Source organism: Vigna umbellata, chromosome 2, assembly GCF_029865625.1.
Source record: "Vigna umbellata cultivar VRB3 chromosome 2, Vumbellata_1.0, whole genome shotgun sequence".
Classification (NCBI taxonomy): Eukaryota; Viridiplantae; Streptophyta; class Magnoliopsida; order Fabales; family Fabaceae; genus Vigna; species Vigna umbellata.
The window spans coordinates 18,367,537-18,439,625 of NC_142166.1; the positions used below are offsets into that span (position 1 = coordinate 18,367,537).

The 72,089-nt window shown below is 34.3% G+C and overlaps 2 protein-coding genes and 2 pseudogenes across 4 annotated transcripts; 1 reads left to right on the forward strand and 3 right to left on the reverse strand.

Moving 5' to 3' along the window:
• Positions 1 to 2,934: 2,934 nt before the first annotated feature.
• On the reverse strand, positions 2,935 to 6,730 carry WRKY13 (WRKY DNA-binding protein 13). 3 transcript variants are annotated; one of them, XM_088106343.1, is made up of 4 exons: positions 6,169 to 6,688; positions 5,964 to 6,084; positions 5,377 to 5,601; positions 2,935 to 3,462 (listed from the first exon to the last, which is right to left on the reverse strand). In XM_088106343.1, the coding sequence occupies exons 1-4, from the start codon at positions 6,287 to 6,289 to the stop codon at positions 3,291 to 3,293; spliced, it is 639 nt and encodes a 212-aa protein (XP_087962469.1). In that variant the 5' UTR covers positions 6,290 to 6,688; the 3' UTR covers positions 2,935 to 3,290. The 3 variants fall into 3 exon arrangements, 2 of the variants coding, with proteins under 2 accessions (XP_087962469.1, XP_047167572.1); XR_007028645.2 differs by adding an exon at positions 3,686 to 3,854 and having other exon boundaries at positions 3,325 to 3,462; positions 5,964 to 6,730; XM_047311616.2 differs by having other exon boundaries at positions 5,964 to 6,692.
• A 24,897-nt stretch (positions 6,731 to 31,627) lies between these two features.
• Positions 31,628 to 32,629, reverse strand: LOC148203542 (uncharacterized). The gene has a single exon (XM_088107645.1). It carries the CDS (start codon positions 32,627 to 32,629, stop codon positions 31,628 to 31,630), a length of 1,002 nt encoding a protein of 333 aa, XP_087963771.1.
• Positions 32,626 to 33,678, reverse strand: LOC148203543 (uncharacterized; annotated as a pseudogene).
• Positions 33,679 to 34,483: 805 nt separating this feature from the next.
• On the forward strand, positions 34,484 to 44,201 carry LOC148203544 (small ribosomal subunit protein uS5c-like; annotated as a pseudogene).
• Positions 44,202 to 72,089: the final 27,888 nt, after the last annotated feature.

The following is a 72,089-nucleotide window of genomic DNA, read 5'->3' on the forward strand; positions in this document are numbered from 1 at the left end:
TCTTAAATATTTAAAATTTGTTCAGATCAGGGAATAGGCGACGGTTCCCCTAAGAACCAAGGCCTATTCCCTAACGGTCTAGAATTTTGCAGGGACAATAGGTCGCGGTTCCCCTCAGAACCGAGGCCTACTCCCCTACAAATTTATTTCAGGATTGACTTGGCGGGAATGTCAGAATTTTTTAGGGACAATGTTAAACTCGCTTTTAGTCGCATCAAAGCCAACAAACTCAGTTTCCCCACTAATGTAGTAAAGGGATAACCAAGGATCAATCCAAGGACTCAACTATGATTAAGCTTCAGAATGTAGACTTTATTCTTGTATATTTACTACCTAATTATTAACTACTAATGCAAGGTGGGGAAAGAAATTAAACTAAAACAATGAAATTTAAAAAGAAAAGAATAAAGCAATCAAATCTGTATAAAAGAAAAAAATAAAATGCAAGGAAGAAATAAAAAAATAGAACCTAAGGTATGGAAAAGATAAAATCTAACTAAGCATACAGTAACTAAAACTAATCTATACATGCTATGATTTAATGAAGCAAGAAACTAAAAGTAAAACTGAATAATAAAACTAAAGATGCATAAAAGAAGTGGTATATACATGTATCAAAACCGAAAGAGTGGACATTAAATTGAATGAAAGAGTCTCAATTCCCCTTCAGAAAGACATTTCGAGAAATGTAAGCCCTCCTTGGGGTCTTTTGAGTTCATATTTCAGAACTTAAAATGGAAATTCTCACTCAATTATTCAATCAATGCACACTTTCACAAGAACAGGAATACAACACTGAAATTGAAATCACACATACTGGAAAATAGAAAGAAACAGAATAGAAACACAAAACCGAATGAATCTTTATGCATTGGATTCAACTCTAACTTGAGAAGACTTCTCGGTAAAAATTGCTCAATACAGAGTCATTTAATTCCAAAAGGAATTATAGAATGCAGAGATACAGAATCCAATTCATTTTCTCAGAACATAACAATGATAGAAATCAAAACCACAGAACAAAATCAACACAAACGAGAATACGAATTTGAACTTTATTAATATGAAAAAGGAAAATTACAAACACTTTACCAGAAATCACCGAATGAGAAGCTCACGGATTGTCACGGTTCCATGAATCTCATCAACGAAATCCAGAATCAAGAACAATATCCTACTCTAAAAAAAGCGAATAAAACCCTAAACTCTAGAACGGAGAACTGTAAACTGAAAAGGTAAAAAGTGTGTGAAGAAGTCTTCTCTATATATCCATTTACATGTAGCAAAACCCCTTTATACAGGGTCAAAAACGAAAAGAGAAAAGAAAGAGGAAAAGTAAAGAAAGAAACTTGATTTCGACGCTTCCAGCTTCTAATCGGACGGCCACCCTTCTTTATCTACTTTGATCACCAGCCCTCCGATCATCTTCACTGATTCGAACTTCCCCTTCCGGTCACGTGCCAGTTAGCTCTGGTCAGCTCCCTTTGCTGGCTGGTCAGCTTGTCCATCTTCACTGGTCAGGGTCGCAAGCTTCTTCTTCCTTTCTCGTCTCACTTCGCTCTGCCCAGCACATGCCCTAACTTTCAAGAGCGTTTTCTGCCAAATGAAATCACAAAAGTAAAGACCCCTGCAACAACATCTTCAATCTCTCCAAAACGACATCGTTCCAATTAATTGAAATCAGTCCATGCAGCCCAATTCACTTTCAGCCTAATGCAGTGGCAGCTCAAGTGGCCCAATTCTCCAATGCAGCAGCAACGTTCAAATTTTCACTTGTAGCACCCAATTTCAGCGACCCAGTGCCAGTCTAGTTAGCATAGAAGTCCAATTTATTTCATATCTGCACCAAGAAAAAAAAACAATCAAATTAAAGAAAAGAAAATAAAATCTAACAAATAAAAAGAAAGATATTTTTATTAAAGATTTTCTAAGAAAAATATAAATTCTCTAATGATTAACAAGAACTAAAAAAAACTCCTAAAAACCTATTTTTAACTAAAATTATGAAAAACTAAAGAATTTAAGGAAAAACCTAAAATTAAACTAATTCTAGACAATAAGAAACTAAAATAAGCTAAGAAAGACTTCTAGACACAGAAAAAGATGCAAAAATAGGGAGTTATCAGACAATAGGTAACGGTTCCTCTCATAACCGAGGTTGAAAGGCACATACTGTCGTGGTTCTTTTGCAACTGAGGCCTATACTGTCGATATAATTTCAAAAATGCCACCGCACAATATTATGCTTCTGATGAACCGATGCATAATGTGCACGGTAATAAATCTATTTTTTACTAGTGAGTCCACCTTAATTATTAAACATTTCTTTTTTGCATCTGACCTCTTTCACCACTTCATTGACTATCAATGCTAACATCTCCCCTTAATAAATATTGATTAAGCACAATTTATGATATTACAATAACACTCTTTAATCCATTAGTTAACACTTAGAATATAATCTTATACACACATCTTACAAAATATATTGGTTTATACTAATCTAGTCCAGTAGCATTGTAAGTTTTAAGTATAAGGATTATAAATTATGTTTTACACGGCGGCATGCTCATTTTGGAAGTAGTTGTGTTTTATGATCTCTCAAGACTTGTAACAAATCTGAAGTTGAAACCATCTGGGGTGAGGACTTTTAGTACTCTCACACTACAACTTCGCTTCCTTGATTTGGGAGAAATCACATAATGTGAAAACACACTAATTTTATTTATCATTTTAAGAAACTTAAATAACATATTTCAAGATTCATTTTATATTATATTCAATAAATAAAGTTGTTATGATTTGAAGCAAGCTTTAGATTTAAAAACATCGTGATTAGGAGTATCGTACGTTCGGGAATTTGATAATCATTTCAAGACTCGATCGCCTTCATATTCTTCTGGATAAAGACCTAAAAACTGTTTGAGCATAAGCTATCAAAATATTTTCGTACTATTTACGTAAAAGAATTAAAAACTTAAGCCCAGTTTGCAACTTACAATAATACTGGTTTGCTGCTGAGTTTTTATGAAACAGCACCAAGACTAAGTACACTTCTGAAATGATCTAAACGATGTAAAAAGTAGTAAACGCAGCCACATATGTTGTGGTTTTAGAAAGGGTGAAAATGGATGGAAGGAGTGAAAATTGACAATGAACCAAAGCATGCACGCATCATTTCCTAGATACACTGTCAATTTATACTCATTCCTCTCTACTTATTCCCTCTTAGTCTCTAGTCTCTAGCTAGCATAAAAATATACATGTGAACATTATGTTGGCACTGTATTCTACCACAAGAAGCTACTAAGTTCAGATGGAGATTGTGAGTCTTCGAGTTCATTTGATGGCGAGTGCACATGTCTCCCCTCATATGTGGTTATCACCATCCTTGGATCCTCCGCCAACCGCTCCACGCGTTTCTTCACTCGACAGTTATCTTGTGTGCAACGGTAGTAGCTTCTGCAGTGTACCCAAAACACATCATCAGAAAACTCGAGTTGTCGGTGCAGTGAACACCATTCTAATTAGTAACTTTGACAGAATGAAACATAAATATATAATCTTTCAGTCAATATTTTAAAATTTGTTAAAACATGGATCAGTAAAACAGTTCTTTTAATACTTTATTTATCTGTGTTAATTTTTTAGAGCATAACCCTCCAAATAGATAAAATTTACTCACTTTTTAAAAGTATTATAGTCTATCTGTAAAAGATATTGAATTCAGCGTTCCTTCTTAAATTTTCCTAGTTCTGGCCCCACACTTATACACAGTCCCCGTTAACCTGCCTCCAACCTAGCTTTTTGGGTCTACTTGTCTGTTCCTCCAGCGAAAAAGAAGTATATAATTTCTGCAATATGTTGCATTATAAATAAGTTTAGATTGTTTGCATAAATATGTTATGTGGTGTGACTAAAATAGAATATTTGAAAACCGATACAATTCTGAAGGTTGGTTTAAAATACATTTAATAACTGATTGATAGATGATTTTGGACAACTTAAAAAAGTATTTATAATTTTATTCCATCGTATTTCGAGACAATTTTATCCAACTTAAATTATGACAAACTATAGAGATATGTTGGTCCGGTTCTACTTTCAAAAATTATATTATTTTCAATCCAAAATCTTAAAATAATAAATTTACTAGTCTTAATTTTTATATGATATTTTATTTTTTTATTTTTATACAAATTTGAAATATAAATTCAACACTTACTATAAATTTATTCTCAGATAATCCTATATAAATAGTTTGCTATGTTGGACAATTGATAGCCTCAATTGCTAGAGTAATGAAAGGAGAGAATCTGAATTGTTTCAATGTAATGTGCCAATGCAGGTACCACTTGCACCTGTTACAAGCTCACCACTAATCCTTTGATTACACTTCATAGTCTGCAAATTCTCCAAGCCATGTTTTTATATATGTAATCTAACATACAATTTTGAGCCTAAGATCGCCATAAGGTCCTAGAAGCCCACAAACCTAGCTGAAATTGCAATGGCTTTCTGGTTTTCTCAAATCCATCTTTTGAAATACATGAAACTTCGGAAGTTCATAGAGTTGGTTCCCACAGAACAGCACTCTTTTATGAGAGAGATGTTTGTCTACGTCAATTGACAAAATTTTCAACCTCCCAGTTGTAGTTTCAAACCCCATGATTAAAAATGATAACCACAGTACGACCAAGTGTCACAATTTCGCAGTATCCCTTAGCTGTAATTAATTACCCCGTCTAATAATTGTCTACATAAATGACCGTGAAGTCGTTGTTGAGCAAATATTGATGATAAAATCAGCAACCAAACATCAACATTGCATTTCTTACAATAAAAAGGCACAAAAATGTTCTCTAATTGTATATTTAATGTTTCTAAAAAGTAAAGCATCCTTCTTGAAACATTCTATAAAGATTCTGTGGAGGAAAACCTTAGCAATGCCGTAGAGGAAAACAAATTTCTGTGTTTTTGTCGTAATATATGCCATATATAACATCTGCGTTATTCAGTTCTAACGTTGGCAAGTTTACATCCTCTCCTTTACTAAAAATAAACGATCGCATTTTCACCCCACAAGGCATAAAGTGATAGCTATCTAGCTTTAATATGGCTAATGATTATAATCAAGTCCGCATTACTAACCCAAATTAAACCTTCCCTAAACCAGTATAGAGAACCAAATATTCAATTCCGAAGAAAAAGTATGAAACAATAATGAGAGGAGTCGAGATATTGAAGAGAGAGAACATGTGTAATTTAAACAAATATGCTTTAAATTCAACTTTTTTTTTTTATGTATATGCAGTCACTTTTTAGTAATAAAAGACAAACAGAAAAGAGAGAAACGATTTGAATTAGGGAGTATACCTTGGGTGTTGTGTATTCTTTACCACTTTCTGTCCGTACTTCCTCCACTTGTAGCCATCATCCAACACATCCACATCGCTCATAGTCTTGAAGCAAAACCTTGGCTCCCGCACCTTTCTCCTTGCCTTCATTTTCTTCATCTTCATGGCGGAAACCCCTAGATGATGGTTATCACCTCCTCCCATTCTTTTACTCATCAAGCAATCGGTTACTTCTTCCCATGCCCTAAATTCATGTTAGGATATGCAATCATACATAAGACCTTTTTCATAAGCAAAACAATATCATTGATAACACAGGCTTTCCGACCGAAACAGATACTACAATAACCCAAAGTTACAAAGGCAAAAGAACATCATAAACCATACATGAGACATGTATCTTGATTATCAGTCTTGTCATAGAGATTAATAAATACAAAAAGTCCTTGAATTCTCTCCCATAGTTGAAAATGAGAATAAGTCTTGTTATAGAAAAACACAAAAAGAAAGAAAACATAAGTGACGGGTCATAGAATCAATTATGAAATCAAAATTGCTAGCATGCATGGTGAGGTGCGAAAATTTAAGTAGAGTTAATTGTCTCACCATGGATTCAGTCTCGATCTGTTCAAGGAAAGTAGCTGTCCTCCTCCTCCTCCTCCTCCTCCTATCAAACTTGAAGTGAGATCTTCTCGTTGTCTTTGAACAGCGGTTGAAAATAGGGTTTCTGCAAAATTCGCAGAAGAAGAAGCAGGTTCAGATGAAAGTGAAGGAACCAGTGCACTGATGGATTTCAAAGATTGATGGCAACCCAAAGGAGGGAAGGCCTGGGTTGATGGAAAAGGAATATTGAACTCCATCTGCCTTGGGATCTGATCTTGCTCTTCAAACAAGCTATGGTTAACACTAGTTTGAGACGTTGTTGACATCATTTTCTTGTTATGTTTTTCTTTCTCGTTTCCCTTCTCCAGCCTTTGTGATCCAACACAATCTCTACTCTCTAGCTATCTCCCTTTACCAAAACCCAGAGAAGATCATAATGATAGTAGTAACCGAAGAAAAAAGTGGTTAGTTTCCTTTACAGAAACGAAAGAGGGTTTCTCTCAAAGTTTGGCGACGAGGTTACACCATGATCTGGAAGTGTATCTTATAACATCGTAGCTCAACCAACTTTCCCTTTTCTTTTTGGCTCTCTTTACTTAAATTTCTTCAAAGGATATGTGTCAATTTCTAAAACAATTCTTTCTTTATTTCACATCTCGTGCGAAGATTCATTAACCATCTAAATTGAAAAGGAAAAATAAGGAAATAAATAAAATAAGAAATAAAGGTGGGTAGGACAGAATGTTGAAAAAAGGTAGTGGGAGAATATGCAAAAAGTGAGACTATAGTAACAATTCAACCTGACCTTGCGGTTTGCTTCAAATGATAATGGTACTGTTTGTCCTATAAAGCTTGCAAATTCCATGTCCTTCGTGGTTAGTGGAACTTCACTGTGGCATGGAAGTCAACAATACAAGACAAAGGAAAAAGAAAAGAAAAATGCACCAAGCTTAAGTTTTGTTACACCCTAATTTTTATATGAACTTCTTTTAAAATCAATTACTTTTTTTTTTCCTGCTTTTCCTTATAAGTCTATATACACCCCCAAGGATGTGATTATTTCCCCAAAATTATGAAACTTTCATGCAACAACCCCATCAGTGTAGGTAATAATTATCATATGGGCAAAAGCGAAACCTGTTGAGTGCACAATAATAGAACGAGAAATGCATAATCAAGTGTGAGTGAAAATTATGATTCGCCAATTCACCATTGATTCCCTCAAAAGAAAGTAAAAAAGAGAGGGAGTGATACATATATACATCATTTGCTCTTAGTAGGGTTATTTTTTTATCTTCCATCATACACATGATCTCTTTCGGGGCACCATATATTTTAAAAAGAAATATCAGAGGACAATGATGATGAATCTTGGGTGCAAATCTATCACACACTCTCTGCATCGACGGGGAAGATATCATTATGATGGGTGATAGAGGCCCTATTTGACTTTTTTGCAGCAAAAAAGCTAATTGCCTTTCTCTTGTGCCTTTTCTTATATTTAACTTTACAAAAACTCGAACTAACCCACATATCCACCAACCTTTTTCCTCAAATTCCTCCACAGCAACCTTATAATATTCATATAATGTCTTGAATTATTCTGTAACATTCATCATTAACTTTACATTTTGTATGTCTAAACACTACGTGGACCAATGTGCCAATTGAAAGCATAGTTTTCTCTAACCGCTTCAAAATTTACCCATAATTCAATAATTATGTGTTCTTTTTGTACTTTATCTACTTGCTTAACTAAGCGTTAAATGATGAACTTCATTTGTAGAAATTAATGAACCAAGTAAAAGAGTAGCTGTTGAGAAACAGTAAAAAGTTATTATATGATAGACGCAATCCTTGAAAAAATTTTATTGTGTTCATTTAGAGTGAAAAAAAATCCTGCATTTGTTTTATTTGTCACTACTATTGCTAGATAACCACTTGATTCGGCGGTGGGGGTGGAAGATATATTCTAGAAGAAATCATATTTTTCCAGTTACTTATCATGAATATACCATATGATTAATGAGAATAAGATTAATTAAGATAGTTAACTGTAGCTTATATTATTTATTTTTTGGTTTGATGATTTTATTTGTTTGTAACAATATTTAACTAAATTGTCATTAAAATTTATATTAATTTATTTTGACATGCTAAGTTTTTTTTTTAATGAAGTATTAGCATATAATGGGATGTTAATAAATAAAAGTTATAGAAGAAAAAAAAAACGCGAAACGGAAAGAAGGTTGCTGTTGAAACGGGTCACCCTTTCGTCAGTTGTGATATCAGACAAAATACTTAACTACTTGCACCACTGTGTACGACTAATTAAGTAATTACTGATTGCAAAGAATGGTTCAAGAAACAATGAATCTTTCAAGATAAGAGCTCGTGTCGTGTCCGACGGATTTAGCACCGACTTACCTTCTTTAGCTCTGTTTTTTTAGGGTAAAACAACATTGGAGTGAAAAGATTTTTATAAAGTTGGCCCACTGTTTTTTTTTCTAAAGTCAGAAAATTTAAACAATTAAAATTTATTTTATTTTAAATTTTTACATTTTGCATGGCTTAAATCATTAAAAATGAAATAAACTTTGAATCGCACTATAAAATTATCTTGTTTGTTCTTAAACTTTTACTAAATTTTTATTTTACGCCCAAAGGGAACATTTTAGTGTTTTTCATCAAATATTATTTAATATCAACAATTTTAGATTGTACTGTCTATTGATAGAACTAATGGATTATGTGATAACTGTATGACTATTGTCATGTTAGTAAGATTTCAATAAAATATATTTATTTGTAAACTATATATCTAATCTTTCACAATTAATATGCGTTATAATGACTGTTCTAAACAAATAAGGCATTGAAAATACATATTACCAAAACAAAAACTATGCGTAGTTATCCAGTCATAATGTTTGATTATGAGGCAAGTCATGTAAGCGTTTCAAAAAAAATTGTAGTTAAAAGTAAAATTTATAAAAAATAAATAAATAAAGATAACACTCGTAATTAATCCAAAAAACTTGTAAGTGTGAGAGAGTATATTATGGTTATATTTTAAAATTTTCATTCTATTACGTAAAGAGTCACATTAATTTTTTGAAGTTTATATGACTATTTCTTTACAATTTATGATTAGATAAAAGGTTTAATTGCTTGCATTGTCCCTAGTTTGGCTGCAACGTGTCAATTTCGTCCAAACGTATGTAAAATTTGCTTCAATCAAGTCCCTTCCGTTAAATTCACCAAAACGGACGTTAATTTTTTAGTTCTCTCTCCTCTGCTTCTCTACTCTGCTCCTCTGGACATTATAAAATAATATAATGATAATATAAAATATAAAATAATACATTAAGCAATTATTAGAAAATTTGAAAATATTATGCATATATATTAATTGAAAAAAACAGTATACGTGGACTAAGTTATACAGAACTTCTGCACAGAGTAATGATTGTGGATGAAACTCTCATTTCTCATATATTTATACTTGGTTTTAGTTTATCTTACAAAAACATGAAAACTAAATCTAAACAAAAAGTATTCTTTTCACACTCATTTTCTGCTTCATTCGATAATTGCTTTTCGTAGTAAAATATTATATTAAAATAATAACAATAAATATAATTAAAATATTATAATTCGTAGTAAAATATTATCTAAAAATCAAATAATTCATTTTTCTGTTCTTTAACTAAAAAGGTATTTACAAAATTATTTATTTTGGTATAATATTGGTTGAACTGTTTCTACATATTTTCATTTTCTTTAAAAAAGAATTATACGTTTTGTGTTAATTATATATATATAATTTATCGTCATTAAAAGTATATTAAAAATATATATAAGATAATAGGATAAATCATATATATTTAAAATAATTTATTAATTAATTTATTTACTAAAATAGTTTTAAGATAATAAAATATAAGATAGATATTTACATTTGAGATTAATAAAATTATTTTACTTTAAAATACACACATATTTTAATTAATAGATACTGTATAACTTTAAGGTTTAAACCCTCCCTTGGTCCTCAAGTTTGTATGAAAATCTCAGTTGGGTCCTCAAGTTTTTTTCTGTCTCAATTGGGTCATATTTTTTGTAAAAGTGAGCACATTTTGCCATAACCGTTAAGTGTTGTGAGACGGCGTTAAATTGGTGTGAGCTGGTGCACAGAGAATGTGGTGATGTGTTTAGGGTTTCTTACGTGGACTGTTTTGTTTAAAAAAATAGTGCTAATGTGCTCACTTTTACAAAAAATAAAGAAGACAACCTCAGCAAGAGTCTGTACCCTCAGCAAGAGTCTGTACCCTTCCTACCTCTTTCCGAAACTCGAAGATGCGGATTACTCCGACCCAACGGAAAGTTCTTGTAATTTTGGATTCTCGGAGGAAGATCATGCTCTTTGGAACTGGGAGTACTAAGTTTTCTACAATGTTTGTGTGTCTGTGCCGTGTGTAGTGTTTATTTATTTAGTATTTGCAGTTTTAGTGGAGAATTTATAAATGGGAAATAAGTCAGATGAATGACTATAGGTTTATTAGGATACAGATGGTGGTTTTTGCCGCATTTTGCTACTTGTAATGAAAGTGTTGGTTCCAATGTAATTAAATAATGCGTTCCAGTTGAGAATGTAATTGTGGATTTAGTTTAATGAAGAAATATAAATTGGAAAGATGAAGAAATGAAAAGATGGTTGAATTAGTTCGTAAAGAGAGGCCCATTTAAGAGTATGAGTATGATTCCTGTTGAGTTGGGTTATGGAGTTCTGGGTCCCTGTTGCTTGGATCGGTAAGGAACTCTGCATTCGAAGTTGACTTGCCTGCACTTGCAATTGTTTCCATTGTGAAAGAAGGATGTCACTTTCGTTACGACTTGGCCAAAAATCTCTGCCTTTCCATTCAACGGGAATCACCGACTTCTCTTCTTCTTTATGTTCTCCACTTTGAAAATTTACTCAAGAATATCTCACAACCTTCGCATCTTCTCACAACATCTTCTAACATTTCTTCAACCCAACAAAAAATAACGAAACAACCTAAATCGCTCGCCGGACCAACCGCGTCGTTTGCGGTTACCGATTCAGCTTCCTCGCAACAACGAAATTAAATCCCCAATTTCAATTTTCAAATCCCTAATTCTGATATACCTAATATGAATAAAGGGTACTTATGCCACATCAGCACTATTTTTTTAAACAAAACAGTCCACGTAAGAAACCCTAAACACATCACCACATTCTCTGTGCACCAGCTCACACCAATTTAACGCCGTCTCACAACACTTAACGGTTATGGCAAAATGTGCTCACTTTTACAAAAAATATGACCCAATTGAGACAGAAAAAAACTTGAGGACCCAACTGAGATTTTCATACAAACTTGAGGACCAAGGGAGGGTTTAAACCTAACTTTAATTTTTTCTTTCAATTAACAGGCACAATTCTCTATTAATAAATCATATGTAGCATATTGGTAAAAAAAAAGTGGAATAATAATTTAGATAAAATCATTTAGTTACATCATGATCATGATTTAATTTATGTAAATATTAAATATAAGTGAAAAACATTTTACTAAAGGAGCAGCAGAGCATAGCAGCAGAGCAGTAGAGCAGAGAAGCAGAGGAGAGAGAAAAAAAAATTAACGTCCGTTTATGGGATTTAACGGAAGGGACTTGATTGAAGCAAATTTTACATACGTTTGGACAAAATTGACACTTTTAAACCAAGTTTGGACGTAATTGAAACTTTTTTAAAAAGATGGACTAACTTGACACGTTGCAGCCAAACTGTGGACAATGCAAGCAATTAAACCTTAGATAAAATGTTGAATATTCATTTATATAAAATTTAGGTTTTTGCATTTAATACATATATCTCTTTTCATCTTTTTTACTTGAAATCAAAAGTTGCACATCCTTTGGATACTAATCTCTTTTTTAGCTTTAGGTTAAAGAAACATCTACCCTCATAACAATCTATGTTATAAGAAATTTATTAAATAGAAACATGATTTAGAGAAAACAAATTTTCAATCATTATACATAAACTAATCTACTAACTGCTATAGAAATTGAGGGTGCTAGCATTCAAATTATGTTTATTATCAATAAATAGGTTTATGAACTACATAGGTTTATGAACTAAATTCATTTTCAAAATTAGAAAAAAGGTTTAACTAATTTGGATTTATATCTTAATTTAGTTTCTAAATAATTTAATGACTAATTCTTTTCATTAATTCAGATTCTATGAACAAATTTTCTTATAAGTTTAACCTATATAAATATTATGATGATAATAATATATCCGAGGACTATTACTTGTATAATCATTTATCAAATATATTTGTTTAAAATGTTAATAAAAAAACTTTTTATACTAGCTTTATATTGTATCGAATCAAATGATTGTAAAGAAAAACTATTATTACTTATTATAGTTAAAATCGAGATTTAATTCATAAAATTGTAATAAGATACTATGATTTTACATATTATTTTTTATTCAGATCTTATGCATGATCATAGTATAGTAGAATCATTATGATCGTTTAACCAAAAGTATAAAATTATTTTGATAGTCATTTTTTCTAAATTGTCCGTTGCATCACCTATTCATCTTTTGGATGAATACCATTCAAATAAAACCTAAAACTAATTAAAAGTTAATGCAATCAAAATTTAACCATATTAGGAATACAGAGTTAGCTATAATACCACCTCATTAAAATGCAATTAGCATTGGTATATTTTTTAAGCCATGGCACTTATTCACTTGTTAGTGAATAGGATTTCAATTGAAACTGAGTTCTTTTTTTATCTTAATCATAATTTTGATTTTAACTACTTTTTTAATATTATTATTGGATTCTTTAGGGAGTGATACACTATAAAACATATAATTTTACCAAGGGTTATTTTTTTCGTTTTCGGCGGTTTTAACCCCCGGAAAGTATGTTACCCGGAATTAGGAAAACCCCTGGAAAAGCAGTGGAAAATCACTCGAGAAAGTTGTGTCACTATTAGTGAGGATTTTTTCAAAACCACCGGTATTGTGAGGGTTTTTCAAAATCGCTGGTATTAATGGGAGTTTTCCAAAACCGCCGGTATTAGCGGAGTTTTGCCAAAACCGTTGGAAATGTATACAGATTTTTTTCCTTTTTTAACTTTTGATTGTAATAAAATAGAATATAATAAAATTAGTTTTATTAATCATATAAACAATTAAATAATATTAACTAAATCTGAATATTATATATAAAATAAACTACATTATTTAATATATTAATATAATCATACAACTAATTGTTCATACATTAAAAAAGATATTCAATTCTAAATGAAAATACTAAAATTATGACTAAAAAATTTATAAATAAACCAAAATTAAATAATATGAAACCAAAATTAAATATTATAAAACCAAAATTAAATGTAAACATTAAATATAAACCAAAATATTATTATATAAACTGTAATCATTAAAAATACAATTAATGTTTAGGTGGATCCTTTTGAATATAGAAACGACATTGTCCGTCCAAAATTTTAAAATTTTGTATATGTATAATATGAATATATTAGAATTAAATTAGATAAATTTTTAACTTTTTATAAAGCAGGTCATTTAATATGAATAAATAGTAAAACATAAATTAAATATAATAAAGAATAAAAAATTATTAAGATTCTTTGTATTTTCTCTATGTCTCTTGATTTACTTACCACTTTTGTTCATCTTCCAATCTTTTACATGTTCTTTATTTGTTTTTGAAAACAAAAAAAAAGTTAAACATAAGCCCATTATTCCTACTCTTATTTTCCAAGTTTTATGTTCCATTCTCAAAAATAAAAAGTTAAATCTATCTTATCGCATACTAAACTATTTTTTTATTTCATGAATCTTTTATAGAATATTTTTTTGATTAATATATCCTTTGCTTCTCCTATTTAATAGGTTGGTTCAATTTCATTTATATTTGGTCCTTCAGCTAGACTGACGCTAACGCCATATTTATATGTCATGTGACACTTTATTGTATTTCTTTTATTTTTTAATTAAAAAAAATGTCACCTACATCAATGTGGTGTTCTGCAAGAGTGATAATGTCACATGACAATTTAAATATCACATGTTAGTATCGTATTAGTGTCACGTGACAGTAGTATGTATTAAATTCAGTTTCTATATTTAAATTTTTTATCTAATTTAGTTTTCATTTTCTTTAAAATAGAGTGATTTTGTTTCTCTTCAATCTGATACCAAATTAATAATTAAGGTTAATTATAACTTATTTATATTAAAATATTTTTTTAGAATTTATACATTAAATTACTCTACCTAAATACTCAAAATAATTTTATTTTTTTGCCCTTAATTGTAATAAAAAATTCATATTCTAAACTTATAAATTTTTAAAAATATTATAAATGAAAATGTGGAAAGTTATCACTTACACATTAAAAATTACCAGTGCCACGTTATATTTATATTTTTTTTAAAATAAGTATCTTTTTAATTTAAATTGAAAAATAAATTTGGGACCTAATTGAGTCAAAAAGAAGAAGTGGAGGAAGTTGAGGAAGTGGACCAAGTGGAGGAAGTGGAGGAAGTGGAAGAAGAAGAAGAAGAAGAAGAAGTGGAAGAAGTGGAAGAAGTGGCCGAAGTGGAAGAAGAAGAAGAAGAAGAAGTGGACGAAGTGGACGAATTGGACGAAGTGGACGAATTGGACGAAGTGGACAAAGTGGACAAAGTGGGCGAAGTGGACGAAGTGGACGAATATCAAAGTAGAACGATGGAATTGTGTCAAAATGTAAAATATAAAGACTAAATTGAATATAAGACATTATTATGTGATAATGACTAATACGTGACACTGACATGTGGACCAATATGGATCTGTCATGTGACCATGTTTTTTATTTCAAAATATTATGAAAAGTTAAAAAATTAAAATTAAAAATATCATGAATTGACACGTGACATGTACGGACACAACATTAACTTTAATCTAATAGAAATTACAAAATTGGATCTCTTGTTAAGAAAAGAACCACTTGATTGAAAAAAAAAAATAAGAGGACGAAATTGAACCCAGTTAACAAATATGAGAATAAAAAACAAATTAAGCCAATAAAGAAAAAAGTTAACTTTTATGTGTTTTTTATAATCCCTAGTGCAAAATAAGGCTTCCATGTCTCGCATTCAACGTCAGAAAACAAAAAAGTCAACATTAAAAATGATCGGTGAGATTTTTGTAAGTTAGTTATTAGACATCAGAAATTGAGAATTTTGACATTGTATTGGATAAATTTTGTGAAAATCTTTGGCGCGAATGTAAAAATGTACTCACATATAATGTTCAATGCACTAGTTTCAAACATCAAAAGGTTATAAGACGTTGCAATATCACTTTCCAGACATTATATGTTAATGAATTCATTAAAAATTTGGGCGGGGGTTGAAAATTTATTCACTTTATATTTGCGTGAGACCCTCTTCTTTGCTCAAACATTTCTCGGTGAAGCTTTTGGCGACCAACACATGTAATCTTTCTTTCATTTTATACAAATGCAAGTTAATTAACTACTTTAGGTATGATTTTCGTTCGTTTTTACTGATTGCTCTCGTGCATAGGTACTCTTTGGAGCATAGGTGTATTCTCCTTTCTCCCTCCCTGGTGATAACACTTGATTCCAACAAACTCACCTTCAAGAAGGTTAATTTTCGTTTTCGTTTTCAAGAAGGTTGAACTTGTTGGTATTTATATTGTTGAACTTGTTTGTTGTATTATTGAATTTGTTTGTTGTATTATTGAATTTGTTTATTGTTCATACTACATGTTATACATCCAAACTTAGGTTAAATATGAGAGTATATGAGAGTATATTCAAAACAATTTCAAATGACTTGAAAATTTGTTCAAAGCACCAAAATATCATGAGAGACCCACTAAAATTTTAGATCAAAATTCAAAGTATAAATATATGAAATATTTTTGAAAATTTTGAAAAAAAACAAAAAACAAATTGCCAAAAAATAGAAAACGACATTTTTTTTAACCAGAGCAAATATTATGGTCGTTTAAAGATTTATCGCAATTGACCTTTCAAATAATTTTTTCCTGAAATAAGAGTTCTAAGGAGTGGTAAAAAAAATTCCAACCAAAACCAATAAGCATAGCTATCAAAACCAAAATTTAACATCATTCACTTATGATATCTTTTGTTTATAGTTCATACTTCAGTTCTAGATATATAAAATGTTAAAACTGGACTACATTTGTGAATTTTTTGTTTTTCAGGTCTTGTAAAAATGTACAAATAGATCACTATTTATTAAAAAAAACAAAGAAGTTAATTAACATCGGAAAATGACAATTTTCGTTGTTAATCAATGTTATTTTTTTTGCTTCTGATGTCAATTTAACGTTTTCCGATATAACATCAATATTTTTTTTATATTACAGACTAATAAACAACGATGTCATAATCATTTATCACTAAGAAATCCATGTTTAATTGTGGCTTAATTATCATATATTTTATTTTTTAATAACTATGTCCCTCTATATTTTTATAGGTTATTATTTAGTCTTCAACTCTTTTCATATATGAAAAATAAAGAATATATTCATTTCTAAAAGTAATAAAAAGAAAATTACATATACATCATAAATTTATTTACTTTTATTTATTTTGCAACATGATATTAATGATTAATTATTTATGTTTATTGAATTTAGTGATAATAATTAAATATATAAATCTTAAGTATATTATTTTAAATTTCAAAATGATTGGTCAAAATCATTTACGGTATTCCAAAGACAAAATATATATTTATTTGCGATTTCACTTAGAGATAAACTTTAACAAACACCATACAAATTCAAATTCTAATGTCTTTATCATTTGGCTACTTCAAGAGTCTTTGGTGTCTAGTCTTACATGTAAAAAAGTGAAAAAAATAAGTTTGAACTTATAATATTTGAAAATTTTTTGTGACTGTGAGACTCTTAATAATTAGCTTAAGTTAATCCTGATATCTCACCCTTAATGCTTGCCACCTCATTCCCAGCCATTTAAAACCCACTTCCTAATCTGATCACAATTCTGTCTGACGTGCACGAAGCACCACGCTCATCATTCTCTGAAACATTAAAACGCACTAAACTCTGCATGCACACACGCCACTTGTCACGTTGGAATCTTCTAAATCAGAGTTTGGTGTGCATGTGGCAACCTGTGACACGTTCTTCCAATTGAACGTTGGTTTAACCAAAACCAGACTTTTCGAAAACTCTCTCTCACTTACACGAACTCATCTTCAACCTCTGAACTCACCCTTTCATCTTCTCCAACTTCTCTCTAAAAACCCTAAACTTCTCTCTACTGTAATCCTTACGTTTCTTCTCCAATCACGTTTTCAGCACCGTAGGAACACCCACTGCACTAAGAGCTATCCATTGGACCGAACAGCTTCAAAGATTGACACTGGTAAGTCCCTTTCGTAGTTCGTCCTTAGGTTCTGGAAAAATAGAGTTTTAGTTGCATGCAAACTGGTATTCTAAGTGTTCTGTAATCTGTGGTTAGATTTGGTTCTGGAAGAGTCAAGAATCCTAAGCAAAACGTAGTTGGACGAAGCCATTTTTATACATCTAGAACAAGCTTGAATTTCAATCCGGGTAAGGGAAGCTTATGTGTTTAATTTATACTGCATGTTGTGTAATCTGAGTTGTACGAATGAAAAATGTAAGGTTTGAGTTATATGTATGATCACTGTTATTGTGCATGTATGAACTGCATGATGTTTGAGCTGTATGAGTGACCACTGTTATGGAATCTGGTTTTCTGATTTTGATTTATCTGCCATGAACGATCACTGTTTGCGTGGATTGTATATATTGTTGGTGGTTTGAAATGCATGATGATTTGATTACGTATGAATGGAGTATGATTATGATAGAGTTGGAATGATTAAAATGTTGAAATCTGTATGAGAATGATGTTAGTGATGAATTAAATCTGGAATGAAAGTTATAAAGTTATAAATTTGAAATCTGGAAAGCTCTGTTAAACTTGAGAAATCTGGAATTTTAATCTCCCCTCTGATAAGTGACGCTCGTCACTGTACGGTCATAAACCGTTCGGGGTTTAGCAAAATAACTTAGTTGGAATTCGTTCATTTGGAATGAATTCTGCTCGAGAACGAGCGTCCCCAATTTAGTGAATGAGCGTTCGTTTCAGCTCAGTTTAGATAAATATTTGAAACTTTATAAATACGTGACGTTCGGCCTCATGTCGAGCGTTCGTCCTTAACGTCGTTCGGCCTTATGTCGAACGATCGTTCTATAGAGCGTTCGCCCTTATACTGAACGTTCGTCTGAATTGGCGTTCGGTCTTATACCGAAGCGTTCGTCCTAAATAGCGCTCGGTTTGTATCCAGCGTTCGTTCTGATTTGTGCTCGGTCATTGACCTAGCGTTCGTCCAAAGCAGGGTTTGGTTTCAAACTGAACGCTCGTCCTTATTATTGAATTCTGAGCGAACGTAATTGACGTTCGTCCACAGTAAATTTCTGAACGTTCGTTCATTTACAGTAAGAGTTGTTTTCTGTACTTTAACTTCTCTGGTTATTTATCTAAGCTATTCTTTATCTAAGTTATTCTGTAAGATATTTATTCTCTTAATTCAACCTAAAGTCTTTGTACTCAATATTTTCTAAGTATTACTCTGATTTTCTAAACTCAATCCCATTTAAACTATTTTAGTATTCTTAACGTCCGTAAGTGGACTATAGTTCGTTTCTTTTGTTCAGAAGCGTGAAGTCAAATGCACTGTAATAAGTTCGTTCTTATTTGATTAAAGGATACCTGTTGTTAATATATGAGAATGGAACAGAGAATGAGAATGTGAATAAAGGGAACTTGTTATGGGAGAATGATACTTTGAAAGAATTATTGGAAATGGATTTTAACGAGCGTTCCAAGGAGGAACGTCTCAGATGTGTGAAATATTGAATGGTAAAGTATGAACCTGGATAAGTTAAGCCTCGCAGTCCATCCTGATATTCCGTGATACGCCTCTTCAAGTAGAAGGGGGTATTCATGCGTGGGAATGGCAGGAGACCCTAGTCCATTGAGTATTTCGGGCAGATAGGGTTAACCTCGAGTGGCAGCTGGGGAATGATCAGTTACTACACCACTCGGGTGCAAGGACGCTTGTAACTACATGGTTCATACAGTCCGGACGGTCTGTCTTATATTACATTTTCTATGATTATTATTGGATGAATCACATGCTGTATGTGTGTTTAGAAATGTAACTGTATGTGTTGATTGTATAAATTAAATATTATAAGCTTACCCTTGCATTTCCATTGTGTTGTCTCTTGTATATGTACGTCCGTCTTGTCAAATGCAATGATCATCCGTTGTGGATGTGAGCAGATGGTGATGCATCCCTTGAAGCAATGCTGGAAGAAGAAAATTTGGACGACTCCAATCTGGTTGAAGTTGAAGTAAAGGCCGAGCCTTAGAGTGCTCGTTTGATTTAGGCTGTATATGTTAGCATAGTTATAACGTTCGGCCACCTATTTTGAAAGGCCGTTAGTCTTATTCGTCTCTGATTGTATTTTGGTGTACGTTAGTTTATATATTTAAGAGCGTTCACTCTTGGTTTCATTGTATGCGTTTACACGCGTCCTCTGTACTGATGCCGTTAGGCTTTTTAATCCAGTTTAATGTAAAGACTGTTTGTGATTACTGTTAATTGTAATTAATTCTGAATTATAGTGATTACTGTATTTTGGGATGTTACAGTGACTATTTAAAAAACTTGTATGATGAGAACGTGTTTTAATTTTAATCATTAATAGTAATATATATCTTACACACACAACACAACTTCTCAATTATCATATTTTACAATTTGATATGCATTAATACTAAAGGAAAATGTACAGCTTTATCCCATGACAAATATCACAAACAACATTTTTTCTAAAATATAATACTATGATTGTAGTTGTCCACAGGTTGCCTGTTTTATTCGTGATTGTTGATAAAAGGATTAATATTAATAATCTCTCGTATAACAAAATTGTTATTAACATTAATAATGTAATAATATTAAATTTCAAAATTTTATCTTAAAAGTGATTTCTAATTATATTAAAGTTTTAAAAAGTATGATAATTAATAGATCGAAACTAATCTTAAAAATGTATATAGACCCACAAATTATAAGTTGATATATTCTAAAACATCTAGATCAAATGCTACATTTTTTGAGCTTAAAAATTCACGAAGTTTTATTATTAGTATAAAAGTTGAGCACGCACAAAAAAAAAAGGAATTGAAGATAATGTTTGTCTCAGTGTTTTTCTTTAGGTGAAACAATTGAGGAAGAAAAAAAGAGAGAAAAGGAATAGAGAAAAGAAGTATAACTATCAAAAATAATTAAAAATATATATATCTAAAATGTTTTGGTAAAATTTACAACTTCAATAGTACTGTGAAAGAAAGTTAAGCATAGCTAAAAATGTTTGACCTTCGGAAAATCTCTTAAACATGAAAATGAAAGCATTTTTATTTTCAATAAAATGTATTAATTAGTTTGCTTTTATCAGTACTTTTATAGTACAAAAATTAAACTATAAGTATATATTCGATTAAAAAAATTATAGAAAATAAATATATATGCCATTACATTGTAGTTATAATATCTATCATATATACGTTATTGTAAACCTTTAATTTTGTTTTGATAATTTTTAAAAAAATACTAATAAAGTAATTTCAGTAATCTAATATTGATAAAAGTAAATCCAAAGACGTAGAAAAACTCTTTTTCATTGACTTATGTTCCGGAATGATAATGACTTTAAAGAGTAAAAGTCATATATACATATATATATATATATATATATATATATATATATATATATATCACTGTATATTTCGAAAGTACCTTTAATGTGAGATTTGTCTTATGAAAATAAGTAAAATTAGTAAAAAAAAAAGTTCGGGAAAAGAAAACAACAATACTGAGAGAATTAATTAAGACAAATTTCAAACAATACTGAGAGAATTGGACTTTTCGGATTACCTCTTTATTATAAGTTTTGAAGTTTTAACAGACCTTCAATTTTAAAATGAAAATAAATGGTAATAAATAAAATTATTTGAAATAATACTAATTTTGAATTACTTAAAAATATAAAATGTTTTTTTCCTATTTAATATTTTTAATTGATGTAGAGAAGGTTAAAATAATTGTAAGCAAAAGGAGGTAATTTTATGTGAAATGGTATTGCTAGCGTGAGGGTTACGTGGCGATGATGTCATAAAGTGTACGTAACGTAGTAATAATAATATGATTAATATAATTGTATGTTCTATATATAACCCTTGTATTAATTGTTTTGTTAATCATGTATGAATCTTAAATTATATCTCTTTATCTTTGACTGACCGAAAAAATACACATATGTATGAATTTTAAATGATCGTGCCTTTTCCTTTTCCGGTTTAAGCCCTAAATGAGTTGTAGAAAGGGCATGCAGTGGCAAACATGCATCATTTCTTTATGCCACTGCTTATAGGTGGCCATTATGCTTTTCGAACTACCAACTAATTCTTATATTTAATATGAACTCATGGCATGTACATAATTAATTTTAGTGTAACTATAACAATATATCTCAGTATGTAGTAACGGATTTTAATAGGAACCATACTGCTTCGTTCTCTCAATTTTATCGTCTGATTTATACTCAATAAATATGCAATTATTTTTTTTTATTTACATATAAAGTAGGTGTAACACACATAAAAAAAGTTCATTCAGGTTGTTTTATTATATATGAAAAATAAACTTCAGATATTATATATATATATATATATATATATATATCAATAAATAAATGTGATACATACTTTTATCGACACACATGTGACGAGAATGAAGTTCCTGTTCGAGGGAAGTACAATATGGCGCAATACTTTTTTTTTATCGAATCTAAAAAATATAAAAAATAGTAGAGATATTCAAATCTATTTAAAAAAAAAGGAGATTATATTCTTAGACTATTAATATTATACAGACATGTATTATTACAAGTAAACAATAAAAGAAATTTATCTAAAAGAGAGTGGTGTTTTTGATTATTTATTCTTAAACCTAACTAGTTTAAAACATCAACTATAAAGGGAATCAACACTGTTTAAGAATTTAAGATAAAGATAAAAATACAGTTTAATATACGAAAATACTATTTTACATGATAAACAGCTTATATGAAAAAGTTTAAGAAGTGATATTAATAAAATTTGATTAGTGTAAAAGAGTGATAGTTATGTTGCAGAGATTGGCAGTAATAAAAGAAAGAGGAATTTGAATCTGAATGATCTTGAACTGTAGAAAATGATTACAGCACGCCCCTTTGGCTATAGTGTCTGTGTGCGTGGGTTTGCAACTCTTGTCCATATCCTGTCTCTCTCTATACATACATTAGTCTGCTTTCAAAGAAACTGCCTTTGGCAGAGACAACCCATGCCCTACAGTAACATGCTGTTGTGACAAGACGCTGCTCCCCCTCTGATCTATTCATTTCATATCTGTACATTTCTAAAGAAAAAAACTCACCATTCTCGTCGTTTTCTCAACTTTTACACCCTTGATATCAATGCTATGAACCACCTTTTCAAATTTATCACTTCCTTGTTTTTTACCATCAATTCTTCATCAGTGCCCGACTTGGAACTCGGAAAATTCAGAATAATCATCCTCCATATGGAATATATATCCCTCTTTTGCAATCAACTTTAAAACTAATCTACATAAATGTATTAAGTGCAAAGTATTTATCTAGTATAAATGATATACGTCGAAATTAGGTTAAGGTCAATAAAGGTTTACTTTAAATAGATTTTTTGTATTTTAAAAAAAAATTAAACCCTATATTTGATTCATCATTCATCATGGCTTGTTTTGTTTTTTGTATGGTTTAGCCTTTTTTTTCTAAAGCGTGTCGATCATTACTTTATAATTACTCAAAAGATTGTTTTCATATTCAATTTTTTATAAGTTGACCTATATATATATATCTTTAAATAAACTGAGTACAAATAGGCTATATATCAAAGGAAAATTCTACGTATAAATTAGAAACAAATATTAAAATCCTTTTTAATCAAAGCATGAGTTAGAGATTGAAATAACTCGACTCAATTTTAAAGGTTAAAAATAACTTTTATATGGGATAAGCACGTTTTGAAGATATAATATATTATCTTAATGATTTGAAAAAAATTATAAATTAAACTTTCAACAAACTAATATGCTTATCTCCAAAATAATATGCTTAATATTTAGAAAAAGGAAAATCTATATAAACGATTTTTAAATAATATATCAAATTTAATGTAACGATATACTAATAATAAAACAACATTATTTATATCTAAACAGTTTCTGATTTATCCAAAATCTAAAGATGTAATGTGTGTAATGAGTAGTCTGACTTAAATTTAGTCTATATCTATACGTGTGTGTGTGTGTATATATATATATATATATATATATATATATATATATATATATATATATATATATATATATATATATATATATATATATATATATATATATATAAAGAGAAAATTAAAAAGAGTGATATTAACATAGATGATTTTAGGAGTATGATTTTTGGGTTGTGGTCTTGGTGAGTTGATCCATTGGATTGGATCTAATTAAGAGAATTGGATCTAATTAAGAGAATTGGTGTAGAGATTTTGTAGTGATGAAGATTTTGATGGAATGAATATAAAAAACATAGAGGTGGAAGAATTAGTTAGAGAGTAGGTATATATGTTGCCTATGTACTAAGTTGAGAGGGAAGTGTGGACATTCCCTGATGCAAAGGAATAAAGTATGACATGAGGGAATGATGGTCGTGTCGAGGTGGAGGAAGTAGGGAGGTGGTGGTGGTGGTGGTGGTGGTGGTGCGGGTGCAGCATGTGGGGTTAGGGTTGCTGCGTGGTCAATTGAGTTCACTGAGAAGAGGTCAGTGAAGCAGTGTAAGACCTAACTAGCCCTGACATCTATCTCTGCACGCTCCCTCTACTCTACTACTTCATTTCATCTTATCTCATACTCTCAAATACATCTCCCAACTCATTATCATCTAATATTACCACATTATCTCTCTTACGTGCCCTACTTCATCATCATTCATTTCTGTCCTTCCAACTCTCATATCCACATGCAATCATTGTTTCCTTCCTCACTGTACCACCTCGCTTCTCGCTGGGTATTATATGATATGTTTCATTTCAACCACCCTTTCCCCTTCTTTCGATTTTTCTATTTAATGCTGTAAAATCATCCAACACAATGCAATTAAAATTAATTACACTCAATCAACGTTTAATAAGTCATACAAGAGTTGCACGATTTTTTCCAAAATTCAAATCACTTAATTCATGGAAGCATATAAGACTACTTTTACCAAAATTATTACCAAAATTATACAAGAATGACGATTTAAGTATAATTCTTGTTTATTTATTTTTTTTAAAGTTAAACATTCTCTCTACTGACTTTAGTTTAATTTTTATTTCTATTGAAGTTCGTACTTACTGCTAATTAACGACTTTATATTTATAGAGTTTTCAAATGTTCATACTTTTACTTTTTATTTACTTCTTGAAATCATGAAATTATTACATCATTTATTTTCTTTTCTATTTAAATCTGACTTCTATTTTTTTCTTTTATGCCTTTTTAATTTTTTAATTTAATTTAATTAATAATTTCTTATTTTTTAATGCTTTTTCAATTTTTATGTTATCATATTTTTCAATTTTTATGGAATCATATTTTTTCAATTTTGAAATATTTATTTAAATAATTTAACTTTTCTAATTTCATTTATTTTAAATTTTATTTTTTCTTAATTTTTTTAAACAAGTATTTTAATTTTAATTTGGTTAAGTAATATGATTCCTAAATTTATGCAATTCTAATTTATTTTCATTTTAAAAATTATATTAATAAAATTATTCAAAGAATTAAATTAAAATAAAAAATAAAAAATAAATAAAATTATTTAAATAAATATCTCAAAATTAAAAAAAATTAATTATATATAAAATTTAAAATATATTAAAAAACTAAACTTTTTGTTAATCGAACTGTCGTAAATATTAACAAAATAGAAAAGTTATTAAAACAAAGATAAAAACAATATTAGAAAAAAAATTAGAAGTCATGTAGTTACTTCACGATTTCTAAAAATTAAAATAAAAAAAAAAAGTAAAAATATGAAAACGTAAATAAAATGCAACAACACTAGTTGATAAATCTGCTTATACTAAAAAGTCGTCACACGTACACATGATTTCAGGTAAAAAAAAATTACACTGAAATAGTTATTTTTGGTACGAAATCATTTTAGTATTTTTGAATTTTGAGTAAAGTCATCTCATGTCTCCATGACTTCGGTTTTTGAATTTTAGAAAAAGTCATTTAACTCGTGCATGAATTTGATTAAGTATAGTTAATCTTAATTAAAGTCGTCATTGACTTTAATGACTTCAATATTTACAAAGAAATCATTTTGTATTTACAAAACTTTACATCATAAATCACGCAACGAAATCGCGCTAAGCACATGTAAATTTCTTAAAAACCAACCCACCTTCGTAATTTCATAAGGAAATTAGCCGGAAAAGAAATCAACATTATTTGCTTAAGTATTCAGACATAATTTTGTTGCTGTTAATAGTGTAACATACTATTACATATAAGCCAACATAAATATCAAATTCTAACAAACTATAAATTTTGCACAAGAAATGACAGTGCAAAATTAATATATGTGTACAATCTTTACAAAAATCTTAAATTATATAATCTCCTATCTCGGTTTTATGAGATTTTTTTAATTTATAATTATATCATAATAAATTACATAGATTAGTTAATAAAAGGAAAGTTAAATAGAATGTTAATAAATACTTATATAATTACAAAAATATTTTATATATTTTCATTGGTTATATATACCACCGCAAAGAATTAAGAAATTTTATAATTATAATTCTTCCATGATTCAACAAAGGATCAAGAAACTATATAAAAAAAACATTTACTACAACATGGACTAAAGATTATATCTTTCAAAAACATCCGAATTGGATAAATCTATCATGAACTAGCACTTGGATGCAAATTCTACACTATAAGACTCTTGATACATACTCAACAAAGTTCATGTGTAAGAACTTTACTTCTTGACATTTTACTGTTGTTTTGACAAAGACATTCTCACTTCTAGTAGTAAGTAGGTTATTTGATTTTTTTTTCAAAAAAAGTTGTATATGTTTTCCACATTTTTTTTTGCAAATAGGTGTAAGAATTTATTAGGCAAAACTAATGAGAAATATCCTTGAAAACGATTGTGACGTTTTCTACAAAATAAATCCTTGAAAACTTATCCATTGAGATGTTGTGACATTTTCTTAGAAAAAATATACATTGAAAATTACCCATGAAAACTAATGCGCATTACTTTCTCTAAGATTTTCGACTCTCTATTCATTTGTTCGAAGATCAAAGATCACCTGAGTGATCCTTGAGACAAGATCTTCTACTTCAACTGATCAGTTTCTACAAAATAGTAAGTTGATTTTTACTTTTTTTTTCTCAATTTATGTGTTTTTCCATGCAAGTGAGTTATTTGAAATTACATGTGTCTTCTATGTCTTCTATCAAACTCTCTATTGATCAACGATTTTAAGGCATACCTTAGTCATGTTTCTTAGGTTCGTAATATAGAATATTTTGTGCTTGTAGAGCTGTTTTAGGGTCACTTTGCAATTATTGGTCATCTATAACTAAAAAAAAAAAACAGGTATTATCGATGGACAAATTCCGTCGGAAGCAATCATAATCTGTCAGTAATACGATATTTTCGACAGCTTACCGACGGCCAAACATCCATCGGTAAATCCTTTTTCGTAACGACGAACTTTGATCTTCGATAATTACTCTAGTGTGTGTGAATTAGAGAATTTTGGTTGAATCCGCTATATTGAACTTGATTGTTGTTTCAGTCCTGAATTGTATGATGTATTGATGAGTTGATTTAAGTGTTGTGTGTGTTTGGACTTTAATAATTAAGAAAACTGAGGAAGTGACCATTTGATCAAATTGATGTTCATCCTAACATTAATAATTGTTTTTGAATCAATCACTGAGTCCAAAATACTAATATGATCATTTAAACACGCCTCTAGCTTCACAAATCATAGATTTAAAGTGGAGATTTTTTGATATAGCACTAAACGAGATAAGTGTGGCACTGAGCGTTGGCTTGGTGTTTTAGGTGTGTAAGCATTTTAACTTCAAGCTGTTGAATGTAACTTTTTCTTGTTGAACGACCATTTGCGACTGGTTTGGCACTGAATGACGACATGGCACCGCTAAGCACCACTTTTCATTGCAGGTCTGGAACTATTTTAAGTCTTTCTCGCTAAGCGACAAAGAATGGTGTTGAGCGCCATTCTTACCATTGAGCATCAGTTTAGATTTCATGATTCTTGGCTGAAATCTTTGGTGGTTTTGGATTTGATCTATCTTCTTTTTATGCGTTGAGGATTATAATGAATGTGCGGATCTGAATCTGACAAATTTAATATGTGGATGTTATTTGGTCGTTCATAGAATTTCAAGGAGAAATATAAGTCTTGATGGTTGTTATATGCTTTGACATATGTAAATTTTGAAAGTGGATATTATGATATTCTACTAGCTATTCAACTCATATAGAGATTAATAGAGCCTAGGAGAGAATGACAAGAGGTTTTTTGCCTAGCCTTTTGGTTTAGGTATGAAAAGATTAACTTTGTCAGTAGTACGATGATAATCTCTCTGTTTAGAACTCTATAGAGTATAAATACTACTACGAGTGTACACTTACATTAAGTATATATGTCAAAGCATGAATCCGAATAATTGAGTCTAGAGTCAACTATATATGATTATATGATTATAATATAATATGTTTTAATTATTTGATGAAATTTCCTTTTTACCGTTCTTTCTTTTCAATCCTATGTTGTTCATTTTGGAAACATAGGTTTAGTTGATTATAATTAGTTTTTATTTTAAAATTCAGTTTTTTTTAAACTTAATTACAACTGTTATGACAAGTAACTGTGTTTTATGATAGAAGATTTATAATTCTTATGGATGGGAAGAAAGTTTGAAATTGTTATTTGAAGTGAGAAGAACCTAGAGTAATAAAAAAATTTACAGTTATTCCATATTTGTACTATTTTTTAATTTGTATAACTAAAAAACAATATTTTATATTTTCTGTTTACCTTATTCTTCGATATATTATCATGTCTTTTTTTTCTTCAATATAATTATTTTACCATTTATTTTAATTTCATGTTTAACTCCTTCAAATTTATATATATATATATATATATATATATATATATATATATATATATAACTTTTCTAGGATTAAATATGTTTTTATTCCCTCAACTATCATATGATTTTAGATTTAGTCCCTCTTTCAAACTTTGGTACACTTTGATCCTTGTCCTTAAGGAAACTGTAATTTTTAGTCCTCCAAAAGCAACAACGTTAAATTTGGGCTGAGGTGGCTAATAGTGTGTCACGTTTCTATTTTTCTATGAAACTCAGAAGAGGGGTTTATCAATCAAGCAAAATTAGGGTTCTTTAATTTTATCTTCAATCAAGTAAAATTAGATTTATGAAAAATTTATATTAGAAATCGTGAATGTCGGGTTATTCAAGCTGAGACTAGGGTTTTTCTTTGCGATAGGGTTCTTTTGGTTCAGGGTTTTCTCTATTTTCTCGTGGAAGGAGAAGACACGAAAGTTCCAATTGGTTCGCTCATGGAGGTCGTGATTGGTTCTGTGCGTGGAGGTTGAATCGCGAACAAAGCGACACGACTTAAGATTTTTCTGTGATGGCGGTTTGAGTTTGCTATGCAAGTGAGAATGTACATTGTTGGATTTAAGCTTGCGCGATAGGTTTAGTTCCCAATTGCAGGAAGAACCTTCTGGAAATGTCCAACTTGGTTGGTGCTATCCACTAAGTGTGTTGTCTTTCCAAAGAATGTTTACACACCAGTGGCAATCACAACGACTTCAATTTCTCCTTGTTTACAAGTTGATCCAGAGAACACTTATTGTTAGCTGATAGGACAATTATGTGTGTTTGACAGCGGTACAGAAGTTAAGTGCGCTTTTTTTAAACAGGATGTGCAACAGTTTCCAGATTATTGTGTGTTAAATTTCTGAAGTTTGTTTGACGCCAGAGACTCTTGTTAGGCTTAGGCCTATGTTACAATTCTGTTATGCAAACTCTAGTTCAATCCCAAAACTCTTATATAAAATCTGTATAGTAAGATACCTAAGCCGAACAGTGAGCGTCCGCATACGATAATGATCGCTCTATCCATTGAGTTATAAAGCGCTAGTATCCGCATCCAATAATGATCGCTCTATCTACCGAGCTAGAAGCGCTCGTCAACAAAATCAAACAGGTCTAGTGCACGTTAAAAGTCAAGCTAGACTCACTTAACCAAATCAAACCAGGTTTAACACTCAGCCAAGTTAAACGATGTTGGGCCAATCGGCCCAACATTTAAGTAATTGGAACAATAGTCCACCAGAAGACGAAATAGTCAAAAATATCTGATTAAAGATATTAATAACGCTGATTACGGGCAAATGACCGGATTTTAAAGTAAATCTATTTAAGGTAAGTCTGTTGCAGATTTTATTAAGGTTAAATACAGGAAGGCACCAGGAGGCCAGGTACGTTCCATTGAATACTAAAAACAAATACTTTACGGTGATAATAAAATCATTTTCCTTAAGAACTGTGGTTCCACAACCCATGCCTGACTGGAGCTTCGGAGTATCTTCGCAGGTACCCCCCCGCCCCTTTGGATGAGTGGACGAGCTGTACAACTTGAAGGAGAGTGTACAACTTCCAGAAAGGTGAACAGGTGACATCAATTAAGAAGAAGTGAGTTTCCGAGATATTTAGAAGCAGCAAAGGCACACCAGTAAGGTCTGCATCTCGGTCCCGAAGTTCCTCCTGGTGACGATCGATTACTTCACAAAGTGGATTGAGGCTAAGGCATTAGCGGTCATAAGCGCTCAACGTGTACAAAATTTTATTTGGCACTTGATATGCCGATTCGGTCTGCCTTAGAAAATCATCACTAATAACGGCCGACAATTCATCAAAAAGAAACTGGAAGATTTCCTTAAGAGCTTGGGAATTAAACATGTCACCAGCTCGGTAGAACACCCACAAACAAATGGGCAAGCTGAAGCTGCCAACAAAGTTGTACTCACAGAATTCAAAAAAAACGGCTCGGTGAAGCTAAAAGCTTATGGGTAGAGGAGCTCCCGAAAGTATTATGGGCGTATAGGTGCACCCCGCATGGATCCACTGGAGAAACTCCATTCAACCTCACATATAGCACGGACGTCATGCTTCCGGTAGAAGTTGGAGAGCCGTCGTTAAGGCGAGGCATCCAAAATATGAACCTCAACGCCAAACAGTTGTAGATAAACCTCGACATGCTACCCGAACGTCGAGAAGTTGCCTCAATTCGCACAGCGGCCTAGAAAAGAATGCTTTCCCGACGCTACAATACCAAGATAAGACCCAGAGCCTTCAAAGAAGGCGACCTCGTGTGGCGAAAAAGAGGGGAAGCAAGAAAGAACCGAGCTCATGGAAAGTTGGCAGCCAATTGGGAAGGACCGTTCCACATTACAGAGGATTTAATGAATGGAGCTTATCACCTAGAACTCCTTAATGGACAAGCCATCCCAAACACCTGGAATGCCACACATCTTAAATTTTATTACATTTGAAATTTGTTTTCGCATGTTTATTCCTATCAAACACTACTTCTCCGTTTACAGTAATAAATTTGTATCCATTTGCCTTCCGTCATATATATTATCTTCAAGATAAGCACAAGCAGGTGGTTTTCAGTCTACAAGACTCCTAAAATTGTTGAAAGGTGATTTAATTACTAACACTGCAGATAATCATGCCCTGTATACAAACTACAAGAACGGACGCTAGAGAACCGTTCAGGCTAAGGCACCCAACCAAGGAAACACTCCCAGACCTGGTAGATGTTCGCCCTCGGACACCCAGCTTATCGCGTATAGGGACACACTCCCTCTGGTAGATGTTCACCCTAGAACACCCAGGCACATTGAATATAGGGATACACTCCCTCTGGTAGATGTTCACCCTAGAACACCCAGAACATCAAACCTAGGAGACTCTCCCCTAGTCTAGGTTACGTTCACCCAAGAACACCTAGCTCAGGCCAACATAAAGGCAACTACTATGGAACCAAGTGGAGGGTACAAACTCTACCAGGTGGTCACAATCATACCGAAAAAATAATATCATTCGACAACCAGTAATCATCAAATAAATGCTTTAAACATACAAAATCGACAACACAAAAGTCATTGAAGCAACAAGTACCAAGTACCTTAAGTAAATACAAAAGTAGATAGCAAAAGCAAAGGGTTCAAACATTCAAAAGCCTACTCTATTCAACATGTACAACATCAACAACGTTGGTAGAAGGAGCAATAGGATCCTCCTCCCTGATTTCCCCAATAATAGGTGTAGGTGTTTCCGCGACAACATTTTCTTCAGTTTCAGCAGGTTTAGATTCCAGAAGAGCACCTTCAGGAATCTCACTTAGAGATACCAGATGCCCTTGATAGACATCTTTTCTTGGGTCGAAATCGACACCTGCAGTGGATATATTGAGGAGATGAGATGCTTGTCTCAAGGCTTTCTTGAAACCTCGGGTATGCTCTAAAACAATAGCCTTACCCATCTCCTCCATTATCTCCTTATCTCCAGTAGTCGTCAGGAGCAGGGTGTCCCTTTCTTCCGTCAATGAAGTAATAACTCTCTTATGATCAAAGGCTTCCTTCCTCAGCATTTCCAACTCATCCGCAAATTGATCGTGCTCTTTCTTCAGTTCAGCGCCGGTCCTCTGCATATTCCCCATCAGCATGTGCGCCTTAGTCAACAGTTCCTCGGACTGTTTTTGTCTCTGCTCGCACTGAGAATGAGCAGCTACAACTTCCTTTAGCTGTGTTTGGACTTTTTGCAACTCAGTCCTCAGAACGCCTCTATCCGAAGCGTACGCCAGATGCGAGGTTGCCATAGCCGTTGGACACACAAATTCCACGACGGTATCAGCCATTTGTTGTTCGGTCATACCTTCGACTACCTTTTTCTCAGATTCGTCCAAATTCAAGATAATTTGGTGACCCAAATTAAAAGCTGAACTCCACATACCGCCTATAATAGGGCGATCGCTCGGCTCTTGGGAGTCTTTAATTTTCTTTGAACTACTTGGCTTCTCAACTGCTTGTTTTCTGTTACGCTTCCTTACAAACAGATGCTCTTCGATGACCGTCACGTTCGGAGAGGATGGCCGATTGATCTGCGGAGAATTTGTGGCCTTTTCCCCCGAAACACCCTCAGCGGCACTTTGAACATCGCGAACGCTACCCGGCTTGGATTCACTCATAATCCTAAACCAGTCGCGAACATGGCCTTTTCTTCCCATGATATCTGCAAATAAGAGACATTATCCACAAATCAATCACGATTCGATAACAACTAAGGACATCAATGAGAAGAACATACCAAATACCCTTGAGTCAAAATCATCATGCTCAAGGCAGTTTATAATCTTCCGGGAAGAAAAGGGGCGTGGCAGCGCAGTCAAAACATTTAAAGCGTCCATTCATCAATGGTCATTTTATCTTACGACCAAGAAGTGAATTTAAGAAGATCTTGGGTCCAGTAAAGAGGGAACCTACGGCTGTTATCCTCGTTAAAAAGGAAGGGGCGACCCGACTCAGTGATCGTCACTCTAAAAAACTTATCCTTAAAACCTCTAAAAGATTGGGAATACAATTCCAAAATGGCATTCCTAGGTTCAAAAATCAAGAAACCCAACCTCTCCTTGCGACTGGGCGAGCTCTAAAGAAGTGCAAAAACAGAGATGAAGTCGGTTTAATGGCCAAAGCTTGGCACATAGCGGCAAAGACTTGGATGTACCCCTAGCTATTTGGGTGTAACTGAGTGTGGGCAACATTTAGGATTTTCAGCACATCTATCTGAAACACGCTAAAGGGTAATCTCACATACATATTGTAAAACAGGCAAGAGTAGACGTGAAAAATCGTCAGCAGAGTTCTCTTTACCATGAAAAACCCTTTCACTATCCCGACAAGCATTCAGTTTTATACAAGATTTGTAACCTAAGGTCCTCAGGATACAACTACTCTCTACCATATTCTATAATACAGGTTTGCTATTAAACAGACTATGAAAGTCAATTACGTCATGGGAAGCCCAGTCGTAGCCAATAACATTGGGAGACGACGGAGAGGGGTTTTCCGGGTTCTTGACGGCGACATTACCATATAAAAAAGCACTTTCACCGCTAAGTATGGTGGTGATTTCACGATGAACTCCGGTAGAGAAATCTCCCAGCGCCTCGACGTTGCTACTTCGCCCCCTTTCTTCCGCAGATTCTGGAGAGCAATGTAAAATAGGGCAAGGATCCATGGTTACCTGACAAATCATGAGAGAGAGCTAGAGAATTTGGAGAAGAAAGAAGTTGATGTAGAAATGATAAGTGACGGTTGAGTCAATCGGGTTTTTTCAAATATCCTTTCGCATTAGTGAGGGGAAACTGACATAAAGCGATGTGCACCGTAGGATCAAGATGATCTAACGGCTCTGTTTTTGAGACTTTGCAATTGCCTCAAAAGTGGGAAAACCTAAAGGTTTGTTTGGCAAACAAAGCGTCAAAATGAAACGGTGCGCAGTAGAGACTCCCCATGACGACCATCACTCCGAAGTCCTATAGTCAACCTACCCATACAAACCGAACGGTTAACTTAGACTTGGGGGGCATTATGTATAGTAAGATACCTAAGTCGAACAGTGAGCGTTCGCATACGATAATGATCGCTCTATCTACTGAGCTAGAAGCGCTCGTCAACCAAATCAAACAGGTTCAGTGCACGTTAAAAGTCAAGCTAGACTCACTTAACCAAGTCAAACCAGGTTTAACACTCAACCAAGTTAAACGATGTTGGGCCAATCGGCCCAACATTTAAGTAATTGGAACAATAGTCCACCAGAAGACGAAATAGTCAAAAATATCTGATTAAAGATATTAATAACGCTGATTACGGGCAACTGATCGGATTTTAAGGCAAATCTGTTTAAGGTAAGTCTGTTGCAGATTTTATTAAGGTTAAATACAGGAAGGCACCATGAGGCCAGGTACGTTCCATTGAATACTAAAAAATACTTTACGGTGATAATAAAATCATTTTCCTTAAGAACTGAGGTTCCATAACCCATGCCTGACTTGAGCGCCGAAGTATCTTCGCAGGTACCTCTTCTGTTGGAGTGGACGAGATGTGCAACTTGAAGGAGAGTGTACGACTTCCAGAAAGGTGAACAGGTGACATCAATTAAGGAGAAGTGAGTTTCCGATATACTTAGAAGCAACAAAGGCACACCAGCAAGGTCCGCATCTCGGTCTCGAATATCTATACCGAAACAAAATCTTTTATTTTATTTGTTCAAACTCTTGAGTCTATGCTTGAGAACAAACATGCATATGAGCATTGTCGTAGTCCATAACAACAATGGCTGAAAATAAGATGTCATAATACATCGCGAACTACTTTTCTTCCAATTGTTGTCGGTTCTCTGAAAATATTTTTTTCATAATCAGAAAAAGTGTTTATCATATTAATCAATTAGATCTGGGATAAATGAATAATTAAAAATTAAAGGAAACTTTACTTGAAGGAACAAAACCTTGGTAAGTCGAATGAGTGGCTCAAGACCGCAAGCAGCAAAGGCAATGATGCCAAGGGCTAAAACTTATATAACATCATCTTGTAGATAAAATAGAAACATATATGTAAGGCCTTATAAAATATAACCAAAAAGTGTGTATACGTGGCAGCATAGGATAGGTTGGGCAAAATTAGTAAAGTAAAAAGACTTAATCTCCTAAAAAAAAAAGAAACCACATCTAAATTGTGCTTCAGAAGAACGTTCCCCCTTTTCTTTCAAGCACTCTCTCTTTTCTTCCTTGCCTTGCCACTCTCTCTGTTCCAACTTCAAAATCTAACCATTTGTTTCTCGAATTGAAGCTACCTAGACCTTCAAGACTCCAAGAGCTACGTTTCTACCGATTGATTTTCCGTTTTCTCCAACCGGTAAGAAAACCCCCTTTCTCGTGTGCCCTAGGGTTGTAAGCATGCGATTGAACTTGTTGCATGCAACCCATTTCGTTTTCTTCCATAATCTAGCTTCTATTTGGTTCTAAGATTCGTTTTCCATCATCAATTGATGATTTATAGGTGATTCTAACATTTTGGGAGTGCAAGCAAGTGGTCTAGGGTTCCTACTTGAGCTTGGTTGTCTACACTAGAGGTAAGGGAAGTTGGGGTTTTTGTGCTGTTCTGTGAAATTCTTGAATTTGCATGAGTTAGATTTAGTAGATATAGTGATAGAGTGCATGTAAAGTTTATGGGTTGGATTTTAATTAAGGATAATCTGAAAACTTGTGATTTTGCCTATTTGATCGTGTACTGCTGGTTAATGTTGATATGAACTGTGAATTGGATGATTAGGAACTGGTATTGATACAATGCTGTGATAATTTTGAATGCTTAGAAGAATTGAATTCTGTTAAATAATTTATTAGGAAATAACCATGTGAATCATTGAAGTTTATAACCTATGAAGAGAACTAAGGTAGTCAAAATCTGAATTTTGTATTCCAGGCTGTTAGGATCAATTTAGATAACTTGGGTAAGTTAATTGTGACTCATTAGGAGTGTTAAAAGTGTTAAAAATAATTTATAAGTGGTAGTTTCAGAATTGAGTACCTAGGTTGATGAAATTGAGGGTTTAAAGTTTAAATCAAAATTAAATCACTAGATAATAAGATTAGGAAGTATTAGAATCAGTTATACAGGTTTATTTCGTCATATAGATCAAGTTTGGAGTGTAAGAAACTCATTAAAGTGTCCAAGATGCACCAAAACCAGAAAAATCACGTTGCTGTCAAAAATTGATAAGAATAATCGATTATCTCACTTGATGATCGATTATTTTAGTCAGAGAGTTGTATCCTCTTCAAAGCTCTCGCAAATAATCGATTATCACATATGATAATCGATTATTGTCGTCAGAAAATCATTCAGGACAGTTTTGGGTGGTTTTCGGGGTTCAGGATGTCCGTTTTGGACGTTCTTTAGGTCGTTTGGGGGGTTTTGACCCTTCCGGAGCCATTGGTGAGGGCCTCCAAGCTGTTTGAATTACTTAAGTATTGAAAATTAAGAGTCCTAAAGAAATTTGTGTTAATAAGTTATGGTTTTCTGAAAGTATGTAATGTATGAGTTGTTTTTATGACATGGTTGATGTTGTATCATGGTGTATGGGTTTGGTACGAGACAATATAGTAAGAATGCACTTGAATGACTATGAAAGTTTATGTTTGATGAATCAAAGTGGTTTATGAGGTACATTATTGATCCAAGAGGAATATCATGTGATTTAAAGTGGTCGGATTGAATATGAAATTAAGATCTCTCAGTGGGATCAGTTAGTGTATTGAATGAATGTGAGAGGCTTCTGATGACAAATTTATGAACACCGAAAAACGGCGCCACAAACTTGTTTAACCCTCGGCAAGTGTGACCGAATCGTATCAAGTAATAAAACTCGGTAAGACCAAGTATCGTTCTGCCAAAGGACTCACGGCCTAGTTATCTATATGATTTGTTGATTATTTAAGACTTGTGAACAATTGATTTTAGGTTTTAAATGCAAAAGACAATAATTAAACATGTATGCATGAATTTGATCAATGGAAAAGAGGAATACAAACACTTTAATGAATTAGATGGATGAGTATGTTGTTGGGGTTATCAATTTCATCTTATCCACTCTCATATAATTTTAGGAATTCATCATTCTTTTCATCAATGCTAATGCCACTCTCTAAATCACCTTGCAAGAAGGCCTATCCTTAATTACGAGTTCATACAATTCCTAGCATCCCTAATAATTAATTCTGAAGCACAAAAGCTTAAAGGCAACCAATATGCTATTGGGAGATTTTCCCCGGATCTAGATTTCCTCGTACGTTCCCATATCGACAAAATCAATAATCATGGCATCGAATGAGTTAAACAATGCATGCTTTGAGCAAAGAGGAAAAACCCTAACTAATGATGAAAGAAAGCATGTATCTTAAATAAGATGTTTAAACACAAATTCCATATATAAGAGTTTCACAAGATTACATTGATTCCCCAACAACAATACAAGGTTTAGTTCACCATATTCATGGTGAAGCTAGATGAACAATAATGAAAGAATGAAAGATAGAACCCTAGAAGGATGAGCAGGTAGCCTCAGCATCCAAGATCTTCCTCCAAGGGGTGGGAAAAGTGAGTGTTTGCTTCGTCTCAGCCAAAGATACAAACCCTAGGACATCCTAAAGCTTATATACTATTCTAAAAATACAGAAAATTAGGCCGAAACCCATAAAAGTAACAAAAAACCGGTCCAAGCCCATTTAGAATGGCGCTCAGCGGTATTTTACCGTTGAGCGGTAATAGCGCATGATCCATTTTGCCCCTAGCTGTTGTTTCTTTCCCTCAGCGGTGATTTGGACACCTGAAAAGTGGCGCTCAGCGGTATTTTACCACTTAGCGGAACTTTTTCTGTATTCTGGTTGACTTCTCAGCATTCTGGTTGACTGGTTGACTTTTCTGGTTGACTGGTTGACTTTTCTGGTTTCTGGTTGACTTTTCAGCATTCCAATCATTCGGTACTTCAATTCTTCTTTCAAATCATTCAATTAGCCTATAAAATCAAGGGAATCTTGCACAAAACCATTAAATTCACTTTTAACTCTCTTATTCACAAAACTAAAGCAAAAATATGAGTTCAAGCTAGTTTCTAAGTCTTAAAGGTTGCTTTTGGTATCAATTTTAAGCATAAAAATAACGGTTTTTCAACCGTTATCAGCTTCCATATGGGGGGTTATCCCTAACACTCCAACGGTCTTTCATTCTCACTTAGAGAGGATTGACGCGTGTGGTGGGAGTAGTGGGAGGTCCTAGGGTAGGCGTTATCACTGAAGGTCTATTCCGCGGTAACGGACTAGCGTTGTGTATGGTCGGGTGGAACCCCTCGGCAATGGCTTTGCAAAGCAGTAGGGGCCATCACAAGTGCACAACCCGCCCCAGCTCTACATACATTCTATGTCCGGACGTGTCTAGGAGTCTTAACATGATGGGATGCTTGCTTTAATGAGTTTTGTGAAATAAATATTTATGTTTATGATGACTTACATGTTTATGTGTGTATGGTTGTTCTTGGAAATGCTAGATTGAATTGAAATTATTTGTACGTTTGGTTGAGACCTAGCTCACCCTTGCATTGTATGTGTTTGTCTTCTCCCTTGCGATGATCATCCAATCCTTTGGATGTGAGTAGTAGGTGATGATGTACCATTGGAGCAAGCTTTGGAGGTTGAAGAAGACCCATCCCCTAGTACTTAGGCCCTCGACTAGGTCTTAGTTGATTAGCGTGTTATTTTGAAAAACTCCTAGCTTTTATTTTATATAGTTCGACACTTTTGGAAAACTTTTTAGGTCTCTTTAAAATTTCAATAACCTTGTATTTTGGAGAACTTTGGAAACTTGTACTCAAGTTTGATTTTCGTTTTAATTCCCTCTATCTTTTGGATGACTGTATATACATATTTAAATACTATTATCTCTATCTCTCAACTGCTTTTACATATTATAATAGCTGAATCCTAATATATTATATGTGTATATGATATTTTGGGATGTCACAATATCACTTGACCACATATATTTATACAAAAAAAAAAAATCGAACTAAAACTTATTTTAGTTTATTTTAAAATATAAAAAGAAATATGATTCATTTAATCGTAATACCACTAAGCAAACAATTTTTTAACATTTATATATACTCTAGCTAAGATATAATATTTAAGTTTAGTATTAGTTTAATCGGAATATTTGTTAATATTTTTTAGAAAAGTCACAGGATCAAACTTGAATAATTTTTAAGTGACACTTTTTCCTTCACCTTCGTAACTTTCTTCCTGCATTCCATAATTTTTTTTCCAACCTAAATAAATAGAAACCAAAAACAGGCGGGGCAGAAGGGCAGTTTAACCACCATGCAGCTGTATTAGGCATTAGAAGATTGAAAACAGGGGTTTAAAGCAGAGTGAAAAAAATATTTAAGAAATAAAAGAACATATAATTATTTACCACAATATGATAAATAATTATGAAGAGAGCTAGGAACACACTTTCTAACATAATAGTCTGGACATACACTCTCTCCGAGACTCTCATTAGTTGAAATTTATCAGAAACTACATGATTATCAAAACTTCAGTAAATAGGATTTTGGACAAATTTCAAACAAATTTCAAACTCTAATTACACACTTCTTAATAATAAGTCCAAGCTGATTCATTAACCAGGAGAGAGAAGCCAACCTTGTTAAAATAACACCAGCAGATTTCACCAGAGGAGTTCCACTCCCTCCACCCAGTATTAGGACAGACCGACATATAAAAACATTACAGTTGGAAAGCATGTGTCTTATTGGAGCATGTAGTCAAATTAAAATATAGAGTGCCAAAGAGTCTTGCTTCTATTACTTCAAAAATCACTTTTTATCTACTGTCTATAGTTCCATCTCGAAATGCAACTTTCTCCAATTTCGTAGTTGGCTTTCCAATGTCCCCTGGAACTATAGACAGAACCAATGCATCCATTCCAGATTGAAACACCTGAAATTGAATTATCAAACACGACAACTCATTTACCATGTTGATTCTCGTCCCATTATATATATAAATTAATTAATTAAGAAAGGCATAATCGGTTGATTATTATTTGAGTGTTTGGGCATTGGTTTAGGATTTTGGTTAATGTGATGATTTTGAATCAAGTATGGAGGTTACACCCAGAAAGAAAGGAACAACTATCACTGCCTAAGCAACATGGGAGAGGAGGAGTACGGGAAGCGGTGGGGGAGGTAGGTGATGGTGGTGCTGGTGGTGGTGTCGTTGACGACATTAAGAGAGGGAAGAGGAGAGGTTAACAATGAGATGAACTCGGCCGAACAACTTGGCGTCGCACACCTAGCAGGAACAAGGAAGAGAGGGAGAAGGGTTGGGGCAAAGGTGGTGGTGTCAGGGGTGAAGGCCGAGGCGGAGAGAGAGAAGGGTTGTTAGCCGTGGTAACGAGGAAGAGAAAATGACCAAAGCATTTTCACAAATTTTCAATTTCTAACGTGACATCAAACCTAGCACACCGTTAGCCACCTCAGACCAAATTTAAAGCCGTTACTTTTGGAGGAATAAAAATTACAGTTTCCTTAAGGAGAAGGATCAAAGTGTACCAAAGTTAGAGAGAGAGACTAAATCTAAAATCGCATGATAGTTGAGGGACTAAAAACATATTTAACCCTTTTTATTTATTTTAAAGATAATCTCGTTCATTGGATAAAGTGCTAGTATATAAAATATGTGAAGACAGATTAACCTAAAATTTACATGGTTTTATTTTCATGAATTGAGATATGAAATTTGAATTATTAATTAAATTTAAAATGTTTTGATTTCATGTTAAAGTATATTATCTATTATATTTAAAAATTACACATTACTTAAAAATTAAATTCAATAACAATTTAAATATATATATTTTTATTGATTTTAAAAAGATTTTTTATACAAAATTATATAAAGACTTTAAGAGGAATCCTAGATCATCTTAAACCTTAAATCTTATTTGAGGAATCCTAGATCATCTTAAACCTTAAATCTTATATGAGGAATCCTAAATCATCTTAAACCTTAAACCTTAATTGAGGAATCCTATATCATCTTAAACCTTAAACCTTAATTGAGGAACATGATTTAGTTCATCAAATAGGCTTTCATCACTTTAGAATTGAAATTAAAAATAATTGATGTAAGAAACTAGAAAATAGAGTATTAGAGTAGATAGATGTTTTAAAATAATGAGACCGAGTATTTATAAGTTAAAATAATTCAATAATATAAATATAATTTCATAAACTCGTCTCATTATCTAAAAGATTCGCTATCTCTCTAGAACTCTTTCTCTGAGTTTTCTTTTTCTTCTCTCTACAAATTCTAACTCCTCGATTATCTGTTTGAGGATCAGGAAGTGTCTAGAAGCTCACCGCGGTGCGTTCTCCAACATCTACCGATCAATTTCTATTCTAGAGTAAGTAAGTTTCAGCTCTTTTTTTCTTTCGATCTTAGTTTGAAGCCATGCATGTTCTTCTTTTGCATATGTCATTTGGCTTTCTTTTCTAGCTTCTTGTAGATCAGAGGTTCTAAGGGCTCTCTTTGATCACAATTCTATGTTCTATAGGTGTTTCTAGAGTTCCTTGAGCTCTAAGCAAAGGTAGTGCATAATGTTGAATTTGGTCACATTCTTTTTAAGGTAAGGAAAGCTAGTAATCTTTCTTTAAATTATGTTTTTTGTGTAAGTTTGGTGATTTCGTGGATGATAGGTTGCTTTACTTATAATTACTATATTTATGTTAGTGTAAGTTCATTTAAATAATGGTCATTAGTTCTTTGATGATTGAGTTTTGGTATGATGTGTTTCAGATGTGATTATTGTAATGAATGATATGTTATGAAGTTTGTTGATGTTGAAAATTGGTTGAAATGAAGTGGGGAAGTAGGTTATCAAAGTTATAGGCTTTTGGGTAGTGAGATTTTGATGTAGAAGGTTTGGGTTGAAGTAAAGAGTTTGGGTCTATTGTTAGACCATTTCTAACTTGTTTGGACCCTTAGGAAGTTGAACTTTGCATGAGAATAGGTGAAAGTGAGTTTGGGTGGATTATAATAGGTAAATTGGGTGGAGAGTGTCCATTTTAAGTTAGGAACATGTTCTTAAAGTGTTCTTTAGGTTTAGGGCAATATATACACCATTTGGATAGGTACAGAGAGCCTCTAAGGTCAAAAAAGAGGGGTTGAGGTGTTTTGGTGTGGTGCAATGACTCTTAGCGGGGCTTGAGTGCCATAAATGTGAGAGGTTTGGCGCCCAACTGCAACGGGGTAGGCCTTAGGCTCCATGAATGCGAGGAGAATGTCGTTCAGCAATAGGAGGGTGCCGCTCAATGCCACTCTACAAGGTTTTCCTCTTTTGTTTTCTAGTCGTGTGGCTTTTATAGTTTCTTTTGAGCATTGATGTGTATTTTAAGACATGTTTAAGTATGTTTTATGGAATGTTATCCACTACAAGAAATATGTTTATTACCGAAGGATTAATACCGACGGTCTTTTATGCTTCGGTAAGGCAATGACAGTACCGAAGGAATACGCCCTTCAGTAAAAGGTTCAATTGAGTGAAATGAGAATTTGGGATTTCGTTATCCCATTCTCCCAAATTCAGTATTGTGAAATCTTCTCCCTCCCAAAACCTCTCGACCCTAATCTCAACGATGGCCATTTTTTCGCAATTCCCGCTTCTCTCTTCTCCCTTCGTCGCAGCACACCGTCTCCCTCCTCTTCGCCAAACCCCAACACCACCCGTCCCTCCTCTACGCCAAATGCAAACCCTCCGATGACATCGACACCTCCAACAATGTCAACCCATTGGAAGACATTGACTTCAACCCCCCGGAGCCTGCAGAGGGATTTTTCGCCCCTCCCTCCTTCGACGATGGCCCCCTCAAGACAGAGGACGAGATCGCCGCAGCCTACGAGGAGCTCTACGGCCCTACCTTCAGCGGCGTTTCCGTGCTCGGGAATGATGTCTTCGAAACGGACGCCCTGGTGAAGCAGGACACGGGGTTCGGGTCCAACACGAAGAAGGAGAAGGTCCGCGACGGGTTCGAAGATAGGGTGGTTCAGGTGAGAAGGGTGACAAAAGTTGTTAAGGGAGGGAAGCAGTTGCCGCCGTCGCCGCCGTTCAAAAGTCTGCCTCCAATGCCAGGAGGAACATCGTGAAGGTGCCAATGACTAAGTACTCCACTTTTCCCCACAAGTACACACTCAGTTTCTGCTTAGAATGTTATAGTTCTTTTGCTTCCTTGTATCTTCTGGAATTGGAGACTGAGATTAAGATTGAGATTGAGTTTCAGTTTGCTTCTCTTGTATTCATCATGTTTCCCCTTGTTGGTTCATCCCAAGAGCACTAGAAAATTACAAGCAGCCCTTCATGAACCAAAGAATATAAGGTTAGTTGTAGCATTGATTTACTGTTAGATTCCAAATTTTAGTTTATTTTTTACCCTAAAGCTTGTTAGTAGCTAATGAGATTATGCATTGGTTTGTCAGAGATCCGGGGCAATGCAAAATTTAGACTTGTACAATTTGAACAGAAATCTTCCAAGAGAGTTAACTGAATCAGCTCAAGCTGTCTATTACCAGAGAGGCAACCCAAGTTTTTCTGTTCAAAGTGTGGAGGAGATAATGAAAATTGTGGGAGAAGCAAGGGACCCTCCTCCGGTTTCTAGGCCTGTCAAAGGTTTTGGCTGGGACGGTGAAGAAGAGGAAGGGGAAGAAGATGTGGAGGAAGAGGAGGATGAAGAAGATGAATATGACAAGAGGGTGAAGGAAGTTCATGCCAGTGGAGAATTTCAAATCAGTTAAGCAGTATAATTCTTGTGTTCTTGGTTAAAGTTTCATTTTTTATGCTAGAAGTCACCTATTTTTATGTGTACTATAATTTATATTAACTACTATAAACCAGCGAGGCAGTCTAAGTCACTGCACTGTCCATGTAATGTATTAGTATTACCTGTATCACCATGGAAGTCGTGTATGAAAACAGTAGTTATCTGATAACTTTTAAATTACTCATCCATTTATAATCCAACTAGTTAACTTTAAAATGCTTTTATATCATACGAAACAATGACCTCAACCATGTATTGTGCCTTAAGTTCTTGTACTTGGTTCTGGTTTACTTTGAGAATGCTATATCACAGAAAGTGGATGATTATCTTGCTCGAGTCAGAAAATGATTTTAACCATGTACTCATTGTACATTAGTTTTTTTCAAGAGAAATAACAAACATACTTCGGAACTAAATTTGTATATTATAGTTTTAACTTTATATATATATATATATATATATATATATATATATTTCATGATTCTTAATTTTTTTTAGTGAGAAACAATCTCTTTGCTGAACATGTTGCAGACTTCATAACGCTTAAAATAAGTTTTTAGTCATATTTCGTTTTTAAATGTTATTTATAAGCATTTCTAAAACATAAGTGTTTGTTTCAAAGATACTAAGGAGTAAACCTTTTCATGTGACTTTGCATAGGGCATAGAATATTTTATAGTCTATTAAATGTAGTCTCCAACACTTGAGTGTTATATGATTAGTTGTAGCATTGATTTACTGTTAGATTCCGAATTTTAGTTCATTTTTTACCCTAAAGCTTGTTAGTAGCTAATGAGATTATGCATTGGTGATTACCTCCTAGTTTATTGAAAAAAGACATGTGAATACTTTGAGGACGAGAAAGGCATTTTATTAAATAACCTTTTATGTCTAAAGTATTTCTTTCACTGATGCCATTTTCCTTTTTAACATGATATATATACTTTTGAATTTCTATTCAGTAGATGATTGTTGTGCTGCTTGCCATAGTTGGAGCAATCATGTCCATAAAAAATTTCAACAACCTCTTCAACAATAGTCATCAAAGAATAGGAGTTGCACTATATGGCATTATCTGGCTCCAAGTTTTATTTGGTCTTTCTTGACCACAAAGGTAAATCAACTAAATTCCCTTTCATTGAGAATTTGTGTATCTATACGCATGATTTTGTTGGTTAGGAAGTTAAAGTAATTAGACCTTTTATGCTCTATGTTTATTAGGATTGTTAATAAAACAAGTGTTTAAAGCATATAGAGTACTGGTGAATTTGAATTCAAAGATTGTATATTAGTTGGCTTACTGGCTAAATCACTTTTTTGCAAGTATAATATTAATTACTTTTGGGGAAATAATTGTGTGTTTTGTTAAAATGCAGTGTAAGGGTGAATTAATTGAGTTCTTTTGATGAAATCTGGAATTTGATTGTTAACATAGTAAACTGTTTCACTGTAACTCATTTTACATTTGATTGACTAAATTCTATGGAAGTTAATAAAATTTCATTTGCTTGGTGTGAATGTATAATTACTGAAAAGATTGCTTTATATATATATATATATATATATATATATATATATATATATATATATATATATATGTATTTGAATGGAATTATATCATGTTACAACATCTTGTTGGTAGTTTATGGTTAATGAATGAATCTTGATTGTCTAGGGTGTGATTATTTCACATACTTAAGAGTTTGATATGTGGCTCATTACTTTCTATGGTATTTAAGTTGGTATGAATTACTAAGTATAACTTTCGGTCAAAGCAAAGATAGGTATGTTATGTTGATCACGTATAATATCTAAGCTAAGTTAATTGTATGGAATCAAGTTAACATATAATGAAAAGGATGAGAAAAAGAATTATTGAAGTAAGTGTTATGTTAAGCTAAGTAAGTGTTATGTTAAGCAAGCATAAGTATTATTGATATAAAAAGAATGTGCAAAAGCATGAGAAATGGTTTAAATAGGCATGAAAAATTGATATAACATTGAAGTAAATGATTTTTGCACTGTGCTTATCTGTTTGCTAAATGGGAGTATGATCTTAATTGCTGAATTGGAGTCAATATATGCAGAAAACCTTATTGTTTTAGTTATAAAACTCTGTAGAAAACCTTGTTGTTTTAATTATAAAACTCTGCAGAAAACCTTCTTGTTTTAGTTATAAAACTCTACAAAAAACATTTGCTGTCTTAGTTACAAAATTCTGCAGAAAAGCTTTGCTGTATTGCTGTAAATTCTGCATAAAATCTTTGCTGTTTTGGTGTAAAATTCTGCAAAAATACCTTACTATTTTGCTGTATAACCTGCATAAAAATCTGGTTGTTTTGATGGTATATTCTGCATAAAAATCCTTGGCTATTTGACATTTGTTAATCTGATTGAGTAGTTTATAGCTTTTGGAGATATTGTTTTATGTCAAGTAGGTATTATTGTTGTTAAAGGTTGTTGTTGGACTATGTATAAATGTTGAGATTGTGACTATGTATAAATGTTTGCTCCAATTTTCGATTCTAGGTTGGCATGTGCAGGTTTATGTTTCCAAATGCAAAGTCCAGTGGTGCATGACAGGACAAGGTTGAGAACGCCCTTAGGTAATTACCGAAGGCTTTTGGCCCTCGATAATTACCGAAGGGCGGAAGCCCTCGGTAAATGTTAGCGACAAGGGATTTACCGAGGGCTCTTTGGCCGTCGATAAGCCGTCTGTAATTACCTTTTACCGACGGTTTTGGGCTGTTTCCGAGGGTTCCTGGCCTTCGGTAATGCCCTTCTTTTTTGTAGTGATCAGTGGTTTGGACAAAGGTGATGTATGTTTCAAAGTATGTTAGATTAAGAGTTTCTAAGGAGAAATTCGAAGTGTTGTACCAAATGTTATTGGTATGAATGTAAGAAGCTTAATTTTGAGAGTTATCTTTACACTCTAATGATCATCCATGCTCAAATAGAGAGAAGTTACTCATGTGAGGAGAGTAGCAAAAGGTCCTAGTCTAGGGGCCTTTCTCCAATTGTCAAAGGACATTTTAACGGACTAACCTTATATAGTAGCTTTGAGTGAGTAAGCTATTCCACAACACAAGTGCAGAATCTGCTATAGCTCGACATTCATACTATATCTAGATGGTCTTGTCTAGGTTCGTGACACGAATTGGATGATTGAATTTCTTTGCGTGAAATATGACGTATGATTAAATCTTAAATACTCTATGTTTATTTATGTTTACATTACCTTACCCTTTTGTATGTTTCCTTGTTAGTTGCTTGTGGATGTTTGATTCTTTTGCTATGATAATCTGATTGGTGTGAGCAGAAGTGATGAGGTTTCAGTTGAGCAAGCTTGAAACGTGATACTGAAAACGTCTAGTTACTTTTAGATAAGTTGTCTTGTATATAATTTTGATTAAGGAGTTTGTATATAAAGTTTTGATTTTATAGTTATGCTTTAATAATTGTAATGAAACTTTATAATTTCAGCTTGTTAATTGCTCTATTTTATTAAATTTGTAATAATTCCTTTATATTATAAATACTATTTAGAATGGGATGTTACAAATGAAAAATATTTTTCTTATAAACCTTCTAATACGTATTTTAAAAATAAAATCATAATAAAATTTCAATTTTTAAAATAAACAATATGATTATTAATCTTAGCAACATTATTTAATCAAATGTAACTATTAACTTTTGCATTATTTTAATCTTATGTAAATCTTCAGTTGAACTGTGCATTTTTTATTCAACCTTATGACATGAAAAGAAAAATACCGTCCGTTGAGTTTCTACTTTAATGCCTTTCGGAATTTTGGGAGATGAATTGGTAGTCTTTCACTCGGGGGACAAAGGATACTTTGAAAATGAAATAAAATAATATTTAATTAAACGCAATAAGAGTCATAATTACTTATTTTAACTTTTACGTTAGTTAATTTTGCCTACGGGATTCGGTTGCCTGTAAAGTGGCATCCTAATGAAACAATGCTTCTACAATAGTAGCTCTCTTTATAATGCTTTTATAAGTCTATGCGTATAAAATAGCCTCAGAGTGTGAAACCTTCTATTCGTCCTCTTTCGGGATATTAATTAAATGCTAGGTAAAGAGGTTCTAGGGCTTGTTGTTTTTAGGAGATTTGAGGGAGTGGATTGGAGAGAATTTGAGAGGATTTGAAGATAATTTTTTTGTCGTTTTTTTGAGTAAATTTGGAAGTAAATGAGAGTGAATTTGAAAATAATTTTTTTTAATTTGTCACGTCAATACAATTTTATATTAATTCTCACAAAAAAGAGAGGATTATTATCCCTTAAAAGTCTTTGATATTATTACCTTATTCTTGTCAATGCAAGTTACCAGTTTTAAAATTAATTCCATTGCACGATAAGGTTTGACATTATACACAAAAGCAGAATAATATTATACCTGAACAAATGAGAAGCAGACAAAACCTTTATAACTCTTTTTCTCATCATAATAAACACTGAATGAATATATATATATATATATATATATATATATATATATATATATATATATATATATATATATATATATATATATATATATATATATATATATTCCCAAACTACGTGTATTTCTCTAACTTTATTCATTTTGAAACGAAAAGCCTTGCATATTTTATAAAAAAAGTGCTCGTAATATACTTTTTTCAAATAAAATAATTTTATGAAAAAAATAAAAAATAAAATCGAATCACTTAACTAATTATATAATTTTTACATTTCAAACAGAAAATATTTAATACATGTTTTTATTATAAGGTTAAATATATTTTATAAAGACTCCAACAAATACTTCAAGCATTCCAACTTTCCAACGTTATAGGTACTCGTCCTCTCTTGGTTGAGTAGGTATTGTGTATGCAAAAGACACTCTAACAGTCAACTCAGCCTAGTACATTAACGAATAATAAATGCGATAATTAATGAATGTAACTAATTACCTCGTAAACCATGCTATTTATATTATTATTTATGGACTTCTTACTTGGGTGAGTTTGGGCCATGTGGCTAATCACCATGATTGGCCTTTACATAATCAAGTTAGTTAAGTCAACTCAATCAAAGTTATGCAAATATTGGTTTTGGTTGGTTGTCACGTATGCAGTCAAACTGCCTAAATGTTGAGTCATAACATAAGGGCCGAGTACACCCAGACATGGATAGTTGAAACATACTCGGACAAGTGAGAAATACTTCTTGGTTGTCCAATATGTAGCCAACCCAGATTTCCTGTGGCTATAAGGATTTAGTATATTAGATGCCCTCAGACACATATGGTACACTACTCCCCAAGCTCGATGTATCTACACTTGAGTCTTAAGTATGTCGTTATGGTGTTGTTGTGTAGTTGTAGTGCAAAGTACATTTGCATATCATCGACAATTTGACCCTATGGGTAGTGGCCCAAACCTCGAGAAACGTAGCGACAAAGAAGTTGCCATGATGAAGCGTCATGTCTTATGAGGTGGGAGGTTGAGAGGTTGTTAGACTCTTGAAGAGTCATGACCCTTGGGCTTTAGATCAGAGAAGATTTAAGGGTTGAGGGAAGAGGTTGAAAGGTGAAAGGTGAAAGGTGAAAGGGAAAGATGTAAGACCCGAAAAATAGGGGTCTTAGAAATAAAGTTTTGTTTAGACTTAAGTATGTTTTCTTTTATGAGTTGATATGTCTAATAACGTGTTGTGTGTATATGATGGCAACTCCTGTAGGGACTTCCATCCAAAGAAGTATCAACTTATAACTAAGACTAAGAAAGGGAAGTTGAATAAAGACTTTTAACAAAGAACTCTTTTCTTTCTAAGTCTTAGAAGGATTATTCTTGCTAAATACATTTGTATTGTTTAGTAGGCCTTAAATAAAGGTTGAAGACCATGGACAATCAACCATAGAAGCTTGGTGGGCCAAAGGAAGAAAGGGAAAAAAAAGAAGAGAAGAAAAGGGTGTGTTTTCTGGATTAAAGAGGATCCGGATTGGAAAACCAAAGCAGATTACTGTTAACACTTCGGCAAGTGCACTGAATCGTATCAAGTAATAATAAATGGTAAGACCAAGTATCGTTTCCCTAGAGACTCACGGGCTAAACAGTTATGTGATTTCTTGATTAAATTAGACTTGTAAACGAAATCATCGTGTTTAGATTACGGAAAATAAACATGAATGCAAGTGTTGATCAATTGGATTGAAAGATGCAAAGGTGATTGATAAAATATGGAATGAATGTGTTGTTGGGGTTTCCGACTTATCCTATCCACTCTCATGTATTCATGAATTCATCTTCTTCATTAATGTTAATGCCACTTTCTAATTTACCTTAAACCCGATGTCTCGGTGAAGAAAGCCTAATCCTAATTACTACTTCACAATGTCTTGTCTTCCTAGCAATTAATCATGCATTACATTTGCACAGAAGCTTAAAGGCAACCGATCCTCCTATTCCTATGTCTAGGTAATATTGCTTCGGGGAGAATTTCCCCAGTTCTAGATTTGTCTATATGTGTCCATATTGATAACATCAATGATCATGCAATTGAATGAATTAAACAAAGCATGCATAGAGTTTTGAGGAAAAACCCTAACAATTAATGAAGTAAATCATATACAATCAAGAATCAATTCAATACATGAGAGTTTCAAAGGATTACATCGTTTCCCCAACAACAATGGAGGTTTAGTTCACCATAGACATGGTGAAACTAGATGAAAATAATGAAAAGAATGAAAGATAAAACCCTAAAAGTTGAAGATCGAAGCTTCCGCATCCAAAATCCGCCTCCAAGGGGTGAAAGGAGTGTGTTTTCACCTCTTTTTGTCCAAAGATATCAACCCTAGGTCGACTAAACCCTTATATAGTTTATTAAAAATACAGAAAATTAGCCCAAGCCCAAGAAGACAACGCTCAGCGGTAGAATTGCGCTCAGCGTTAAGTGCGACACTCAGAATGACGCTCAGCGGTGGTGCTTAAGCGTGAGACAGTGTATTCAACATCAAGCTTGGTGCTCAGCGGTGAAAATGGCGCTGAGCGGTGGCTACGATTCTTCCTTTGTGCACTTTTACTTCCTTTCCTGAGTCCAACTCCTTGCTACTTCCACTTCTTCATCCCATTCATCTAAATTCCTGCCAAAACAAGGAAAACCAAGCATAAAACCCATCCAACTCTCTTATTCTCTTAACTTAAGCAAAAACATGATTTCAAGCTAGTTTATAAGTCATAAAGGGTGTTTTTAATGTCAAAATTAAGTATAAAAATAACGGTTTTTCAACCGTTATCAATTACCTTCCGGATTGAACTCTATGCTCTGCCACCTACACCGTGTACCCAATCATTACGTTCCAACTTTACTATTTTAGCACATTTTTAATATGTGCTTGGCTGAACCTTGCGCCCCAAGCTCTTTAGCTTCTCCATCACACTTCATTTGTGATTCTTAGAAGTTTTATAAATCAGAAATGGAGACCTCTCTTCACCTATAAAAGAGAGGCTCTTCCCTTTGTAATATCAATTTAGAAAAGATATTGAAGTACTGTTGAGATTACTCCAGACCTATTTTTCTCTAAGTTCATCTTCTTGTGCTTATCCAACACCTTCTCCTCTAGCTTCCTTCCCTCTTGGAATACCTTCTGAGCTTGAGAAACCTCATACACTCACCAAACCTTCGCTGATCCATTCATCAAACACTTGGCGTGCACCTTCGTTCCCACTCATCCTTCCATCCGCTACGTTAATTGTGGTTCAAGGAGCTGCTTGAGCATGAGGCTTTGAGCTACTTCCATCATTTGCTAGTTAGAGTCAGCAAGTCCATGCTTGTCCTCAAGAGCCAAGCCACTTTTCTTTTCATTTTTCTCACTTACGTGTTGTGCATTCGATATGTTTGTCACTGTTTAAAATTTTTTTGGCTTAATTTCGTGTTTGTTGTGGATGTTCGTGTGCTTTCACTGTTCCTTAGTGTTTGTTCATCATTTTAATAAGTGAAAATCATTTGTTTGAGTTATGTTAAAATAGAATGGCTCAATTTCTCACACCAAGAGAGGGGGATGGGGGGAGGGGGGGCTGAAATGATGAAGTATAAAAAATAAAACTTTCAAAATCTTTTTAACCAAAAGAGATGGCTTTAAACTTTTCTTGAAATGTAAGTTAGAAGATTTTTAGTGTAGCGAAAATTTAATCGAATGAGTATAAAGTATAATCGATTGAGTGTAAAAGAGTAATGATCAAGATTTTTACAACAAGGTTTTTTATAGAGACCTCACGTCAAAAATATAAAACACCTCTCTAACCCTCTAATCAAAATATATGCAGTACATAAATAGACTAGCAACAAGAATCCCCTCTCCTGCAGTCTAACCCCTTTGAGGCACTCTCAAAGTCAAGAACGCAACACGTCCTTCTTCCTGTAATCACAACAGGGAACTCAACCCAATCTTCAGCAGATTGTAGAACCTGATCTTACAGTAGACACCTAAATGTGTAGATAGATCAGACTTTGAAACTCAGCAATCTTTCTCTTCAAGAAATCGCAAATAGTTGATCACCACGGTAAACCTAGTTTCTTGGAGCTTTTCCTCTTTCTATAAGAATCAAACTTTCTGCAAAAGAATATGAAAATGTCAGAATCACAAAAGTTCTCTACAGAAATCAAATTCACGTCAATTTATAGTATAACACATCTTTGACACATTTTAATCGACTAAGCTACTAATGCAGTCAAATATAACAATTATGTTATAACAATTATGTTATAACAATTAGTAGCAGTCAAAGCAATTAATTGAATTCACAATTAATGCAGTCGAATAACATTTAATGCTTGGTTAACACATTTAAAAATATAGCCGTTGTGACAGTTATATCAAGCATTATCAGATTTCAAAACAGTAACAAACTTAATCGAATACATATCGCATGCAATCGATTATGCAACAATGTTAAGCAAAGTTTTGAAAACTTTTCTCTTTGAAAGGCTCTCACAGCACACTTGAAAAAAGTTTGTGCAAAGACACGAGTTTTAATCGATTCAACCCATAATGTAATCGACTTAAAACTGTTGTATTGCCACACAATTAAAATTCAACATTAATGCTTGTGGTTTTTCTCATCCCAAAACATGTGTCATGCATTCATGTATAAAATCACATATATAACACAGTGAAATGCAATGAGCAACACAACAACAACACAATCACGTTCTCATAGTTCTCATATACGCATATAACATGCAATGAGCGTTGTCATCATAAAAAAGGTTTAATCATTCACTAAGTCCCTATTTTCGTATGGAATCTCAATTTAGTCCCTTTCTTTTTGGAAATATCAATTGGGTCCCAAATTTATGAAAATTGCAACAAATGGATCCTTTCCGTTAAATTGTGTCCAACGGCGTTAGGGTGTATTTGACGTGGTACGCTGTTGTGAACTTCTTATCTGAAGTGGTTGATTCAAGCAGTAGCAGTGAAGCACGTGGATATTTAAATTTTTTAAATAAAAAAGAAAATAATTTTTTTAAACCAAAATGGGATTATTCTGAGTGCAGTAAGGAGAAGTGCACAGATCAAACACACTATTAGGAATTAGGGATTGGGATTATTCATGGACAAGCTTCTCACCTTCGCCACTCCTCTCCATTGATGATGCACTATTGCAATCACCCTCAGCTTCAACTCCAGGGATATATTTTGCAGTCACACAAGCTTTTCTCTTTCCCTTCTTATCAACACCAAGCTTCTTGCCGCTTTTGCCGCTTTTGCCGCTTTTGCAATCACCCTCAGATAATTCATCCATCTCAGTCTGCAACTTTTGCCGCTTCTCTTCAACCCTACAATCAAAATCAGAACAAATTAAACGAGTCTTCCTCCGCATTCCAGAACCCCTTCTTCGATTCGTTCTCGTAAGCTTTCATTGTTGCAAAGTTTAAGCCTTTCTCTTGTTTGCTGCAGTTTTGAAAGTGATCCCTAATTCGATCCACACAAAACTTGAATCCCCTTTTAAAACAATTCTTTTCTTTTTACTTAAAAAATTGTAAATATCCACGTGCTTCACTGCTACTGCTTGAATCAACCACGTCAGATAAGAAGTTCACAACAGCGTGCCACGCCAAACAGACCCTAACGTCGTTGGACACAATTTAACGGAAAGGATCCATTTGTTGCGATTTTCATAAATTTGGGACCCAATTGATATTTCCAGAAAGAAAGGGACTAAATTGAGATTCCATGCGAAAATAGGGACTTAGTGAATGATTAAACCCATAAAAAACTCAAATATTACTGAGATTGTGGGTTCAGCTAAACTAGTGCTCCCCCTATAAAAAATCTCAACAATCTTTTCCTTTTTTGATGATGCACAACCATGATTAATAATTAACCATGTTGCACAACTCATAACGGTTGAATTTAGTGTTATTTGATACTAAAAACACCCTTTTTTACTTAGAAACTAGCTTGAAATCATAGTTTTGTGTGAATAAGAGAGCTGAAGGTGAATTTAATGATATTATACTAAAAACGGGAATTGAGATGATTTGGAAGAAGAGTTGAAGTAGTAAGGAGTTGGAACTCAAGAAGAGCTGGAAAAGCATCAAAAAGGAGGAACGCAGCAACGCTGAGCGCATTTTTAGGGGCCTTCAGTGCCGAATTACACTGTCTTACGCTTGGTTGCCCTTTTTCTGTAGTCCTCAATGCAGGAAGTCCCTGTCTCGTGCCTGGGCGCTCCTTTTGGGGCGCTGAGCGCCACTTCCTCGAGTCGCACCACGCCTGCTTGCCTTCTGAGCTGACCCTGAGCGTCATATGAGTCGGCACGCCGCCTGGGCGCCCTAAGTGGGGCGTTGAGCGCCAGTTTCATGGGCTTGGACCTGTTTTCTATTTTTTGTATGTTCTATTTAAGGACTTGGACGTCCTAGGGATTGTATCTTTGGACAGAATAGACACAGAAACACACTCTTGGATCCCTCGGAGGCGGATTTGGATGTGGAAGCTCCTATCTTCAACTTCTAGGGTTTTATCTTTCATTCTTTTTCCATTATTCATCTAGTTTCACCATGTCAATGGTGAACTAAACTCTATTTGTTGTTGGGGGAAGGATGTAAACCTTTGTAAACTCTCATGTATTGAATTGATTCTTGATTATATATGCTTCTTTCATTAATTGTTAGGATAATTCTTCTTCGCTCATTGCTTGCTTTGTTTAACTCATTCATTAGCATGATGTATGATTTGGATGAGTATCGGAAGGTATCTTAAATTCAGGTTCTGGAGAATTATTCTCAAAAGCAGTATTGCTCAAGAATGGAGGTATGAGTTTTGGTTGTCTTAAACTTCTGTTTGTAAGAATTAATTATTAGTGATGACGCAAGATGTTATGATCTATAATTCAGGATAGGCTTTCTTCGTCGAGGAATCAGGTTTTAAGTATTTTAGATAGTGACATTGACATTAATGAAGAAGTAGAATTCGTATATACATGAGATCAAACTAGGTGAAAACTAACCCCAACAACATATTCATCCCATAATATCAAATATGTTCATCTTTGCACTTTTGTCCAATTGATCAAGTTGCATGCATATTTACTTTTCTGTATTTGCATTTTACACCAAAAGAGTTGTTTTCAAGTCTTATTTAATCAAGAAATCACATAAATGTTTAGGCCGTGACACCTTTGGGAAACGATACTTGGTCTTACCATATTTATTACTTGATACGATTCGGTACACTTGCTGGAGTCTTAACAAGTTTTTGGCACCGCTGCCGGAGACTCGTGGTTTAACTATTCTATTTGTGTGTTATTGATTAGCTTTGACTTGATTTTTTTTATTTTGTTTTGTTTTGTGCTAATAATTGTTTTGTAGGGTTTGGTTTTGTTGTGTATGCAGGATAAGATTCGTACTAGAAGCAAGAAAAACTCTGAACCTCTTCTTGAAGGATTGGACGAGAGTAGAAGGAGAAGGAGAATTGGAACATCTAGAGAATTATTTCCTTCTCTAGAGACACTTCTACAACTTTCACCGCAAGGATCTGACCAGAGTACTGAAAAGATGGCTGGAGAGAATAATGGTAGACACACTCTAGCAGATTACACAACATTTGTTAGCCCTCGTCACTTTACCAGCATAGCAAGGCCGATGGTCAATGCTGTAAACATGGAGGTAGAGCCTGTGTTGATACAATTGGTAAAGAGTAACCAATTCAATGGACTGTCACATGAAAGTCCATATAAGCATCTGACCACATTCAACGGGATTTGCAACACTGTGAAGATCAATGAAGTGCCGGATGATGCTATAAATTATAGTTTGTTTCCTTTCTCATTGGGAGGAAATGCAAAGTTATGGTTGAATTCTTTCTCGGAGGATAGCTTTATTGAATGGGAAGCCGTGGTGGCAAAATTTTTGAACAAATACTTCCCACAGTCGAAAATCAACAAAGGGAAACAAGAAATTTCTTCTTTTAGGTAGGGCATGGAGGAGACGTTAGGTCAAGCGTGGGATAGATATAAAGGCTTGTTGAGAAAGACGCCCACACATGGCTTTGATGAAGCAACGATAGTCATTCTTTTCCTTGGAGGTATTGGTTCACAAACGAAATTGATGCTAGATGCCTCAGTTGGAGGTAATATCAAGTGCAAGACTCCAGAGGAAGTATATGAATTGATTGACAACACGGCCACCAATGACAATGAGATGCATAGCGAAAGAGAAGCTCCACCTCAGTAGAAGGGAGTCCTACAGTTACAATCTCATGATGCTCTACTCGCACAGAATAAGATTATCACTCAACAAGTGGAGAATTTAACGAAGAAACTCTCTCAATTGCCAAAGGAGTTGTAGAACATATCACAGGTTCAACAGAAACTTTGTGAATTATGTGGTGCTAATCATATTAATGGTCAATGTGCTTTGCGAGTGGAGGCCCAAGAAGACGTCAACTATATGGGTAATCAATTCCGCCAAGGTAATTTCAACCAAGGGTGGAAACCTTGATAACAGTTGAAAAACTGTTATTTTCATGCTTAAAAGTGATACTAAAAGCAACCTTTAGACTTAGAAACTAGCTTGAAATCATGCATTTTGTTTATATTTTCAGAAATAAGAGAGCTGGACAGGTTTATGCTTGATTTGAGTGTTTTTGTGCAGGTTTTGAGGTGAATTTGGTGAAAGAAGTGAAGAATGAGAGAGAGGACATTAGAAAAGACAAGAAAGAGTGTAAAAAGAGAAGTCGAAGGCACCGCTCAGCGGCAAACTACCGCTGAGCGGCACTCAAGAGGTGGCGTTGGAACCGCTGAGGGGCAAATGGCCGCTGAGGGGAAGAAAGAAGACGCGTAACCACCGCTGAGCGGTAAATGGCGCTGAGCGGCACTTTTTGGGTTTGGGCTTTTGTAATCTTTTGTAACTCTAGATTAGTATATAAGGGCTTGCACGTCCTTTAGTTAGGGATCTTTGGCAGAAACGAGGCAAACACTCTCTCTTTCACCCCTTTGAAGGAGGATCTTGGATGCTCAGGCTACCTCTTCCACTTTATTGGGTTTATTCTTTCATACTTTCATTGTTATTCATCTAGGTTCACCATGAATATGGTGAACTAAACCTTGTATGTTTGTTGGGGAATCAATGTAATCTCTTGAAGCTCTCATATATGAATCTGTTGAGTACATCTTTGAATTAAGACATATGCTTTCTTTCATCATTAGTTAGGGTTTTTCCTCTTTGCTCAATGCTTGCATTGTTTAACTCATTCTAATGCATGATTATTGGTTTTGTCGATACGGACACGTACGGGGAAGTCTAGATCCGGGGAATTTCTCCCAATATTATACTGACAATATTCTATTGGTTGCCTTTAAGCTCCTGCACTCATGAACTAATCATTAGGAATGCTAGGAATTGTATGAACTATTTGATTAGGGAGAAGCCATCTAGAATGGTACATTAGAGAGTGGCATTAACAATGATGATTTGAATGTTGAATTCCTAAAATATATGAGAGTGGATGAGATGAAATTGACCCCCAACAACATATTCATTCATATATTCCATTGAAAGTGTTTATCTTTTGTCTTTGCCATTGATCAAAATTCATGCATACATGTTTATTTTCTGTCTTGCATTTTAAACTCAAATATTTCGTTTGTAAGTCTTAGTTAATCAAGAAACCACATAACTAAACTAGGCCGTGAGTCCTTTGGGAAGAACGATACTTGGTCTTACCAAGTTTTATTACTTGAACGATTCGGTCATACTTGCCGATTGTGAAACAAGTTTGTGACATCATATTTTGGTGCTTACAAATTTGTCCATCAAGTTTTTGGCGCCGCTGCCGGGGATTCATGGTTTAACTGGTTAATTTGTGTGATTATTGATTACCTTTGACTTTAATTTTGAATTTCTGTTTTTATTTTTTCTGTTTTTATTTTTTTTATCTTTTTAGATTTGATTTTTATCTTTTAGGTTAGATTTTATTTTTATCTTTTTAGATTAGATTTTATTTTAATTTCGAATTTTTATTTTATTTTTCTGTTTTCTGTTTTTCTGTTTTCTGTTTTTTTTATTTTTCGGTTTTTATTTGATTTTATTTTATCTTTTTAGATTAGATTTTATTTTATTTTATTAGATTTTATTTTTTTATCTTTTTAGGTTAGATTTTATTTTATTCTTATTCTATCTTTTAGGTTAGGTTAGATTTTATTTTATTTTATCTTTTAGATTAGATTTTATTTTTTAGATTAGGTTTTATTCTATTTTATTTGATTCTATCTTCTAAATCTTTTATCTTCTTATATCTTTTCAATCTTTATTTTCTTCTATATCTTTTTGTGCTAACAAATCTGTTCTAGGGTTTTGTTTTCTTGTGCATGCAGAAGGCAATTCGAACTAGAAGTAAGAAAACAACAGAACCACTACTTGAAGGGCTAGACGAGAGTAGAAGGAGGAGAAGAATCAGAACGTCCAGAGAACTTTTCCCTTCTCCTGAAACTCTCCTACAATCATCACCACAAGGTTCTGTTCATAGCACAGGGAGTATGGAGAACAATAATAATGCTAGAAGAACTCTTGCAGATTACACTAATCTTGCTGGACCTCAGCACTTCAATAGCATAGCTCGGCCTAGAGTCAATGCAGCCAACATGGAGGTCAAACCAGCATTAATTCAACTGGTAAAGAGTAATCAATTTAATGGGTTATCACATGAAAGCCCATATGAGCACCTTACAACATTTAATGAGATCTGTAACACGGTCAAGATTAATGGGGTGCCAGACGAAGCTATCAAACTTAGCTTGTTTCCTTTCTCATTGGGAGGCAATGCTAAGCTTTGGTTGAACTCTTTTCCAGAAGAAAGTTTCACGGAATGGGAAGCAGTGGTTGCAAAGTTTTTGAATAAATACTTCCCACAATCTAAAGTGACTAAGGGAAAGCAAGAGATATCTTCATTCAAGCAGGGCATGGAAGAATCACTTGGACATGCATGGGATAGGTATAAAAGCTTGTTACGTAAAACTCCCACGCATGGCTTTGAAGATCAAGAAGTAGTCCTAACTTTCCTTGGAGGGCTTGGTTCACAAACCAAGATGATGCTAGATGCCTCAGCTGGAGGCAATATCAAATGGAAGACTCCAGAGGAAGCAACTGAAATCATTGAAAATATGGCTACAAGTGATAATGAGCTGCACAATGAAAGAGGAGCTCCTATGCCACAGAAAGGGGTTCTACAATTACAAACGCATGATGCTCTGCTAGCACAGAATAAAATTCTAACTCAACAGCTAGAGACTCTGACAAAAACTTTGGCTCAATTACCTAAAGAGTTGAAGTCTGCTGCCCAGATACAAACCCAGTTGTGCGAACTATGTGGAGGTGATCACATAAATGGCCAGTGTGCTTTTCCAGTGGAGGCCTTGGAGGATGTTAACTTCATGGCTAATCAGTTTCCATACCGTCAAGGGAATTATAATCAGGGTTGGAAACCACATCCAAGCATTGGCCAAGGACAAACTGGACAGGCTAATCAGTTTAATAAGCAGCATCAGCAACCAACCTTGTGGCAACAATTATCTATGCTTAATGACAGATCAACAAAGTTGGAAGAAACTCTTCAGCAATTCATCCAGAAAACTGAATCTTCTCAAAAGAGCACTGAAGCTGCTATAAAGAATCTGGAGATTCAGATGGGTCAGATCACCAAGCAATTGGAAGAAAGACCCAACAGAAACTTTGGGGCTAATACTGAGGTTAACCCCAGAGAAGAGTGCAAAGTGGTCAAGAGTGTAAATGAAGAGATCATTGAGTTGGAAGAAGATGAAACAGAAGAGAGAAGAGAAGAAGAAAGAAAGGACACTTTTCCTTTTCTAACAAATCAGGAGAAACCAATGGATTTCACAGATTTATTCAAAATGGTTGATAATGAAGCTCCTTGGGAACAAATTCTACAGAAAATAGCAGTTTACACCAAATCAGATGAAGGAACCTCTACAAAAAGAAGACGTAGAGAGGATGAGGAAGAAAAGTGTATAACTGTTAAGAAAGAATCATTCCCACCAAAAGCAGCAGATCCAGGCAGTTTTTCTATCCCTTGCATTATAGGGAAGAAAAAGGTAAAGAAAGCTCTCCTTGATTTAGGCTCAAGTGTTAACTTGATGCCTTATTCTCTATTGGAGCAAATTGGCCATGTTGAAATAAAACCTGTAAAGGTTAATCTTGTAATGGCTGATGGATCTTCAAAGGAGCCATGTGGGATTGCAGAAGACATTGTAGTTTGTGTTGGCAAACTTCAGTTCTTGGCAGACTTTGTGGTGATGAAGATGGAAACTGATAAAATACCTTTCATACTTGGAAGGCCGTTTATGAAAACGGCTAGGGCTATCATTGATGTGAATGAAGGTATAGTGGTTCTCCAAGACAGAGAGGAGAGAGTGGTGGTGGATGTGTTCAAAGATGAGATACAAGCAAAGGAGGAAGAAGCCAGTTATAAAGCTGCATTTCGAGATGCACCCATAACTAGAGGTAAAAATAAAAATCTTAAGGTTTCTGATAACCATTGTTTGTATTTTCAGGCACCCAAGGTAGAAGAGATTGGAAAAGGAGAAGAAGTTCCTAGAGACTGGAAAAAATTAAGACTCCAACTTGGCACACCTGTAAGACTCAAGAACAAGTTGTGGGTTATTAAAGGCTTTAAAGAGAAGGAGATGATAGAGATAGAGTCTCCATATTCTAGAGAATCTAAGACAGTCCAAAGGAAGCAGTTGAAAGGTTGGTGGAAGGACTACGTCAACTATAAAGAAGATGGAACGTGAGCTTTAACAGGGTCAAGCTAGTGACGTTAAAGAAGCGCTTGCTGGGAGGCAACTCAGTGGATTTACAAACTTTTGATTTGGTTTTGTAATTTATAATTTGTGAACATTATTCTGGACATTATTTTGTTGGATCTAGCATCTACTGAAGGATGTTAGGTGGTTAAGTATCTACTGAAGGATACTAAGTTTGTAACACCTACTGATGGGTGTTGGTGAGAAGATTTTGCACCTACTGATGGGTGCTGGTAAGTTTGAAACACCTACTGATGGGTGTTGGTGGATTTTGGGTCAGGCTCGTGACGTTAAACAAGCGCTACCTGGGAGGCAACCCAGTTGATTGATTGTTTTTTTTGTTTGTTTATTTTAGTTAGGGTTTGCATAAGCATTTTTAACATTGAATTGCAGGGAACCTATGAGGGGTATGCTAGGAAGGCACGTAGGTCAAGAAAAGAAGGAGAAGGGCACATCAAGAAAGTGCCGCTGAGCGGTACTATCGCAGATGGGCTTAAGTTCCCCTTAGCGGAACCCGAGCCCATTGGGGTATTTTTAAACCCTAAGCTGCGCGTTTTTACATTCTTTCAAGCTCTTCTCTGCACTAAGACTCCCACATATCTCCTCTTAGGTTTCCCACATCTTTTTACTCTTCCCTCTTTAGAAAATTTCTCTTCCACTCACTTTTACACTAGTGTGCTATCAAAGTTTGGGGTTGGAAGAGAGCATTCTAGTTTGGAAGCATTCTCATATCATCTAGCATCTCCACCCAAGTAAGTAAAATGCATTTTGTTCATTCTAGGGTTCTTGAAATTGACTGTGATTGTCAAAGCATGAATATTTAGGGGTTTTGATTTCTATGCATGATTTGATGATATATTTGATGTTTGAACCGATTAAACTGCTTGATTATGAACTGGAAAACTGAAAATTGCATTTGGGTGGAGTTAGGACAGTTTAAAAACGAGATTTGCAAAAATCTGCAGATCACCGCTGAGCGGCATTTACCGCTGAGCGGCACTCTGCCAGATTTGCTTTTTCTGGTTTGTTGCGTGTTTGAATGTGGCACTGGTGGCGCTGAGGGGAAATTCTGGCCCTCAGCGGTGGTTTAGCTTCAAAAGGAGTTTTGTTTTGTGTTTACTAATGATTAACATCATGTTCTGTGGTTTTGGATTTATGTTTGAATGCAGGAATGGCATCCTCTTCAGGAAAGAGATTGAAAACCATGGCAACCAAGAGAAAGGAAAAGGAACCAGAGCAGCCCCATAATGGCAGGTTCCTCTCTAGGAAACATGAGAAGCACTTTAGGGTGGTTCAGGACAGGAGACTTCTAATGGAGAGAAAGGTTGGAATGATACCTAACTTTGCTCCTCAATTTGGAGAGCAAGTGTTAGGGAATGATTGGGGGAAGCTAGCCACTTATCCATCACCTGCCAACATAGCTGTGGTGAAAGAATTCTACACCAATGCAAAGAAGATTGGTGATCATCCAGCTGAGAATTATTTGGGCTATGTTAGAGGCCATGCTATCAGGTATGATCCTGACTCCATCAATAACTTCCTGGATACTGTGTGGGCTGGTGAGCAATGCCAGTTTGCTCTTAGCATGGAGGAAGGTGCTGACTTTGAGGATGTTGAGAGAGTATTGTGCATACCTGGAGGACACTTTCAAAGGAATAGATCTGGAGCAGTGGTTAACATTAGGAGGACAGACTTGACTCCTCTTGCAAAGTATTGGATGGCATTTTCTCATGCCAACATTCAGCCATGCTCACATGTGTCAGATATCACTCTCAGCAGGGCACTATTCATCTATTGTGCTATCAGAAACTTGAATGTTAATATTGGGCAGGTGATAGCTGATGAGATTAGTGTGTGTGCTAACACCTCAAACAACAAAGCACCACTAGGACATCCTTCTTTGATCACTCACCTTTGCAAGCTAGCTGGGGTGGATACTTCTGTTCCACCATTTGAGAGGCCAAGAAAAGCTATAGATGAGGCCTATTACAGACAGTACTGTGGAGGTGAGGAGGCAGCCCAGCCAGTTCCACCACGCCAGGCTCGTAGAGAGAGAAGGCCAGCACAGGGCAGGACTTCTGCTGATACTCATGAGGCAGAACCATTCCAGATGAGGGACATGTATATGTCTCTTATAGGTGCTCAGTTGCAGTCCATCCACAGAGGGCAGGTGGCCACGGCTGAGATGATAGTGGGGATGTATGATACCCCTCCAGCACACAGGTGGACTATGGATGAATTCCATAATGTGGTAGCTTGGCCAGAAGAACCAGTATATGGAGGAGCTGGAGCAGCTGAAGCTTCAACCAGAGATATGAAGATGATGATGAAGAGGAAGAGGAAGATACAGAGAGCTCGGACTGATGAGGAGCTGAGATAGCATTTACTGATGAATGCTATCATATGATTATGCTTTTATGGTTTAAGTTTTCTGAACTTATTTGTTTTTGTTTTTAGATTAGGGTTTGATGTACTCTATTGAACACCTGGTTTGTTATGATGGTTTGCTATTAACTGTGATTGTGTGATAAGTAATGCTTGATGATGCTTATTGATTGATTGATGTTGAGATGATGTGCACATTAAAATGCTTATACAGGTGATTCACAAGCTTTGTGAACAAATGCATAATATCATGATTGTGATTGTGAAATTAAGCAGGATGTGCATGTCAAATGTGAATGAGCTTATATGTGAGGTTTTGAGCTCCAGAGTTATTATTGTTGAATGCTATTACTTTGAAAGCATGAATGATTTTGCCCAGGTTTTCTATGATTGAATCAATTGCTTGTTTTGCATCATATGATCAAGGCCGTGTTGTTGAAACCCATTTTATTGGCCAAATTCATAAAGTTAGCCTACTAAAAGAGAACACGTTGTGTTCTATCCTTTGAACCCTTAGCCTTAAACATACACTGAACACCCTTGATTGAAAATCTTTACCTTGAGTTAAGTAGAAGATCTTGTGTGGTATTGTTAAATGTTCAAGTTTGGGGTTATTGGGGAAACATGAAAAAGGAAAAGCATTGAGCTAAGAGCTAAAAGTAAAAATATGCAAAGAAAAAGCAAAGAAAAGAAAAAGAAGCAAAGCTCAATGCAAATGCAAAAAAAAAAAAAGGGCAAAAGAAAGTTGGGAATGAATAAGAATAATTGTGTTGTTATGATTCTCTTAACTCAAGGATTTTGTGATCCAGAAAAACCAATTTTCTTGTTAGCCCAGCCACATTATAAGCCATTGAAAAGTCCTTGTGATGATGCATGCTTGTGAATGTTTTTGATTGTGGTAAAATGAAAGGCAAAGTTGATTCATGTGACATTGTGATAGTGGAGTGAATGAGTGAAACACTTTACCTCTTATACACTTGTGTGTTGAGTGAAACACTTTACCTAGTGAGGAAAGATTCCATAAGCACATGAACATCCATGATTAATTGATTGATCATTCATGAAAAATAGCATTTGTTGGAACTTAAATGACTTTGTGAACACTAAAGCATGTGCACATCTTGAATTAACTCTTGGTCATAAGTTTGAGTGAAGTTATTACTTATCTTGAAAAGAGGATTTTGAATGAGTGAACCATCATATGAATTGGTTGGAGATGGAGTTACATTTTGTTTGCTTGAGGACAAGCAAAGTTCTAAGTTTGGGGTTGTGATAACAGTTGAAAAACTGTTATTTTCATGCTTAAAAGTGATACTAAAAGCAACCTTTAGACTTAGAAACTAGCTTGAAATCTTGCATTTTGTTTATATTTTCAGAAATAAGAGAGCTGGACAGGTTTATGCTTGATTTGAGTGTTTTTGTGCAGGTTTTGAGGTGAATTTGGTGAAAGAAGTGAAGAATGAGAGAGAGGACATTAGAAAAGACAAGAAAGAGTGTAAAAAGAGAAGTCGAAGGCACCGCTCAGCGGCAAACTACCGCTGAGCGGCACTCAAGAGGTGGCGTTGGAACCGCTGAGGGGCAAATGCCGCTGAGGGGAAGAAAGAAGACGCGTAACCACCGCTGAGCGGTAAATGGCGCTGAGCGGCACTTTTTGGGTTTGGGCTTTTGTAATCTTTTGTAACTCTAGATTAGTATATAAGGGCTTGCACGTCCTTTAGTTAGGGATCTTTGGCAGAAACGAGACAAACACTCTCTCTTTCACCCCTTTGAAGGAGGATCTTGGATGCTCAGGCTACCTCTTCCACTTTATTGGGTTTATTCTTTCATACTTTCATTGTTATTCATCTAGGTTCACCATGAATATGGTGAACTAAACCTTGTATGTTTGTTGGGGAATCAATGTAATCTCTTGAAGCTCTCATATATGAATCTGTTGAGTACATCTTTGAATTAAGACATATGCTTTCTTTCATCATTAGTTAGGGTTTTTCCTCTTTGCTCAATGCTTGCATTGTTTAACTCATTCTAATGCATGATTATTGGTTTTGTCGATACGGACACGTACGGGGAAGTCTAGATCCGGGGAATTTCTCCCAATATTATACTGACAATATTCTATTGGTTGCCTTTAAGCTCCTGCACTCATGAACTAATCATTAGGAATGCTAGGAATTGTATGAACTATTTGATTAGGGAGAAGCCATCTAGAATGGTACATTAGAGAGTGGCATTAACAATGATGATTTGAATGTTGAATTCCTAAAATATATGAGAGTGGATGAGATGAAATTGACCCCCAACAACATATTCATTCATATATTCCATTGAAAGTGTTTATCTTTTGTCTTTGCCATTGATCAAAATTCATGCATACATGTTTATTTTCTGTCTTGCATTTTAAACTCAAATATTTCGTTTGTAAGTCTTAGTTAATCAAGAAACCACATAACTAAACTAGGCCGTGAGTCCTTTGGGAAGAACGATACTTGGTCTTACCAAGTTTTATTACTTGAACGATTCGGTCATACTTGCCGATTGTGAAACAAGTTTGTGACATCATATTTTGGTGCTTACAAATTTGTCCATCAAACCTCACCCAAGTGTGGGTCAAGGTCAACTTGGACAATTTGGGCAAGCAGGACAATTCAATAGACCACCGCAACAAGAATCACAATGGCAACATATATCTGTGTTATCTGAAAGAACTTCAAAGCTTGAAGAAACCCTTCAACAGTTTATGCAGGTAACTATCTCCAACCACAAGAGCACTAAAGCTGCTATAAGGAATTTGGAGATGTAGGTGGGCCAACTGGCCAAGAAGTTGGAGGATAAAGTTGAGAGGCAATTTGGGGCTAATACTGAGGTTAACCCTAAGGAAGAGTGATAGAAGCGGCTCTAATATTCAAGATTCGAATGACTCCTTGATCCAGAAGTGGTAGCGGAATGAAGATTTGGTTGAAAATGACTGGCGCATGCAAGGTGTTTGTGAAAATGGTTTGCAGTGTTTGGATGTGTGTGTGGAGAGTTTCTAACTCAGATAGCCTTCCAGCGGGGAAGGGAGCTAGAGGAAGAACAAGCTAAAGCAGCTCTAAGTTTTTGAACTCGAAGAAGTAGTGGCTGAATGCATTTCAACAACATAACACTATATCAATTCAAGTTGGTTTTACAAAGGATTGGAGCTCTCTTTTATAGATGATGAGAAGCTCTCCAATGTGCAAGAAAAGATACATATTCAAAACGTGCATGATCTAAGTGAAGTGTGCAGGAGAAGCTTCAAGGCTTGGCCGTGTGTTCCATGTGGAAAATGTTGGAAATGTGGTCAAGTGAAGAAACTACACAGCTAGTTGTGTTTCACATGGAAAATGCTCAAAACATGCTCCAAAGAGGAGATGCTACACGACTTAGCTTGTCTCCTTTGTGCTCCCTTACTTGGCAAGCTTCCTAGGATGTGTAGGCATAGTTTTCCTCCTTTATTGGTGACCTACAAAACAAGGTAAATGTATTTAGCTAACATTCTAAGACTTAGAAAGAAAAGATCCTTTTGTTTATTCAATTTCCCTTTTTTAAAGTTAAGTTAATACTTCTTTGGATGGGTAGTCCCTAAAGGGGTTGCCATCATTCCCTCCCTCTTTAAAAACGATTTGTCCTCAAATCGGGAAGAAAGAAAGAAGCACAATTGTGGTTTTTATTTTCCACCTGGGTCAAAAATATATCTACAAAAAATAACAACAATTAGTATGAGTAAAAGGATGTATGTAAAGATAAGAAGATAAAATGAAGGCCTTTTGACAAAAATCTTAATCTTAAGTTGATACTTCTTTGGATGGGTAGTCCCTAAAGGGGTTGCCATCAAAGAGTGTAGAACTATTGTGAGCATAAGTGATGATAGAGTAGGGGAGAGAAAAGAAAGAGTTGAGTTAGAAGAAGAAAAAGAAGAGAGAATAGGTGAGGTTAAGAGAAAAAAGAAAGAAAAGAAGAGGGGAGAGAAAAAAATTGAAAAGATTCTTCCTTACCCTAAGGAGTGCAGCAAAAGAGAAAAAGAGAAGCAATTAGGGTGTTTTAAAGAAATCTTCAAGAAATTGGAGATTAAAATTCCTTTGAATGAGGCATTGCAACAGGTTCCTGTGTATGCAGAATTTCTAAAGAGATTCCTCAAAAAGAAGAGATATCTGGATGAGGAAACCATTAATGTACAAGGCAATTGCAGTGTTATTTTGCAGAAGACACTTCCTCCAAAAGTTAAAGATCCAGGAAGCTTTACTATTCCGTGCATCATTGGGAAAGTTAATATAGGGAAAGCCGTAATTGATTTAGGGTCAAGCATTAATTTGATGCCCTTATCTGTGCTTGAGAGGATTGGTGGTCTTAAAGTGAAGCGTACAAAGGTTACTTTGCAATTGGCGAATGGATCTACTAAGAAGCCCTATGGTGTGATAGAAGATGTCGTGGTTTGCATAGACAAACTTTGATTCCTGGTTGATTTTATAGTGATGGAGATGGAGGAAGATGTAAAGATCCCTATTATTCTTGGAAGGCCATTCATGAAAACGGCCAAGGTGATCATCAATGTGGACGATGGGACGATAACACTTAAAGACCAAGAAGAGGGGGTGATATTTAATGTCTTCAATGCTAAGCAGCAGAATCAAGTGAGGAAGACCAGTCATAAAGTTGCATATGAAGATGCACCAGTGACTAGCCCTAAAGTTGCTAAGCCGGTCATCATAGGTAAAAATTGTTTCTTATCACAGGTTAAGGAAGGAGAAGAAAAAGATGGCGAAGGAAAGATGGTTCATCATGACTCGGTGGATGAACAACTCAAACTTGGCACACCAGTGAGATTCAAAAACAAGTTGTGGGTTGTTAAAGAGCTTAAAGAGAATGGAGTCATAGAGATTGAAACTCCGTATTCAAGGAGAGTCAAGAAGGTGAACAAGAAGATGTTGATAAGTTGGTATGAGGAAAAAGAGAAGAACACCAACATGAAAGAAGTGACATGAGTTTTAATGTGTCAAGCTAGTGACAATAAAAGAGCGCTTGTTGAGAGGCAGCCCAATGATTTGAAAACTTTAATTTTTTCTTTTGTGTGATGTAATTTAAAACTTTTGTTATTTTGTTTTGTTTTGGTTATGAGCCTACTATGACACAACATCTACTGATGGATGCTAGGTGATTGATTATCTACTAAAGGATACTATGCTACCAGACACTTACTGATGGGTGTTGATGAGAAGGTTTGCACTTACTGATGGGTGCTGGAAGAGTTATTGGGTCAGGCTCGTGACGTTAAACAAGCGCTTACTGGGAGGCAACCCAACTTTCTAACCTTATTTCTTTTCGTTTATGCAATATTTGCTTCTGTTATTAATATAGGATTTTATGTACTTGGCTTAAAACTTAATTTGTGATGCAATGGTTTGATGATGATGATATGATGTTTGTGATGAGTGTTGCTTTATGATGCTGATTATATTGATTGATGTTGAGATGATGTATGATGCTGATATACAGGTGGTTGCTCATAATATTGTGAAACAGATGCATGAGGTAAACTTGTGATTGTGATATTGAGCAGGATGTTTATCTAAATGTTGGAACTTGAATTAGCCTTTGTGAGGATTGAAATCTAGAGTTTTTGTGAATGATTGCTATTACTTTGAAAACATGAATGATTTTGCCCAGGTTTCTATGATTGAATCACTTGCTTGCATGTGTCATATGATCAAGGCCATCTGTTGTTATCCCTTTTTAGCCAATGCATGATTTGAGCCCAATAAAAGAGAGCACAATGTGTTATATCCTTTGAACCTTTAGCCTTAAACATGATATGAAAACCCTTTGTGAAAATCTTTACCTTGAGTTAAGTTGAGAATATTTGTGTGGTATTGATATAGGTTCAAGTTTTGGGTTGTTGGGAAATCTGAAAAGGGAAAATAAAAACAATAAGCATTGAGCTAAGTGTTGAGCAAATGAAAAGCAAAAGAAAAAGAAAAGAAAAGAAAGAAAAGAAAAGCTCAATGCAGGGAAAGTTGGGTTGAAAAAGAGAGATTGTGTTTAAATGATGAAATTATGAATGACCCTCTTAACTCAAGGATTTTGTGATCTGGAAAAACCATTTTTCTTCTTAGCCCAACCACATTACAAGCCATAGAAAAGACCTTGTGATGATACTTGCTTGTGAGTATGTTTGATTGTTGTTAAATGAAAGGAAAAGTTGATTTAAGTGACATTGTGATAGTAGAGTGAATGAGTCACCTCTATATACACCTGTGTGTTTGAGATAAACACTTTTTCTTTGGTGAGGAGTAGTTCCATGTCTGCATGATTACATCTTTGCTTTATTGATCATTAATGAGGATAACATCTGTTGAATATTCTGTGATTATGTGAGCACCACAATGAGCTTAATTGAATCAAGGCATTTACGCATCTTGACTGATATTCTTTATAATAAGCTAATAAGAGCGATTACTTGTCTTGAAAGAAAAGATTTTGAAATGTGTTGAAACCATTGTATTGATTGTTTGAAAGCTAAGTTACATTTTGTTTGCTTGAGGACAAGCAAAATTCTAAGTTTGGGTTGTGATAACGGTTGAATTTACCGTTATTTGATACTGAATTTTGATACTAAAAGCACTCTTTTTGACTTAGAAACTAGCTTGAAATAATAGTTTTGTGTGAATAAGAGAGTTGAAGGTGAATTTAACGATATTATGCTAGATTTCCTTGTTTTCAACATGAATTGAGATGATTTGGAAGAAGAGTTGAAGTAGTAAGGAGTTGGAACTCAGGAAGAGCTGGAAAAGCATCACAAAGGAGGAACGCAGCAACGTTGAGCGCCATTTTAGGGGCCCTCAGCGCTGGATTACACTGTCTCACGCTTGGCTGCCCTTTTTCTGGAGCCCTCGGTGCAGGAAGTCCCTGTCTCGCGCCTGGGCGCCCTTTTTGGGGCGTTGAGTGCCACTTCCTCGAGTCACACCAGGCCTGCTTGGCTTCTGAGCTGACCTAGAGCATCATATGAGTCGGCACGCCGCCTGGGCGCCCTAAGTGGGGCGTTGAGCGCCAGTTTCATGGGCACGAACCTATTTTATGTTATTTTTATGTTCTATTTAAGGACTTGGACGTCCTAGGGATTGTATCTTTAGACGGAATAGACACAGAAACACACTCTTTGATCCCTCGAAGACAGATTTGGATGCGGAAGCTCCTATCTTCAACTTCTAGGGTTTTATCTTTCCTTTTTTTTCATTATTCATCTAGTTTCACCATGTCAATGGTGAACTAAACTCTATTTGTTGTTGGGGAAGGATGTAAACCTTTGTAAACTCTCATGCATTGAATTGATTCTTGATTATATATGCTTCTTTCATTAATTGTTAGGGTAATTCTTCTTCGCTCATTGCTTGCTTTGTTTAACTAATTCATTAGCATGATGTATGATTTTCATGAGTACCGGAAGGTATCTTACAATTCAGGTTCTGGAGAATTATTCCCAGATGCAGTATTGCTCAAGAATGGGGGTATGAGTTCTAGTTGTGTTAAGCTTTTGTTCGTAAGAATTAATTGTTAGGGATGACGAAAGATGTTATGATCTATAATTCAGGATAGGCTTTCTTCGCCGAGGAATCAGGTTTTAAGTATTTTAGATAGTGACAATGACATTAATGAAGAAGTAGAATTCGTATATACATTTATGCTTAAAATTGATACCAAAGGCAACCTTTAAGACTTAGAAACTAGCTTGAACTCATATTTTTACGTTAGTTTTGTGAATAAGAGAGTTGAAAGTGAATTTAGTGGTTTTGTGCAAGATTCCCTTGATTTTGTAGGCTAATTGAATGATTTGAAAGAAGAATTGAAGTACCGAATGATTGGAATGCTGAAAAGTCAACCAGAAACCAGAAAAGTCAACTAATTAACTAGAAAAGTCAACCAGTCAACCAAAAAAGTCAACCAGTCAACCAGAATGCTGAGAAGTGAACCAAAATACAGAAAAAGTTCCGCTGAGCGGGAAAATACCGCTCAGCGCCACTTTTCAGGTGCCAAAATCACCGCTGAGAGGAAAAAACAGCAGTTGGGGGCAAAATGGATGCTTGGACCGGTTTTTTGTTACTTTTATGGCTTGGGCCTAATTTTCTGTATTTTTAGAATAGTATATAAGCTTTAGGACGTCCTAGGGTTTGTATCTTTGGCTGGGAGGAAGCAGAAACACACTTTTCACCCCTTAGGGGTAGATTGGGAGATGGTGACAACTCTCCTCTTCTCATTTTAGGGTTTTTCTATCTCTTCCATTCTTTCATTATTGTTCATCTAGTTTCACCATGAATATGGTGAACTAAACCTTGTATTGTTGTTGGGGAATCAATGTAATCTTGTGAAACTCTCATATATGGAATTTGTGTTTAAACATCTTACTTTAAGATACATGCTTTCTTTCATCATTAGTTAGGGTTTTTCCTCTTTGCTCAAAGCATGCATTGTTTAACTCATTCGATGTCATGATTATTGATT

Bases quoted from the DNA above. Each gene is read 5' to 3' on its own strand.
- LOC148203542 (XM_088107645.1), bottom strand. From the start codon at position 32,629: ATGAGTGAATCCAAGCCGGGTAGCGTTCGCGATGTTCAAAGTGCCGCT.
- WRKY13 (XM_047311616.2), bottom strand. From the start codon at position 6,289: ATGATGTCAACAACGTCTCAAACTAGTGTTAACCATAGCTTGTTTGAA. The intron at 5,602-5,963 runs GTGAGACAATTA...ACATGAATTTAG, and splicing joins AGATCGAGACTGAATCCATG to GGCATGGGAAGAAGTAACCG. The intron at 3,463-5,376 runs GTATACTCCCTA...GGTACACTGCAG, and splicing joins AAGAATACACAACACCCAAG to AAGCTACTACCGTTGCACAC.